A 72,089-nucleotide genomic window follows, 5' to 3' on the forward strand; every position below is an offset into this window, starting at 1 on the left:
TTTGGGCCTGTCCAACCGAGAGCCTTTTATGTATTGTATATAAGTTAAATGCTTGCATGCATATTAGGTTAAGATTCTAGAGATTATCGAAATAGCGATTGATCAAGAGTATTATATTTTTCTGTAATCGTTCTTGTAATCTTCTAATCCTTTACAGTTGATGTTCTTAATCGAGCTCTTCTAAGGATTTTATTTAATCATTCGACTCGTTTGATTCAAACTGTTTGTTCTTATTATTGCGTTTTTACTGTTTCATATTCATACACTTGTTCAAGATCTAATCGATCTTTATTGATTAAAAAAATTGTTTTAATCCCATCAATGAGACTAATTGGACTTAGTCAGAATACTTACTTAGAGAAGGTACTAAAACGTTTTAGCATGGAAAACTCGAAGAAGGGAGAATTACCGATACAAAGTAATGCCAAGTTGAGTAAGACTCAAAGTCCGAGTACCGAAGCTGAAATAGCATAAATGAGCCGAGTACCATACGCTTCCGCAGTTGGCTCAATCATGTACGCTATGACTTGTACTCGCCCTGATGTAGCCTTCGCTTTGAGCATGGTTAGCAGATATCAAGGGAATCCTGGCAGAGCACATTGGATTGCGGTGAAGAATATCCTTAAGTACCTTCGGAGGATGAAGGAATGGTTCTTAGTCCTCAGAGGGAGTGATGACTTGAAGGTGCGAGGGTATAGTGACGCCAGTTTTCATACCGACAGGGACAACTACCGTTCGCAGTCGGGCTGGGTCTTTACCCTAAATGGAGGAGCAGTGACATGGAAGAGTTCCAAGCAGGAAACCGTAGCTAATTCAACGTGCGAATCAGAGTACATTGCAGCGAGCGAAGCGTCGAAGGAGGCAATATGGTTGAAGAACTTCATCGGTGATCTTGGAGTTGTACCTGCCATAAAGGAGCCCATGGAGATTTTCTGTGATAACGAAGGAGCGGTTGCCTTGACCAAGGAACCGAGGGATCATGGTAGATCATGACATATCGACAGAAAATATCACTTCATCAGACATCGTGTAGAAGAAGGACAACTCGTAGTGAAGAGGATATCATCGGAAGATAACCCAGCAGATCCGCTTACGAAGGGACTGAGTAGGGTTAAGCACTTGCAGCATGCTAGGAGTATTGGGCTGAAGGATGATATTAGCATAGATTAGATAGTGTTAGAAACGTGTAATAGATAAATGTAATTAACATTTGATGATTAAATAAAGGAGTTTTATTTATGAGTAATGTTACTATCTTATGTTAATTGTTTAACTATTGTTTCACTTTGCATGTTTTGATTTCCAGAATAATTGAATTTATTAGGAATAATCGAATTGTTCAAATTGTCCACAATCGTTCATATGTTGGAAGTATATATGAATGAAGATTGTCATTAATTGGTGTGTAGATTGTCTAAATGGTGTTAGACATAGCAAAGGGTTGTTGCAACGTTCATGAGTGCTTATGAACTAGTTTTGAGCATTGGAACAAACCCGCGCTTGCTGGAATCACCATATGGAATATGATATAAAAGGTTGATCGCAAGACGATAATATCATATAGTCTTAAAACCTAGATATATGGTTTGTTATTTGTTAATTGATTGTACATTGATAATGCGAAAACGCATCAGTAACTCGGTGTTATAAAACGCATTGTTGTGTATAGTTGGTTAATTAATAAGTAAATGCATATAAGTCGAAGTTTATCTGTAACTTTTATCTAAGAAGGTAAAAGCGATATCTCGGACGCTCGATGATTTGATTTGACTTATGTGTCGGGCCCGGTCAGAACTGAATTGATGTGTTCGATTAAGTTCTATGTCAAATGAATCAGAGATCGAGAAACCTAAATGCTTGATTAACCATTCCATAGGATTGTCGGCATGATATCTAACAGAGGACTGTACGATCCCTTATCTAAAGGACAAGATTGATTAGATCAGAGTTTGACAACGTCTTTGAGAGCTACGATTGCAAACCGAATTGTACTTGTGCATATAGTTACTAGACTTATCCAAGTGGGAGACTGTTGGAATAGTGTCTAAGGCTGCAACTATATTAGGCAAGTATTTGACCCGGTTGTGCATGGTCCTTTTGGGTTGCCTTCACCATAGCAACTTGATGTGATGATTTATTAAGAGAGAGTAAATATTATTAATATATTATGGGAATACTATAAAGTGTTGAGTTGAAGACTCGTTTGAAGATTGCGTTATTGGGCTCGGCTGATAGTCCATCTATTTTGTACTCCGGTATTGGGCCTGTCCAACCGTGAGTTTGCTAGGTTTATTATATAAACATATGCTTGCATGCATATTAGGTTAACGATTGAGAAGTAACGATTACGATAGGATTGCATATTTATTTTATCATTCTTGTAAACCTCCAACCCTCTACAGTTGATGTTCTTGATCGAGCTCTTCTGAGGGTTTTGTTTATAATCATTCTACTCGTTTGATTCATCGTTGAGTTGTTCATACTTTTGCTTTCGTTCTTGCTGTTTAAATATTTATTTACCTGTTTAAGATCTAATCGATCTTCAAGATTAAGTTTTAATCACATCAATTGGTATCAGAGCAGGAGGCTGTGTAATCGATACACTTCTTTTCTGTGAAAAGGTTTCAATTAGGGTTTTTCCGCAATTACTGATATTTATTGAGCCGTCATCTCATTATTGACGTATCTTGTTATTTATTATTTTGCCCTAATCTGAGTTATTACAAGTCTGATCTTTGAACAGGTTTTTCGATCATAATGGACGAGTCGCAATCGAATCCCATCAATATTTCCAACAGCATCGGTTCAACCACGAAGATTCCCATCCTATATACCCATGATTATGAAGTCTGGGCGCATCATTTCGAAGACTACGTTATAGCTTCTGAGGATAATGGATACCTCATATGGGAAGCAATCATTAATGGACCTTTTTCTCACTCTGCAACGTCGAGGATTATTAAAACTCAAAAGGAGTATAATGATCTGCTGAAGGATGTTAAAGATATTGCGCAAGATGAAAAGGACAAATTCCAGTGCAATATTAAGGCGTTACGATTGATCAGATTCGCCCTTCAGTCCGACACCTTCAGGTTGGTAAGCTCATGCACGACAGCAAAGGAAGTTTGGGATAGACTTCGTGAACTGTACTCTACAGACGAGGATCTTGAACACTCTATCCAAATCTTTCTCTTATCTGAGTTTGGAGAATTCAGGCAAGGAGCCGAAGAATCTGTGACCCAGACGTTCGACCGCTTCAATCATCTTCTCAGCAAGATGATCAAACATGACATCGAAAGGAAGCTTATAGAGCAGAAGGTTACGTTTCTAAATGGTCTAAGGTCAGAGTGGAGAGCAGTGGTGTCCACGGTTAAAGCCCATGAACAGTTTAAATCTTACTCTTTGGCGAAACTGGTGGGTATTCTCAAGTCCCAGGAGAAGATTGTGCTGCAGGAAAAGAACGTTGTTTCAAGCCTAGGTTCGCTGGCCCTCCTGTCAAAAAGTAAAGTTGTGATGGAGGATGAAGACTTCAACCTGGAGGAGTATGACCTCACATCTGAGGATTATGCTATGATGGTGTCTAACCCCAAGAGGTTCGTTAAGAAGAGATTCCCCAGCAACAAAACCCGAAACTGGCAGGGGAGTTATAGTTCAGAAAAGGTTAACAATGAACCGAAGGTTGAAGAGCCCAAGAAGGAACCGAAGGCAGATGGTGATTCTGGAGTGAGTTGTTACTACTGTGGTGGGAAAAACCACTATGCTAAGGATTGTGTCCTCAAAAAGATGGCTGAAAAAGATGAGGAAAAGGATGAGGAAGCTTTGTTGCAGAAGAAGCTTAATGAGATGAGAAAGAACAAATCTATCGCTAACCCTTCCATGAATGCTCTAATTGTGCAGGGTTCGGTTGCTGATGACGAGTTCGGTGGAGTGGAAGTTAGGTCAACCGACTCCGAAGATGATGAAGTGAGGAAGCCTTCGCATGGAAAGGTGTATGTGGCTAAAGAGGAGAGTAATGGAGGCAGGTTCTTGCTGGTGTCTGAAGTATCTCAGATGAGGGGATACAACACTGATGGAGGAAGCAATGAACCGAAGGAGCAACCTGATATGTGCTTTACGGCCAAACCGCTCAGCGTGCAGTTCAACGAACTCGATGAACTGATCAAGAAGGTACAATCAGTTTTTGTTTCATTTAAAGTACCACAAAGCTCCTATGAAAAAGAACTAAAAAGTGTTAATTCACGAATCTCACATCTAGACAGTAGTTTAACTCAAACTCGAGTCACCAATTCTAACCTAACTGATCAATTAAGCAGGGTGTCTTCGAAGAGTGAGGAGCGGCGCATGTGGATCGAGTTGAAGGAGTCTGAATTAGTTAAAATAAAAGACGAAAACATTTATTTACAGAGAGACAATTTAAAATTGTTAAAACAGCGTAATGTTTTTTGTTTGATTGCAAAACGTCTTTACACTAATATTACTCAGCTTCACTTGGATTGTGAAATAGGACAAAAGATCCATCGCATGATTTTGCCCTTCCTTGAGTTTAAGGAGGATGAAATCGATGCTGAAGCCTATAATTGTGAGAATGTGATATCATCTGATGACGTCAATCCGACCTACATGTATGGACTGGACAAAATTAAATCTTTCATTAAATCCAAGGACCACAAGGACATGCTCAAAAACCTTTTGGATGAAAATGATAGACTTAAACTGAGAACCGAAACCATATAAAAATTTGACTCTTTAAACGCCAACTTGAGCTCAGAAAATAAAATTGATGTTGAAAATGCATCTGAGCTTAATGAGGATGACAACATGAGTGAAATTTCTGTAGAGGACACGGTTGACTGCTCAGAATTTGTAAAAAGCGAAACTGAAAACCAAAAGAATCTAATTTCTGAAAATTCAGTGGAGTTCGCTCGATTGTCCCAACAAAAGTCCCCGATCTTAGCAGAGAAAGCGGTTGTATATCAAAAGGTCAGGACCACTCCAAATCAAGTGTACAAGGTCACAAGAGTAACCGAACATCAGACTGCTGAACTCACAGCTATTGTAAATGAAGATAATGTTGATGGCTGCAATGAGTTCTTTTCGTCAGCTCCAATCGACAATGCAGATGAAACGAAAGGCTTGTCAGAAAGGACTTCTTGGATTAGTAAAGGTCGATACATACCAGAACCCTTGAACAAGCCAGATAATTTCGATGTGCCAAGTACTAGTGGTACGAAAGACATTCCTCAAGAGAATGGAAGTTCGGTAAAAGAAGACATTCCCTCAAGTTCCTCAGCTCAAAGTGAAACTCCCACAGTTCAAAGTGAACCGGCCAAGGAGAAACCGAAAACGAACGCCAATATCCATCATCAACCGAATCAGATGAGGAATAAGAAACGTGAAAGGAACCAGAGATACAGGAAGAACCTCTCTGAAAGGAAACAATTCTGGCAATCCCAGAATGCTTATTTCTCATATCAAGACAAGAATCTGAAGGTTGAGGACAATCCTGTCAAAAGGCATGAGAGCCACAACAACCAAAAGCCAAGGTTCGGCTCACAGAACGACTTCAACCGAAAGCAAAGGTTCGGTTCTGAAATCAAAGGAAATCAAAACTCTAAGGTCAGTCCCACCAATGATCAAAAGCAAAAGGGTCACCTAGAGTCTCCATCCAAGAAGTCATCTCAATCTAAGCCCACTCCTTCTCATTCATCTAATTCTTCTAATTCTTCTAATTCTTCCAATTATTCTCCATCTTGCTCTAAAGCTCATTCTGTTCATTCTCAAAAATCTCATTCGGCAGCTGAATAAAAGAGCAAACAGAAGGTTTCTGCATCCAAACCAGAGTCTAAACCGAATGCACCCAATCCTAATAAAATAAAAGTCTTTACCATTAAAAAGAAAGATGAAACAACACTCATAAAACGAACATATGTTGTTGACATCTCTCTTACTATTCCTGTTCCTGTGAAAGGCTCACGTGGACCCAAGAAACTTTGGGTTCCTAAATCTGCTTAATTTTTGCAGGTTATAAGTGACGAGCAGTTTGACGAAGAATGGTACATCGATAGTGGCTGCTCACGTCACATGACAGGGAGGAAAGAGGAGCTCAGGGAATACAGGTCTCTTTCAAATGGTGGCAACGTAAAGTTTGGAAACAACTCTTTCGGCACCATAAAGGGATACGGAATGATAACTAATGGTGATTTTACTATAAGGAAGGTGGCATATGTGGAAGGACTGCAACACAACCTCATCAGTGTATCTCAGCTTGTTGGAGGAACAGGTCTCAAAGTCTCATTCGACGATGAAGGTTCTGAAATTATTGAGAAGAAGACGAAGAAAGTAATACTCAAATCGGAGCGTAAGGGTGAAATGTTTCCTCTAAACCTTAAACCCATCAAGGGAAACCCAGCTATATGCTTGTTATCACAAGCACAATCTGACGAAAGCTGGTTGTGGCACCGAAGACTCTCGCATCTCAACTTTAAAGATATCAACAAACTTGTCACTGGAGGTCATGTTCGAGGTCTTCCATTGCTCAAGTTCGACAAAGATCATTTGTGTGCTGCATGCGAAATGGGGAAACAGAGTCGTCAAAGTCATCCATCCATAATCAACACTAAAGTTGTTGAACCACTCGAATTACTTCATATTGATTTGTGTGGTCCATCATCTATCGAAAGCATCGGTGGTAGCAAGTATATTCTTGTTATTGTTGATGACTTTTCACGATTTACATGGGTGTTCTTTTTAAAGCTCAAATCTGAAGTGACTCATAAGCTGAAAGTGTTTATCAAGCAAATTGAAGTACAGCTAAAGAAGGTCATTCGCAACATCAGGAGCGACAATGGTCTGGAATTCAAGAACAGGGAATTTGAAGAATTTCTAGCAGAAAAGGGAATAAGTCACAACTTATCAGCTCCCTACACACCTCAACAGAACGGAATTGTCGAAAGACGAAACCGATCTTTATGTGAAGCTGCCCGAACTATGCTAAGTTTTGCTTCCTTACCTCTTTATTTTTGGGCTGATGCTATTTCTGCTGCTTGTTTTACTCAGAACAGGTCATATCTAAACAAGCGTTTCACGCTCACACCTTACGACATTCTCAACAACAGAAAGCCCAATGTGAAATTTTTCCACGTCTTCGGCTCATGGTGTTTCATCTTTAACTCTAAAGACCACCGCAACAAGTTCGATGTCAAAGCCGACGAGGGAATCTTTCTCGGTTACTCTCTCACTTCCAAAGCATACAGAGTCCTAAACAAGCGTTCGAGGAAAATCGAAGAGACATATTACGTGACCTTTGATGATAGCTATGTCAAAAAGCTTCAGGCCAAAGAAGACACATCTGGGGAAATCTTTCCTCAAACTGGCCAAGTCACAGTCTCGATCGCTAATCTATATGAGAAGTTTATGGAGCTCTTTGACGAACCAGAGAAAGCTACTCTCTCAGAAGTAGGTGCAGCAGACAACAAGGTAGACCATATGAAACAAATTGTCGAAGAAGCTGCCAGGAGAATGAACGAAGGAGGATCGAATTCTGATGAACCTCCATCCAACGATGCTTCAGTTGAGGGGGAGCCAAGCTCACATATTGAGGGGGAGCCAAATTCTCCAAATGCTCCAGAAAGTCCAACTCCAACCGAAAGTACTTCTCCAATCGAAAGTGCTTCATCAACCGAAGGTGCATCAACGCCTGAAAGCCCAGCACCACAAGAAACCTCTGAACCTCAAGCTTCTCATAGCTCATCTATCGAGGGGGAGCATGCTGATATGTCGCTCGACTACGAAAGTCAATCCGATCCAGAAGAAATGATCAATGCTGAACTAGACCCAACCTTTGATCCAAACTATCCTCCTCTCACCAAATGGACCAAATATCATCCTATCTCTCAAGTGGTTGGTGATGTCTCTGAAAAGGTTCTGACCCGATCACAACTGAAGGCAAAACAGACATCCTTATTTTCTAAAGTTGAGTTTTGCATGTTTAACTCATTCGTATTCAAAGTTGAACCGAAGACAGTTAACACTGCTCTCGATCACTCCGATTGGGTTCAAGCGATGCAAGACGAACTGAACGAATTTGAAAGGAACAAAGTCTGGCGCCTCATTCCAACCCCTCCAGATGCCTCGGTTGTTGGTCTCAAATGGGTCTTTAGGAATAAAATGGACAAGGAAGGGAACGTGATAAGGAACAAAACTTGTCTGGTGGTAAAAGGATATTGTCAGGAGGAAGGGATTGATTATGAAGAGACTTTCGCTCCGGTAGCTAGGCTCGAATCTGTGAGAATCTTTCTTGCTTATGCTGCTCACAAAAACTTCGAAGTTTTCCAAATGGACGTCAAGTGTGCATTTCTTAATGGAGAACTAGAAGAAACAGTGTACGTAAAGCAACCACCTGGGTTCGTGAACGAAAAGTATCCAAATCATTGCTACATTTTGGATAAAGCTGTGTATGGTCTTAAACAAGCTCCGAGAGCCTGGTATGAAACGCTAACTAAATTCTTAAAGATGTCTAAATTCAAACAAGGTTCGATTGACCCAACCTTCTTTCGCAAAAAGGAAGGTAACCACCTTATGATAGTTCAAATTTATGTCGATGACATCATCTTTGGCTCAACGAATCCCAGCCTAACAGCTGAATTCAGAAAGCTGATGGAGACTAAGTTTGAAATGAGCTCAATGGGTCCTATTAACTTTTTCCTTGGTTTAAATATTAGACAGGGACCCGAAGGCATCTTTATCAATCAGGAAGCTTACACGAAGATTCTCCTAGCAAATTTTGGTATGATGGGAGACTCCAAAGTCAAAGTCCCAATGGCATTCGGCACCAAGCTAACTCCATCTCTAGACAAACCGGCTGTCGATATCACGCTCTATCGTCAAATGATTGGCTCACTAATGTATCTTACTACTAGCAGGCCTGACATCATGTTTTCTGTAGGTTACTGTGCTAGATTTCAGGCAAACCCACGTGAACCTCACATGCTTGCAGTCAAGAACATTCTACGCTATCTCAAGCGAACTACCTCCTTAGGTCTTTGGTATCCATCCAACTCAGGCTTCTTCGTTCAAGCCTACTCAGATGCAGACCTTGGAGGATGTGGACTCGACAGAAAAAGCACCACTGGTGGCTGTCAATTCCTTGACGGGAAGTTGGTTAGCTGGCAATCCAAGAAACAAACGTGCGTGTCGTTGTCTACTGCCGAAGCGGAATACATAGCCGCTGCATCCTGCACCTCTCAAGTGATTTGGATCCAGAGTCAACTTCGAGACTATGGACTCAATATGAAGAAGATCCCACTATATTGTGACTCTGAAAGTGCAATTAGGATCTGTCATAACCCAGTGCAACACTCTAAAACCAAACACATAGCACTGAGATATCACTTCATCAAAGATCATGTGGAAGATGGAAACGTCGAGGTACACTTTGTAAGAACCACTGATCAACTGGCTGACGTCTTTACCAAAGCTCTTCCTGAAGCATCATTCAACAAAATATTGCAAGGGCTAGGTATGATGGAATCGGAGTCAGTACCTAAAACTACCTCTCCACCTCAAACGTAAGCAGCGAAATTGACCGAACGTTCAGGTTCGGTTGAATAATCTGACTCGCTCATCCCCACAAAGGTAGTTTTCCTGGTTGTATATTTCATGTACAAAGTTGTTTATCTTATTGTTAAAAGTATTTTCTGATTGCTTGTCTAAATTCCTTGCTTTCTCAAAATTTTCCAAAACCGAAACCTACCGAAGGTTCGGGTTCGGTTTCTCAAAATTTTCCAAAACCGAAACCAACCGAACGCTCGGGTTCAGTTTTTCAAAATATTCTTGAACCGAAACCAACCGAACGCTCGGGTTCGGTTTTTCAAAATTTTCTTGAACCGAAACCAACCGAACGCTCGAGTTCGGTTTTTCAAAATTTTCTTCAACCGAAACCTGCCGAACGCTCGGGTTCGGTTTTTCAAAATTTACCCCAACCGAAACCAACCGAACGCTCGGGTTCGGTTTTTCAAATTTTTCCAAAGTTTTTTTTCTATTACTTTTTCCAAGTCTTATTTTTTTCTTACTTATTTTTTTATTTTTTTATCTTTATTTTTTTTAATTTATATCAAAAACACCAAAAACATTTTTCTCTTTTAATTTTGTTTCTGTGCTCGTTCGTTTATGGAAATATAATTGTTGGATTACTTAAGTGTCCCTAGAAGCATGCTGCTGTATGTGTCCCAAGCCTCATAAGATTTTGAATAATAGCCTTAATAACTTGGTATAAACAAACCTTGTCTTCCCAATTAGGCTATCATATTTATTCTGATCGTAAGCTACCTCACTCTCTTCTCACATGAGATAAGAGTTGTTCTGCTTGGTCCTTATTTTCGCAGCAGAGGTACTTTGATTTCTTACACCATCTCTATTACATTTCTCCATTACATTCGTTTCATCAACGTAACCCTTGAGACTCTCAGAAATTACCACTGAGGTTTATGGTTATACAACAACTGTGTTTATGATCTCAGTTTCGTGCCACTACGAGCTGACTGAAACCCAATATTCAACACCAAATCTGAATTGACGGTGAACAATAAATTTGCTCAAGTTTTCACCTACGAATTGACGGATGTATCCTACTGAAATCTCAAATTTTATTTTTGTGTGATTCCTATGAAATTGTTAAACACCATAACATTTCTACCCTTGGATCCAGTTTTTAATTTTTTTTGAGATTTTATATTTTCCCAGCCAATTTACAATTAATTTCTACCTACTTGTTCAACAGACTACACCGGTCTCACAAGTACTTTGTTCACTTTCTTTCTTATTTCAAGATTAGAATTGTTGGATCAAAGCGAAAGCCACCCTTACTTAGCCAATTAAAAGAAGCCTTTCAACATTTATTAATAAATGTTTGATCGTCATTCAACGGGAAACCACATTAACACTTTGAGGTCTCTCTTGATCTCGAAGGAAGAGATTCGTGCCCGGGATCATTTGTTTCGTGTCATTCTTGACATCACAGTCATTCCTAAAAAGAGTTGCTTTATTTCTTTTCTTTTTACACTCTTTGCACGAAAATCTTTGATTTTCCAATATTCCGTTACTAATAATTACAGGCTAAATAATTGCTTTGGTGGTTAATTTTCAAGCTGTGGTCAAAGATCATCCACGTGGGCATTTAATTCAAAAGATGCCATTTAAAGGATAAGACAAAAAGTTGCTGACTCAGGCGGGTGTTAAAAGGATTGAATTTCAAACGACGGTAAAAAGGGAACGCGTGTGAATTTGGAACGTCCACACTTTTACTGACATCACGGACGCGTGTGCGAATTTCAAGCGACACCTCTCTGGAACTTAAAGGTGCGTGAGGATTTGAACCGGTTTATTCTGAAACGGCGCTTGTTGGGCGGCGTGATCCTTGGAATCTGACACTCTCTCTCCTACGTGATCATCGCATGCCTTAACTGTCACGCATAGAAGATATGAAACGATTTTTCTCTCTCCTTTTCCCCACTATAAAAGGCAGTCTCTACTCTCATTTACCTCTTTACTGCATCCGGAATTTCCAAGAGAGCAAACACTCCCAAAAGCTTCACTGTTCATCTTCTTCTTCTACCTTCAACAATGGCAGAATCATCCTCAGTCCATGCTACTTCACACATCCTTCCCATCCGTCCACAACAATGCTTGGTGATCGACCTCACTCCTTCGTTGTACGACTCTTACATGACGCCGATCATCGAGTGCTTGAAGTACTCTCAGATCGCTCCTGCACTCACTAGGGTTGAATCTGTGCCCATGGAGATTCTTTCGCAGGTGTATGCGACTGCTCATTACGACAAAGCAGTCAAGCGGGTATTCTTCGAGGTTGCTGATCACAAGACCTCCATTTCTCGCCAACGATTTGGTACACTGCTAGGGTTCGCTGCTGATCCTTCACGAGTTCATCCGGAGTCGATTCCGCTTGGGCATCTCTACAACATGTTTTACAACATGGGGTACACGGAGGCGCTCCCCTCCGTCGCAAAGTTTAAGAAGTCCTGCCTGCCGCCACAATGGAACGGTCTGTTTACAGTCCTCTTCAAGGGCTTATCTGAACGGAGCTCAGGATCCGATCGTTCAAGTCGACTGTTCCTGTCGATCATGTATGCTGTTTACAACGGAGTCAATCTAGACTTTGGGTTGGTCATCTGGCAACAGCTCATCCAGAGTCTTTCTTCCTCTTCACGGCACTCTGAGGTGTCGTACGCCCGGTTCTGGACGATTATCTCAAAATGGGCGATGGACAAATTCGACATTCCCATTGCTGCAGGTGTATCGATGTCTTCGATCGGTACGTTTCATACCACGAAGATCATCGTCTCTGATGCATCTAAGTTCTCCTTCATTGGCTCTATTCCGGAGACAATGTACGGCGATGTTCCGTCCGATAGCAGGATCATCCGGACGATCAAGGAATTCAAGGCGTCTGGTCCTAGGGTTCTTACATAGGAAATGCTCAAGTCAATCCATGACGCTGACAACCTGTCAACAGGGGCAAAAAGGCAGAAAAAGGGAAGCAAGTGACCAAGGCTCCTAAAGGTCCTTCTCCCAGGAAGAGGAAACAAACCAAACCGGCACAGTCCCCCCAACCGAAGAGAAGGAAGACTCAACCGAAGCGAAAGCTTGTAATCGCTTCCTCTTCGAGTGATTCAGAAAACGAGAGTTCGGGTTCGGACGGCTCTCATAGAGGCGAAACCCCTCCCAGAGGCAACACCCCACCCCGATCACCTACCCCAGACATGAAACTTCATGTCTCACCAGTTCCTTCACCTCCTCCAACCATCCCTACTTCCATTCCCACCATAAACCCCTCCACCACCCTACCTAAAACCTCTTTCCCTATACCACCACCCATTTTCACAGATACCACTACCACAACTGCTAAGGTTACAACCAACGTATCTGATACGGGGGTTCACAGATACCACTACCACAACTGCTAAGGTTGCAACCGAAACACCACCCATAACCGAACCACCTCAAACTGAAACCCAGCATACAACCGAACCTACCCATTCTCAACCACCACCTGAAACCCCACCCACAAACACTCAACCTGAACCTACCCATACCACAACACCCCCAGCTTCACCACCCCCACCATCTCCAGATCATGCCTCTGATGGAGATAACCCATTTCTTGGCGGAGACAACATGACCTTCGATTCGGTCTACTTTAGTCCGTTTCAGGTTCTTAGTGACGATGAGGACGATGCTCCAGTGACAAAGAAGCATCTCAAGGAGCTAAACGAGAAGGTTGACTTACTTCTTGCGTCATCCACTAACTTTTAGTCCTCTCTCTGAAGCTGCTCTTCAGAAAATTGTTGATGCCTTCTCCAGGGCTCAGCATGATTCTGTTGCTTCAGCCACAGCCGCTATAGACGCCTCCACAAAAGCCTGTGAGGCTGCGACCGCAAAAGTCAATAAACTATTCTCAGATGCCTCTTCCCTGTTGAAGTCCTTACAGGAGAGTGCCGACGCTACCAAGGCAACTTTGGAACCAATCGTTCAGCAATTGGCCAAGTTCGTCTCAACGGAGTTACAGTCATTCGCTACCTTACGCCAATCCATCAGCGATGACAACTCGGCCCTTCGTGCCTCCATTGACAAGCGCCTCGCTAAGCTTCAGGAGGATCTCACAGCTGAAAATTCACTAATGGACGTTTTAGCGACCAAAACCACCGCCCTTAAGGTCAAGAGCACTCAGATTTCAAACTATCAGCAACAGCTTGAAGCTCTTCGATCCGAACGGGAGGTTATAAAAACTTGTGTTTCGGATGTACACGCTGCCCTATCTAACATCCTGGAAGCACACGATCCCATTCTCAATCACTCGGTGAGGCGAACCCTTGCTGGGAAACTTACTCCTGCCATGGACCTTCTTAGCAAAATCGAAGGCTTACCCAGTTTCGTGTCCAATCCGAAACAAGGGGGAGAAGGGAAGAAGTCCGGATCGAAACCACCTCCTTCCTCAACAGCTGCTCACACAACCAAACCACCTCCAACTGGTCAAGCTTCGGGTTCAGGTGTGAAGGATAAAGGGAAAAACATAGCTGAGGAAGAAGATGAAGATGAAGATAAAGAAACCATTGCGGACCTGTTAAAGCGCAAAAACAGTCGCAACGTGGAAGACGATAACATTCGTGTGGCGCGAGAGGCTGAAGAAGCCGAACGCAAGCAGAAGGAAGCCAACGATCTCCTCGAGAGCAGGAAGACTCTCTTCCCTGCCTGGACTCGGGAGAGAATGATCAAGGAGGCCATCGACACTCCTAGCATCCTATGGCTCGAACCGGTGATATCGTTCGACTGCAATAACTCTGTCGATTCACAGTTCGATATGCCGTTAACTCGAAAGGCGTTTATCTTCCACGCCTTCTCCAATATTTATGAAGTCCCTCATCCGAACGCTGAGATCGATAGGGAGCTTATCGAGTTCTATCTGAAAGCTGCTCAACCACAATATCAGACATGGAGCGCTCAGAAGATCGTGAACGTTCGGGTCTTAAAACCTTATACCGAAGGGAGATTCATCAACGTTCGGTTCAGGGTGATAAGAGGGTCTGCCAAAACCGAACATCTTATATCTTTGGCAGATTTACCGAACTTAAACCCTCATGATTGGATTGTGTTGCACAACATCCTTTTGACGAACGAAGCAGAATATGGTCCCATTATAGACCATCTCAAGAGGATGATTGTTTGTTACATCATGGAGGTTGCCCTTATGGATCAGGAGATTGCCACAGTCTTCAAGAAGAAACCGAAGATAGCTCATGTGGGATCGGCCAGTGATCTCAATCAAATGAAGATGGGCAAGATCGATCCGAGACGTAATTCGGTCATGTTCACTAGAGCAGAAGGACAGAAATGTCTCTTTGCTTTGGCGGATAAGCATCTTTACACCAACACTTGCCTTGAGCATGTTTTGTCAATCATCCGAAGGTGTAAGGAGAATGCAGCAGATGATGTCAAGTACTTCAACGACATGATCCAATGGTACATCAGATTCAGGCAAACGATACTTGCTCTGATATCTCGTCTATTTGAGACCGTGAAGAAGAAGGTACCCGGTGCTGCTGCTGGCTCAAGTAAAAAGTGAAGATCTCGCTCCAATTGACGCAAAGGGGGAGATTGTTAAGTTGAAGACTCGTTTGAAGATTGCGTTATTGGGCTCGGCTGATAGTCCATCTATTTTGTACTCCGGTATTGGGCCTGTCCAACCGTGAGTTTGCTAGGTTTATTATATAAACATATGCTTGCATGCATATTAGGTTAACGATTGAGAAGTAACGATTACGATAGGATTGCATATTTATTTTATCATTCTTGTAAACCTCCAACCCTCTACAGTTGATGTTCTTGATCGAGCTCTTCTGAGGGTTTTGTTTATAATCATTCGACTCGTTTGATTCATCGTTGAGTTGTTCATACTTTTGCTTTCGTTCTTGCTGTTTAAATATTTATTTACCTGTTTAAGATCTAATCGATCTTCAAGATTAAGTTTTAATCACATCATAAAGAATAATATATTGTTATTTGATTAATATAAGTCATAGAATTAATTGGAATTAATTTGGTGACTTAAAGAGATTAATTAAATAAGAGGGTATAAACTGTCAATTGTTTGATAGTTAAGCTTTAGACTGTAAATCCATATAGATATACAAGGGACGGATTCTAGAAGCTAGGATAGCTTCAAAATCGTCCAAGACTTATCTATAGAAAGGATTTGGATAGCCTTAAGAGAAGATTATCCAATTAGGGTTTAGGTTGTAACCCTTAAGGAGTCTACAAGTATAAATAGACCCTATGGTTAAGGGAAATCGGCACTTCATCAAAAGTAAGAGAACCCTGGCTGATTTCATCCCCTCTCCTCTTTCCCAAATCACCCTCCTTGCTATTTGGTGTTTGTAAGCCATTAGAGGAGTGACAATTGTGACTCTAGAAGCTCCAAGACAACAAGATCAACAAGGAATTCAAAGGTATGATTCTAGATCTATTTCAATATTGTTATTACACCTAATTAGTCATTAGAAGTCTTGGATTCAAAGCATATTTAATTAGAAAGCCTAGATCCAAGCATTAGGGTTTTGCATGCGCACATAGGAAAGTTCTTATGGCTAAAACCCATCACTTGTGACATCCAAAAATATGGTCCCAAAAATTTTATTTTAATAATAGATAAAATATTATTTTCCATACCATCCAAACATTCAAAATAATCCAGTGTAACAATTGTCATAAGTCAGTGTATAACATCATAACAAAATCCCAACGGTATGTGCAATGCAGTCATCCCGAGCTTTTCCCACTGGAACCAAAAGTACCTGAAACATAAAGTGAAAACTGTAAGCACGAAGCTTAATGAGTTCCCCCAAAATACCACATACCAATCATACAATAAGCAAATAGTGAGTCCCACCCGACATCGATTTGATCTCGGTAAAACAATCCCCACCCAACATACAATAACATATATCAAATTAACACATACACATGCAATAATCACATAGATACATAGCATACAGATATCCATCGGGCCCCGCCTGGCATCGGGCCTTGACCCGGAAAAACATATAAAAACAGCACATGCAAGAGTCATGGAGACAACTAGCATACTAACAACATAATGTAAACATGGGTCGGCCTTGGTGCCATCGACCCGCTAAACCCGATAAGGAAACTCACCTCGAATGCTGAAAGATAACTGGATAAATCCCCAGCCCCAGAAATAGCTCTACTCAACCCCTAAACATAAACAATTCCTTAGATACTGATCCATACTTTAAAACTCATAAATGGTCAAACTTGGCCAAAGTCAAAGTGCAATTCAACGCTCCGAGTTGACTCAACTCGTCGAGTTATCCCACAACTCGCCGAGTTTCCATCAAGTACATAATCGAGATATTTCGATCCAACTTGCTGAGTTCCCTTTTAACTCGTCGAGTTCCTCCTTTTTCAACAAAATCGGGACAACCCCAACTCCACTCGCCGAGTTCCCTTAAGAACTCATAGAGTTCTTCGATCAGCCAACCCACTTAATGCATTAAGCCATTATTCATCAAACTGAAGCCCTATCTTCCAGATCTATATTGATAATTCATCTAAAAGGATAAATTTTCCAACTTTACCCATCAAGAACCACCCCCAAAGGCATTAAGCTCAAACCCTAATCTTAAAAGGCTTATTCCTTAATCCAAAAACCACCATATCTTCATGATAGAGCTCATGAACATAGATTTGGACCTTAAAGGCTAAAAGGTCACGTAAAGTCTTCAACTTTACTCACATGTATCACCAAAAGAATCTTAAGAAGCCAAAATAAGGGCTTAGAAGGTACATGGAGCTCTTAGGGCCATAAAGTTGGCACCTTTATGCCATGAAAGCTCCTTAAGACCCTGGATCTGAAATGGTTTGTCCATATGGGATGTCCAACTCCCCATGACCACTTCATTTGGAAAAAATCAAGAAAAAGAATACCAATATGAAGATCTAAGCAACCACAAATCATGGTTGAGACTTTTTACCATAAATATGTTGAAAATGAAGCAAGGATTCTGGATCTAGCAGCTCCTTCTTGTATCTCCAAGCTCCCCTTTCTTCCAATGGCTTCAAACACACACAATACACTAAAAATGGCTCACAATCACTCAAATATGCCTTAGGGTGTTGAGAGGATAGGGTTTAGGACATTGAAGGCTGGAAATTGTAACGCCCATAGATCCGGGCTAGTCAATTTAGAGACGATAAGCGTCGAAAATGACTTTTTGATAGAAGATCATCTATAATGAATAGTTTTAACCAAGTTTTACAGGTTGTAACAAGGATTCTGGATATATAAAGAATGCTGAAATCCGAGTTATAACGAAAAAGTTCTGACTTGACGAAGTTTCGCGACAAAACCGGCACGACACCGAGAATCGTAAAAAGTGAGTTTATCATAGATTAATTTTTAGCCCTAATGACATAAATGAAAGTTGTAGAGTATGTCTCCACCTACATATGGATATAAAGAACGTCAAAAACAAAGATCGTATGCAAAAGCTATGGCCTTCCAAAGATGTAGCTGTCTAAGACAAGTGTCAGAAACCCTAATCTGACTAGACTCATGACGTGAGCCTGTTTTCTCACGACGTGAGGAGTCGAAAGGCCACTTTTCAAGGCTAGAATGCAGATGGCAAGTCTACGTTTAGGACGCACGACGTGAGCCTTAATTCTCACGATGTGAGGAGTCAAACGGACACTAACTGAGCCTTAATACTCACGGCGTGAGGAGTCAAACGGACACTAATCAAGCCTAAAAGACACACGGAAAGCCTAGGGGATGACCAGGATCAAAGTCACGACGTGAACATACATGGTTCACGACGTGAATGTCGAACTTTTAGCCTATAAATAGAAAGCAAGACCTCCGGGTTTTGTTTACAAACTCTACTTCCTCTCACTCTCTACTTCTTCTCTAGCTACTTTTAAACTCCCCGAAGCACCGGTATCATCCCTAACACCCGAAGCAAGCCTCAGAACACCCGAATACCCCAAGAAAAGAGTTTTTCCAGTCGAAACTCTACCCGCGTAAAGTCCGGTTTTTGACCAAACATCCCGGTTTCATCGGAAACGATCGTTTTAAGAAACGAAGTGTTGCCGATTATCATTAAATCAAGTGAGTGTTTAGTCACTTTCATCTTACATATAGATATGAAGTATTTTATATAAAATACATGCTATATGTATATTATTTGTTTGTTTATTTGAGATGAATGATGAATGAATGGTTTATACAGATTTTAAATTGTATATGTGTTTTATATCTACAAATATGTTGGGTAAAACATGGGTAGATGAAAGATTGTTTTATACAGACTCTAAACCGTATATGTATTTTATATCTACAAATATGTTGGGGAAAACGTGGGTAGATAAAGAATGAGTGAATAAAGATGATATAGATGTTATTGGTAGCAAAGCCTAATAAATAACATTAGCAATTGTGCCTAATAAAGAATAAATGATGTTGTTGGCAACTGTGCCTAATAAACAACATTAACAGCTGTGCCAATTAGAGAATAAATGATGTTGTTGGAAGATACGCCTAATAAATAACCAATTAGAGAATAAATGAGGTTGTTGGTAGTTACGCCTAATAAATAACCAATTAGAGAATAAATGATGTTGGTAGTTACGCCTAATAAATAACCAATTAGAGAATAAATAATGTTGTTGGTAGTTGTGCCTAATAAATAACATTGGCAGTTGCACCATAGGCAAAGATGGACTTCGTGCTTATTTCTTAGGTTAATCCTTAGGAATGAATGAACAAAGAATAGTTGATTTTTTTAGGGTGGGTCCTTAATAGTAAAGAAGATAATGGTGGTGGGAAATTGGGTTGATTGTTTGATTTTTAAACATAATAAATAAATTTATTGTGGTTGATGAAATTAATAAATTTATTATTTGTGGGTTGAAAACCCTATATGCTCACCAGGCTCCCAAGCCTGACCCACTCAGCTTTTTATATTACAGGTAGTGGACCTAGAGCATAGTTTGGATGATGAAGAGGGATTTTTGGATCATAGGCTAGTAGTTGTAAATAACTGTTGTAAGGCTTATGATGTACTATTTATGCTTTTGGTTTGTATCCGAACATGACATCCCGAGGTTTTGATATATAATGAAGATACATATTTCTTTAAGAAATGTTTTGATAAAATTTTATCATGTTTTGTTTTGGGGACAAATTCTGCAACATCTTTTAAAGGATTACTTTGATTTTATTTCAAAAGCAAAAACAAAATCGGTCTTTTCTGGCCGAGAAATTTGGGGATGTCACAATTGGTAGGATTTCTAGACTTAAACTTAGAATGCTAAGTGATGATCGTGAGATGAGTGTCTACCATATTTTAGACACGAGCACTAGTATATTTTAGGGAAGATGCCTAAAATGCTTTTATTTGCTAAATGTTATATGTTTTCCATATATGATATTATTTGTTCGGATATATGGTCTGTTGCCGACCGGATCTGGAAACCTTATGTGTTCAGGATTCTAAGCGTATGACTACGATATTAGAACTAGAATGAAAACGTTTCAGAGTGATAAGAAGAATTTAGGTATCTATTGTGAATGAAGATCTAAATTTGCCTAATTTGGTGTATAGATCATAATGGCAAGAACCCGAAGTGGAGCTGGAAATGCAAAGAGAAATCAACAATCTCAACCCCAAGTGATGGAACAGGTGCCTATTGCAGAAGCTGCACCAGAACTGTAACGTCCCAAAATTCAAGGCTAAAAATTTCTTTTAATAAAACATTACTTTAAGTAAATTAATCAATTCAAAACATAAACAGAGTATTAATTTCCAAAGTACATGTTCGTTATCAGAGTAAAACATTCCCAGGCTGTCTAATCTATGGTGTGTGCCATGCGATCACCCCGAGCTCTTCCCTCCGCTACCGGAAGTACCTGAAACCAAAACTGAAAACCGTAAGCACGAAGCTTAGTGAGTTCCCCACCCTACCACATACCATTCATAACCACATACTGCACATACTGGGCCGTGCCCGCTATTCTGGGCCTCGCCCGCTACAACGGCCCCGCCACTCCAGGCCCCGCCTGGCTTCGAGCCCCACTCGGATACAGATCGGTTTCACTTAGGCCCCGCCTGTCATAGGGCCTCGCCCGCTAACACATAATAGCACATAATCATACTGCAAAACATAAGCTAAACATATACAATGGATCATGTCCTAAGGCCTCGCCTATCCTGGGCCTCTCCCTTGTCCTGCTACTGATGAGACATGGAACCCCGTCCATGCTCCTGTTGATAGTGAGATACGGGCCCAGCCCACACTCACTCCTTCCCTAACTTGGGCCTCGCCCCTACTCTGCTGCTACTGAGATGTGGAACACCATCCACACTCTGCTATTGGTGAGATACGGGACCTCGCCCCCACTCACCTCCCTACCAGGCACATACATGTATCACACAGACAACAAGTACAAACTATCATATAAACCAATCCTTGGGCACCCGCCCGCTATCAATGGACCTCGTCCGAATATCACACTAGCATACCATGCCTAGGGCTAACCCCCGGGTCTTCTACTCATAACTACATGGGTCGGCATTGTGGCCGTAGACCCATTCATACAAAGGGAAACTCACCTGCACTGGCTGAACTTGCTGATGATCCCACTAGCCGCTGCCCGGAAACTCTCTGAACTCCTGCTCCACCCGCTCCCCGAGCTACCAATAACAATGCAACACTGAGTCTAACTGACCCCCGAAAGACTACCAAGTCAACTCTGGTCAAAGTCAAAGTCCTGGTCAAAGTCAACCTTCCAGGTCAACCCTACTCGCCGAGTCACCCCAGTGACTCGCCGAGTTCATATGTTCAGAGTCCTTCTTTTTGCGACTCGACTCGCCGAGTCAGTCCATGACTCACCGAGTCTACCGATTTCCGAGTCCTGACCTGACCAACTCACTGATTCGAGTCTAAACTCGAAGGGTTTGGGGTTTCGCGACCTGACTCGCCGAGTCCAAGACAACCTTCAACAGACTCGCCGAGTTGTTCTTCCAACTCGCCGAGTTCCTGCCCAACTTCATCTGACTCGACGAGCTGTTCATCCCACTCGTCGAGTTCCTCCAAATCTTTATGCTACTCGCCGAGTCCACTCAAAAGGACTCGCCGAGTCCATTCAGATCTCCATACATGCAGAGGACTTTTGAGTCATGCATGGACTCCAAACTGTAGATCTACCCTTCCCAAGCCTATTCCTCACGTAAAGTTGCAAACTTTACGTATAGAGAAGGAGATCTAGGCAAAATACACCATAAACTAGGGTTTAAGGCAAAGAGGCTCCATAATCAACTCAAGGACTGAAACTTTATGCTTTCCAAGACCAAAATACACTTAGATCTGAAGTAGCAACTTTAGATTCAGCTTCTAACTCAAATGGATAACTATCCATGGCTTAAAAAGCCCCAAATCTCACAACCAAAGAAGATCTAAAGGAAAGAAACAACTTATTACCTTCAATAACTAAGAAAGTTTCCCCAAACTTCAGATCCAATGCCAATCCTTGAAGCTTCAATGTTTCCCCTTCGTCTTCTTCCTTCAAACCACTCCCAAAATGGCTTGGAAACTTGAATGCACAACAATGGAGGCTTAGGTTTCGTATTTTGGGTGAGAGAGGCAGTAAAGGAACCCTAGGGAAGAGAATGAGACGTTTAAATAGGCTCCAAGTCCCGAATTTAGGGTTTTCCTCGCACAGACCAGACTCGCCGAGTCCACTTGGCCGACTCGCCGAGTTGGTCATTTACTCCTCGACCCGGATCCCGCTCGGACTCGCCGAGTCGCCCCTAAAAATTAGGGTTTTCTTTCCTTTCTTGGCCTTCCAGATTTTGGGTGTTACAAGAACCCATCACCATGGCTGGATTACAAGCCATGATTCAGGAGATGATAGTTGAACAAAGGGAAGAAATGAGGCAACTATTGTTGAACAACAGGAATGAATCTTCATTGACTGTTGAACAACCTAAATTAAATGATGATCAATCAGAGGAGGGAAATTACAGTAGATCTGTTGGTCAAACTGAACCGCTTGTGGATAGAAGGAATAACCAATAGGAAGGAGTTGAGAAAAATAGATGCAAGTACAAAGATTTTATGACTTGCAAGCCATCAAATTTCACTGGAAACGAAGATCCTTTCGGAGTAATGGACTGGATCTTGAAATGGAATTAGACTTTATGACATGTGGTTGTAAGCAAGTTACAAACCATATTTGCAGTGCGTCAGTTCAGAGGTGGCGTTGTTCGCTGGTGGAATACTCTGGGGAAGACCCTAAGCCCTAATGAGCCACTGCAACTGACTTGGGCAGAGTTCTTGGTGCAATTCAAGTGCAAGTACTGTTCGGCCCAAAATCTGCTTGAGCTGGAAAACCAATTTCTAACACTAAAGAAAGGAAGCATGTCCATTGACGAATACACCAATAACTTTACAGAAAAAATGGATTTTGCTTTGCGTATTGTCCCAGACGAGCTGAAAAAGTTGACAGGTACACAATGGGACTTCAATGGGAGTATGCGTGCCAGTGCATTAGGCACTTACTTTGTAGGCAGCTATTTGGGCTGCCAAGTCTGTTGAAGAGATGATCAAGGCAAGAGCCGCCAACAAGGTTGAAGTTGGTGAGAAGAGAAAGTTTGAAGGAACTTCAGGGTACAACGAGAAGAGAAAATTCTCGAAGTCTGGAGGAGGAGGAGATGAAGCAAGGTGGTGCGATAAGTGCAAGAAGAAACACGTAGGAAAATATGGCACAAAGGTGACATGTTTCAAATGTGGAAAGTATGGGCATTACGTCAATGAATGTACATTCAATAAAAGAGTGTGTTATGAATGTAATGAAGAAGGGCACTACAAGAAAGACTGACCAAAGAGGAAATGAGCTACAAAGTTAAACGTACCTCCGAAACCAAAGGCAAAAGCATTCCCGATAATCCTTAATGAAGCAGGCAAGGATACAAGGGATCAGGAGTAAGGACTATATGTTCCAAAATCGAGATATAACGTAGCCATGCAGATAGTATTCGGTGGTGTAGCCTATAAGAGGCATACTGTATGTTAAACTATAACATCTTGGTAATCATTTCAATAAATAATATAAACCTTCGTTTTGTTACCTGATGTGTCAAATGATTATGTGAAGTTTTTAAATGGTGACATGGAAAAACAATTGCAAGACAATACCTGGGACAAGTATGAGTAGGTTTGAATAGTAGTAGAGGCCTATACTACTAGAAGCACAAGACTCATGCTTGGATCAGGGAAAGTCACAAGGCTACCAAGAAGCTAGTAATTGATTTTGTTCTATTCAAGTATGTCGTTACCATCATTTCGGTAATGACTAAGGAGATGATTGTTAATCTGACCCTAGTGGTCATATCAAATCTTGTCCGACATAATACGCGGAGCATGTGCAGGATTGAACACTGCCTGCATTCGAGAAGTCAAAAAGTTAGATACTCGTTCAAAGGAACAAAGAAGTCACGGTTATTTCCTAGGATAAAGAGAAAACATATAGAACCATTATACAAGCCGTATTTCGTTAATGATTCCGAGACGTAATCATCTTAAAGGGGAGATAATTGTAACGCCTGTAGATCCGGGCTAATCAATTTGGAGACGATAAGGGTCGAAAATGACTTTTTGATAGAATATTATTTAGAATGAATAATCTTAACCACGTTGTAGTGGTCTTGACAAGGATTCTGGATATATAAATAACGTCGTAATCCGAGTTATAATGAAGAACTTATGACTTGTCGAAATTTCACGACAAAACCGGCACGACACCGGGAATCATAAAAAGTGAGTTTATGATAGAGTACTTTTAAGCCTTAGTGACCTAAATGAAAGTTATAGAGTACGTCTCCACCTACGCGTGGATATAAAGAACGTCAAAAACGGAGATCGTATGCAAAAGTTATGGCCTTCCGAAGATGTAGCGATCTGAGACACGTGTTAGAAACCCTAATTTGATTGGACTCACGACGTGAGCCTCTTTTCTCATGACGTGACGAGTCGAAAGGCCACTTTTCAAGGCTAGAATTTAGATGGTAAGTCTACGTTTAGGACTCACGACGTGAGCCTTAATTCTCACGATGTGAGGAGTCAAACGGACACTAACTGAGCCTAGAGGACACACAACAAGCCTAGGGATTACCAGGATCAAAGTCACGAGGTGAACATACATGGTTCACGACGTGAATGTTGAACTTTCAGCCTATAAATAGAAAGCAAGACCTCCGGGTTTTGTTTACAAACTGTACTTCCTCTCACTCTCTACTTCTTCTCTAGCTACTTTTAAACTCCCCGAAGCTCTGGTATCATCCCTAACACCCGAAGCAAGCCTCGGAACACCCGAAGACCCCAAGAAAAGAGTTTTTCTAGTCGAAACTCTACACGCGTAAAGTCCGGTTTTTGAGCAAACATCCTGATTTCATCGGAAACGATCGTTTTAAGAAACGAAGTGCTGCCCAATTATCGTTAAATCAAGTGAGTGTATAGTCACTTTCATCTTACACATAGATATGAAGTATTTTATATAAAATACGTGCTATATGTATATATTTTGTTTGTTTATTTGAGATGAGTGATGAATGAATGGTTTATACAGATTTTAAATTGTATATGTGTTTTATATCTACAAATATGTTGGGTAAAACATGGGTAGATGCGAGATTGTTTTATATAGACTCTAAACTGTATATGTATTTTATATCTACAAATATGTTGGGGAAAACGTGGGTAGATAAAGAATGAGGGATGAAAGATGATATAGATGTTATTGGCAGTTACGCCTAATAAATAACATTGGCAACTGTGCCTAATAAAGAATAAATGATGTTGTTGGCAGTTGCGCCTAATAAACAACATTGGCAGTTGTGCCAATTAGAGAATAAATAATGTTGTTGCCAGCTGCGCCTAATAAACAACCAATTAGAGAATAAATGATGTTGTTGGTAGTTACGCCTAATAAATAACCAATTAGAGAATAAATGATGTTGTTGGCTGTTGCGCCTAATAAATAACTAATTGGAGAATAAATAATGTTGTTGGCAGTTGTGCCTAATAAATAACATTGGCAGCTGCACCATAGGCAAAGATGGACTTTGTGCTTATTTCTTAGGTTAATCCTTAGGAATGAATGAACGAATAATAGTTGATTTCTTAGGGTGGGTCCTTAATAGTAAATAAGATAATGGTGGTGGGAAATTGGGCTGATTGTTTGATGTTTAAACATAATAAATAAATTTATTGTGGTTGATGAAATTAATAAATTTATTATTTGTGGGTTGAAAACCCTATATGCTCACCAGGCTTCCAAACCAGACCCACTCAACTTTTTATATTACATGTAGTGGACCTAGAGCATAGTTTGGATGATGAAGAGGGATTTTTAGATCATAGGCCGGTAGTTGTAAATAACTGTTGTAAGGATTATGATATATTGTTTGTGCTTTTGGTCTGTATCGGAACATGACATCCCGAGGTTTTGATATATAATGAAGATACATATTTCTTTAAGAAATGTTTTGATAAAATTTTATTATGTTTTGCTTTGGGGATAAATTTCGCAACATCTTTTAAAAGATTACTCTGATTTTATTTCAAAAGCATAAACTAAATCGGTCTTTTTTGGGCGAGAAATTTGGGAATGTCACAGAAATGAGGCCAACTTATGGAGCTTAAGTTGTTTAAATAAGGTGCATAACCCCGAAATTAGGGTTTCATTTCTTCCAGACAACTCGTCGAGTTGAGGCCTCCCAACTCGTCGAGTTAATCACTTAAAACACGCGGTCTATAACATCTTAACACGACAAGTTGGGGCTACCAACTCATCGAGTTGCTCTACAAAATTAAATAATTTAGAAGTTTAAATACGTCCCAGGAACCAGGCGTTACACTAGAGTAAATTGATTCAGACAATGACCCAAGGGTCCAAGAACAAACAACAATGTTAGCACGTTCTTAATTTTGTGATTGAACTTCATCACTAAGATCCCTTTATATAGTACCATCAACATATCCTAATTTTTTCCTGGCCTTAAGGCTTCTAGTCATAGAACTGTGCCAAACACAAAAAATTTACGGTCCCAGTTAGTTTGAAATTTATAATTGTAGTAACTGTATTATCTTATGGATGTATGTATAAAGGATCATCATAATTCACATGGTCAATCTTAGAACCACTACTAGATTCACTAGGAGTATGTCCAATCATAATGCAGATATAAAATCAACCAAATAGCATGTATAGTAATCAAAGAAGGCAATCAAAGAAAACGCACAATGAAAATACAGACAACTGTCATCCTTATGCATCTAGAAGGTCACCAGGGTATGTTGGGGCCAAAAACAAGAATTATAGAGTGAAAAAACAATTAAGGAATCAAATAACAACAAACATAACTGGTGTACACAAGAAAACCAGGATCTCCCACAACTACAACTAGGATAAGAGTAAAAAGGAACAATAAATGCTCACAGAGCAATAAGTCGAAGAAACAACAAGATCGAATCCTATTACATTGTTCTCTACAAGAGTTAACGGTAATGAAATTTGTTCTTAGGAGAGTTATTTCAGAGAAGGGATTGGACGATTGAAGAAAAGAATTGTGATGAAGGTCGTCAATTAAGGATCCTCACTCGAAGACAGATCTACAATATCACAAAAGAACTCGCAGTACCAGAATCTTATAGATATAACAAAGTACACAATTATTGTTTTCGATTTAGGATGAAATCTAATGGAAAATCATAGATCGAAAACCTAGTACCCTAGATTTTCACATATAGGGTCAACGAACTAAAGATTTTAACTAAATAAGGATCTAAAAGAAAACGATGTGAAAAATACATTTCAAGTTAGACAAGTAGTCGAAATATAGATGATCGTCGAAAAATAAGATCGGAGTCCCATCGCTTTGATATCATGTGAAAACGTAAAGAAACGAACATTATTGAAACATCCCAAAAATACAGCCCAAAAATTTCATTTTAAATCTTATAGTAAAACCATAAATCATCCATCATCATAAAGAAAATCAAGAACCATGTATCTCAAAACATCATGTTAAATACTGTATCAAAATTATGTGAGAAAATATCAAAGTCTAAAACAATCCCAGGCTGAAACCGTGGTGTGTGACATGCGTCCCGAGCCCTTCCCTTTGCTAATGGAAGTACCTGAAAACAAAAATGAAAATTATAAGCACAAAGCTTAGTGAGTCTCCCCAAACTACGACATACCATACACATATAAGTGTACATGCAACCCTAAATACCTTGGATCTATGTTTTCTCTATTATACATACAAATATGAACATCCAAGGTATTATCCTAATCTAGCATACAAAACAATGAATATAACAAGATAGAATACATACCTCTTTGATGTAGAATGTCTTCATGAAGCTTGAGTGCCTAGTGCCTCAAGTGTGACACCTCAAATGGTTCACACAACACCAAATACACTTGGAATGACTTTAGAGAAATCCACAACTCGTGAAATCGGCTAGCCCTTTTTTTACACACACTAGTGGCCGATTTTGGTGAATAATATGATGCTTATATAGTGTGTTACAATTAGGATTACACCTTGTAAACCCTAATTGTCATGACCTTTCATTTCCATGACCCATGGGTTATGTAACCTCCATGGAGCATCCATGGAGCATCCTATGGGTTTAACCCAACTTGATTATCCATGGAGCTTTGGCCCACTATAGAAGTTATGGATGATTTGCACAATCAACCCATATATTTAATTACTCTACTTCTGATCACATAATTAATTCTAAATTAATTCTTGATCAATACTAATTAAATATTATTATTATTATTAATATACTAGAACTTATAATATATTAATAACCATAAGTGTCTTATTTCTCTCATTTAGTCTATCCAAGTGCATGATGCCATGCAACCCAAATGGACCACGCCGGGTCGGGTCAAGTCTTACCAATTATAGTTATGGACTTAGACATTAATCCAACAGTCTCTCACTTGGATAAGTCTAAAACTATTATTGCGTATGACTTCAAGAACCGACTGGCAATCGTAGCTCTCAAAAGCTTCTGTCGAACTCTGACCTTGTAGATGAACTCTGACCTTTGTCAATGACTTGTCCATTAGATAAGGGATCATATATTCCTCTATTCTAGATATCATATGGACTGAGATATGGATTATAATCATTCTCTCTGTCCACTTGTTGTTTCCCGATTTCTGATTTATGACGACTGACTAATTGTACAAATCAAATCAGTCCTGTCCCGGCTGAGCACTTCCATTTGTAATCATCAAATCATCGAGGGGCCCACAAATATCGCTTTTATCCCGAAGGTAAAAGGAATGGATAAACTTCGACTCATATGGCTTGTTCTACTACTTGGTGAATCATACACAAAGGCACGTTTTATAACATCGAGTTACCAATGCGTTTTCGTGCAATCAATGTATAACCAACACATAGTAACATCTCATATCTCTAGGTTTGAAGATTATAAGATATTATCATCTCATGATCACTCGTGATAAAATCCATGAAGTGATTCCAATGAGCGCGGGTTGAATCCAATACTCAGAACTTACGAGCACTCATGAGTGTTGTAGCCCTTTGTCCAACATGGTAGACCTCTACAAGCCAACCCATGACAGTCTTAATTCATATCTACTTCCAACATATGACCGAATGTGGATGGTTTGAATAACTTAGTCATCCAGAACAATGACCTAGTTTATTCTGGAAGTCAAAACATGCAAAATGAAACACAAGAATAATTGAATCCAATATGGTATCAAAACCTATGAACATAAATAAAACACCTTTTATTTATCACCATATGATTACACATTATTCATTGTATACTGTTTCAGCTATCAACTTTATTCTTGAATTTAAAACAATAGTTGTCCCATGCTCCAAGCATGTACACTATGTTTTCTAAACACTAGTCATGCCATACACCAAGTATGCATACTATGTTTGTATATGATCTTTACTTTGTGAAATAGATCAATTGAACATAAATCCAATGATCCTTTTTTCATAGTCTCAAATCCTTATTGCAAATGCAAGAATTCCAAATTCATGTCATTTACTGAAATATGTTAGATTCTAAACTTATATGCATTGATCCTCTTGTAAAGATTATGCACAAAGTCACAAGGACTTGAAAACAAACATTACAAAGTATTCCAAAGGAGATTAACTCCTTAGAAACATCCTTCTTGCATTAAGTTTCCTTAATCTTACACAGATTGAAATTTCTAACTTTGAAACATTTCCATATTCCATTTTGACTATCACTTCTGAACAAGAGTTGCCTCCTTACAGATTATGTCAATATGGTCCTTCCAAAATTATCACTATACTTCCAACTATCCTTGAGCACCCAATCTTTGGTAAACCTTAGATTGTCCTCGACAATTGATTAATCCTTTTAGTCATATCCAATTCTAGACCTTTTCCCTTCTTAATTCCCTAGGCATTTGGAAAATTTTAGAAAGGATGAATATAGCACATGTAATCGATCCTATATCTGAAACATATGGGACACAATTCATGATGTCTTACATAAAGACTAAACCAGTCTTTTGCTACAACATTTCCATTTCTATTTGCCAAGTTCTCATAATTCAGATTATGAAAAGGGATGTCGTAATCATAATCGAATTTTAGAACGCAAATAATGGACCTATATATAGAATTCCCTTATGTTGAGCCATTCCAACATGAAGTTCATATATATATATCCTTGACTAGATACGATTAAAACCTCAATCTAAGCTTTTAGATTTGAGATGAAGTATAATTTCCTCTCCCTTAATTATAGCAAAACAACACTTTCCCAATTGAAACTTTTTTTTCTATAATTAACATTACTAACTTGCAATACTTATCATAATTATCATACTCCCACTAACATGATGATTATTAGCATAACACTTATGTTCCCACTAGCTTTGACATGTACTCAGAAATTAGCTGACTTTCTTACCAAAGTTCAGATTTCTGATACTAGATTGTTTTGATAAAACTTTATCAAAATCGTACACCTTTTTTAGATAGTTCACAGGTGTGTCTAAACAATTTTAGAACTATGAAAAGGGATGTTGTAATCATAGTCTCAATTGTTTAGACCATTTTTCCACTTCTCACAAGTCCATGTTAGTGTGTCGGTTAACCACACAGCTCCACTAACGACTTGGAGAATGCAAATATCACAATTGCTATCTACTTCAAATCTAATTAGTGGAAGTGTTTCCTCACCATCATTTTCATGAATCGGAGAGAAACCTTATGACCCTTAAATTTAATGGTGTATGTGTTCTTATCCATGTGAATTGTCAAAACCATAGTCACAAGACAAGGATAATGACAAATCCAAACTCATATGGACTGAACTCAATCTTAATTTCTTGCCACCTGGCAGCTCAAGGGTCTGCCATTGCTTCCAAGTTGTTGTGCAACCAATTGAGAACTCTAAGAGCTCATATGCAAATCCATCTTTAACTGGAATGGGCACAGAATATGTCAACACGATAGGTTATAAACCTCAAGTCGTGTGCTAGTGAAGAACTTCAGGTTTTAATTCTTGATTAGTTCTTGAGACTTTCAAGACCTTAAAGACTCCCACTGTCCTCTTGACATATAAGACTTCCTTGTCAGATATTCAAGAGATAGTGTGGATTCTAATCAAGACAAACACTTCACACAATTGGCCTTAGTTGGTCTTTGTTTTATCCAAAACATCACAAATTACCAATTTCAAATGTACAAGAGTAGAAAACTTTTACTCTTACATTTGATAAGTGTTTTAAACCTTCTTTAAGACATGTCACTCAAGTTCAATCTTAGAGTATAACTCTAAGAATTGTTTTTGGAAAGAAGTATGAATCATCTTCTTGATTTAACCACTTCAACAATTCATAACCCCTCTTCTTAACTATCAGAATGCACTTAGAGGATGAATTATGATGAGGTCTCTAAATCATTAAGATGATCATATAACATAATACTAAAGTACTCTCCCATCTTTTCAGATTTGAGAAACTTTTATCCTTCTGCCTAATTTGATTCTTCTTATTCGCTCTGCCATACATTGGAACCTTTTCCAATGTCTCAGAGTTACACTTAAGCTTGTAAGTATAATCATATTTACTGAGCTTTAGTAAACTATGACGAATAGTCTTATTGATCTTTTGTGGTGGACTTAATCAGTGCAAAAGAATGTGTACTCGATCCCTTAGTCCTTTACTTGACTCACACATCCATGTGAACAAGTAGTTAGTCTTAATTTTTCCAATGCTTGAAAGTTCTCATCCATCATGCTATACAACTTGCATGATTCCAGGTTTCAGTCCAATTGAAACTTAGGTGATGAGTATCTTTCCTTATTTGGTAAATTTAGACACTGACACAAATGAAAGAATCCAATTCATATTTCCAATATTGCTATCAATGGAATCATATAAGCAACAAAACTTTTCACAAATGCCATTGTAAGGATATTTTAAAATAAAAAAAATAAAAAAAAAATCCTTTTTTTATTTTAAAACTTTGCGGAAAAACTTATCCTTACAATCCATATGAAAACCTTGTTGTTATCTATTCCTAAGCAATATAAATATCATAACTCTTAAGTAATAGCCCAAAATTCTGATCACCGAACCATGCGATTGAAATCCATCTTCGCAATCAAAATCAGCATGTACTTAATAGAGTTAGACAATGGAGTTTACCTGAAGTAGAGCCAAACTTATTGACTTTAACATCCTTAGGTAAATTAGGCAGCTTCGCAACCAATGCCCCTTCCTTTGGCAATTTAACATATGGACGCTTTGGTAATGGAACATGGGACTATCACAGACTTAGCCTTTCTCTTTACCATTTGGTCAACCGGGTTGACTATGGCCGATCCCTTTCCATTGGGAAGAGAGAGCTTTACTTGATATCCAATGTCACTATTGTCAATGTCCACAGGTTTTAGGAAGTTGATCTTAGCAAATAGATAAGATCCTTAAGGTTCTTGTCATAGTCTGTTTCAGAGGAGTCCCAAAGGAACTCACTATGTGACATAGAAAGTAGTTGAGGCACCAACTTTCTCAAGACTTTGACACCCAACTCTCCCGGCTTGTCAATATGTGACTGCATCTCCAAGATGTGATCACACATAGACCTTTGCTTTCCAATAGGGTTTGAGTGACCTTAAACTTTTCAAGAACTTGTGGGTTAGGGAGAATAATTGGAGGAGGTGAAAGGAGTATGATTTCCATGGGACATCATCTTCATTTAGGAAAGTTTGTTTCAAGAGATTTGGGAAGATCATAGATGTCTAAACCAGACATCTTTTGGGAGATATTCAAGATAGTTGATCTAAAGTCCTTAATATGACACCCAATATGAAATATTAAGGCTAGGACCCAACAAACTATTTTATAACTTAGAAGAGGGATGCCGTAATCCAAGCTATAAAATATTTGAAGGTAGGTGAATGACGATTCACCAATTTCCACCAAGATAAACGAAATGTATTGTTAGCTTTTAATTGGATTTGAAACTCCTAGATCTTTTGAGATTCATTGAACTGTTCAATGGCATGTTTCAATCTCGAGTGTGCCCTTCAAGTTTTGTGACTGGGATGCCAGGGATCACAAAACAAGGTGTGAAGTAACTATGCAAATGTACTTGGTACCCTTAAGTGTTTACCCCTCAATCGATGTGTCGGTTAACCACACACGCTCCATCGATACTATGATAAACATTAAGTTACCCTTTGCCTACCTTGTTAAATACGAGTTAGTGTGTCGGTTAACCACACACGCTCCACTAACCGACTTAAACAAAGTGCAAAGTGTAATTTCATGGATTAGCACCTTATTCACATTTTCCTAAGTAACTAAGATTGGGTATTAATAAGAGTTTAGTTACTTAGTATTTATCATTAATACTTTTAATGAAGGGAGAATTATAGTCCTTGTCCTACCCGTTCAGCTAACGACCCTCCACCAGTCAAGGAAGCGATGGGTGAGAGTGGACACCCATTAAACTGCCATTTTATAGGCAGTAACCTTATACCCCCCTTATAGACCGGCTTCGTGAATGAGGCCTACTAACGGTAAGACTGACTTGCTCTTATACATATATATAAATATTATTAACTATAATATTATAAAGTATAAGGGTTAAATTTTAACTTTTAAAATTCTAAGGGCTAACTTGGAGTTAAAGTATTCATAAGTGAAAACTTTTCAAATTCCAAAACTTGAGGGCAAGTTTTGAAACTATTCAAAACTAATTAATTCCATAACCTATGTGTTTAAAGTAGTTTTAATCCAAAAACTCTTCAAGTTCCATAACTTGAGGACAAGTTATGGAAGACTTTAAACTAATAAAAGAATTAACTTTTCTTTATTTTATAACTTATGGAATTAATTTTGGTTACACATTTTATTACTTAACTTGAGGACAAGTTATGGAGTCATCAAACCATTCATTGAGACAAGACTCTTCATTTTTGTAGTCTTTGCCAACTTTTATGAGTTTTATGAAACTTAAATGTGACTTTTCATATAACTTGAGGACAAGTTACAAAAACACATTTTAGAATCAACTCTTAGATTAATTTGGATTGAAAACAACAATTTCACATAACTTCCTATTAATCTAAGCAACTCATAAGAACAAGATAATTCAAATCAAACTTTTTTATGTAATTAGCCTAATCACTAAACTAATTCAAAACATGAATATATTGACAATTGTCTTTGAAATTGGATTAGCATGAACATTACCACATCAAAAACAAGTTTATAAGTTCAAAAACAGCTTAGGGTAATGTTCCTAGTCCATTTCTAGCCAAAAACCACGAAGATATGTTGTCTGGAGGCCAAACTCGTCGAGTTCTTCATGGAACTCGTCGATTTCATGCTCTAATACATGAACTCATCGAGTTTTCTACCAGAACTCATCGAGTTTTAGGTTCTGACAGTTTCTTGGCTTCGAAAAATCTATTTGCATCAAGTATAAGAGAAAGCAAGTCTAGGCTCTGATACCACTGTTGGGTTTTACGCATTCTAACACTCCTAAGTGTACATGCAACCCTAAATACCTTGGATCTATGTTTTCTCTATTATACATACAAATATGAACATCCAAGGTATTATCCTAATCATGAACCTTGAGTGCCTAGTACCTCAAGTGTGACACCTCAAATGGTTCACACAACACTAAATACACTTGAAATGACTTGAGAGAAATCCACAACTCATGAAATCGGTTAGCCCTTCTTTTATACACACTAGTGGCCGATTTTGGTGAATAATATGATGCTTATATAGTGTGTTACAATTAGGGTTACACCTTGTAAACCCTAATTGTCATGACCTTTCATTTCCATGACCATGGGTTATGTAACCTCCATGGAGCATCCTATGGGTTTAACCCAACTTGATTATCCATGGAGCTTTGGCCCACTATAGAAGTTATGGATGATTTGCACAATTAACTCATATATTTAATTAGTCTTCTTTTGATCACATAATTAATTCTAAATTAATTTTTGATCAATACTAATTAAATATTATTATTCTTATTATTAATATACTAGAACTTATAAAATATTAATAACCAGAAGTGTCTTATTTCTCTCATGTAGTCTATCCAAGTGCATGATGCCATGCAACCCAAATGGACCATGCCGGGTTGGGTCAAGTCTTACCAATTATAGTTATGGACTTAGACATTAATCCAAAAAAATACTGTATCAAAATTATGTGAGAAAATATCAAAGTCTAAAACAATCCCAGGCTGAAACTATGGTGTGTGACATGCGTCCCGAGCCCTTCCCTTTGCTAGTGGAAGTACCTGAAAACAAAACTGAAAATTGTAAGCACAAAGCTTAGTGAGTCTCCCCAAACTACCACATACCATACATTTATAACATGCAACTAAGAGATACGGGCCCCGCCCACACTCATGGAGATATGGGCCCCACCCACACTCCACTAACTGGGAGATACGGGCCCCACCTACACTCCGTTGACTCTGAGATACGGGCCCTGCCCACACTCAACTACTTCGAGATACAAGCCCCGCCCACACTCAGCTACAATGAGATACGGGTCCCGCCCACACTCAGCTACTATGAGATACGGGCCCCGCCCACACTGAGCTGTTATGAGATACGGGCCCTGCCCACACTTAATTGCTAAACAAACATACATGTATCACACAGACAACAAGTATAACTGAATCTATCCATCAGACATATATCCACAATCAAACTAATCTATGAGATACGGGCCAACCCACACTCAGCTACTATGAGATACGGGCCTCGCCCACACTCAGCTACTAAACAAACATACAAGTATCAGACACACAACAAGTATAACTAAATCTATCAATCAGGCATATATCCATAATCAAAATAAGCTATGAGATAAGGGCCTTGCCCATACTCGGCTACTATGAGTTACGGGCCTCACCCACACTCAACTACTAACATATCATGCTACGGGCCGGCCTTGGTGCCTTAGACCCGTTCCTACTGAAGGAAACTCGCCTCGCAAGACTGACTGCTGAAAATTCGAGTGAGGAATCCTTGTCTGCTGCTCCGAAGACTCTCCGGCTATCAATTCCATAATAACACTTAATCAAAATCGGATAAATCTTCTTAGGGTAAAATGACCATTTTACCCCTGGTCAAAGTCAATGTCCTAGTCAAAGTCAAAGTCAAGGTCAAGTCCCAGTCAATCCAATTCGTCGAGTTATCTCCCAACTCGGCGAGTCCCTGTAATGCTTAGACTCGTGGTCAACTACGTTAACTCGTTGAGTCCCTTAACAGACTCGTTGAGTTCTTCATGTCATAATGATCAGGACAGCCCGCTTTAACTCGTCGAGTCCTTCCCTGGACTCGTAGAGTTCCTCTGTCTGATTGAGCCATCCCAAAGGATTAAGCTCCTACCTTTCAGATCTATGCTCCAAACTTCATCTACATACTGGGAATACACTCTTAAGGGTAAAGTTTCCAACTTTACCTGTCCTTAGTCCTTCTAAATGGGTTTTACCCCAAACCCTAACTTCTTTAAAACATAAATCTTGGTCCACAAGCCATAACACCCTAAACCAAGGCACAATATACTAGATCTAGGCTTTTAACATCTGTTGGGCACATAAAGTCTCGAGCTTTCCTTCCATGCATGGTCTTTTAGGGCTAAAAAGGCCATATACTTGCTTACAAGCTTGCATGGGGCTTCCATGGTCATAAAGTTTGCACCTTTATGCCATGAAGCCCTTCCTAGATCCCATATATGAGATATATGTCACTTGGGACGTCCCAATCCCAAGGACCAAGGTTCTTGAACCAAAACCTTCATAAAATGGAAACAAATAGATCTAAGAGAATAATGATCAAGTTAGAGACTTGATTACCAGAAAATGTAGCAAATGGAGTGTAGTTCCTGGATCTACTTCTTCCTTCTTGAGCCTTCTATCTTCTTATTCTTCCACAAGCTTCAAAAGGCACAAATAATACTCAAAATGGCAAGAAATAGCTCAAGATCACTCAAGGTGGATTAGGGTTTCGAGATTAGGTTTTGGAGGTGATAGAGGCTGGGGTGGAGGCCAGATATGATGCTTAAATAGGGTGCAAGCCCTAAAGATTAGGGTTTTCGTCCATGCTGTCCTACTCGCCGAGTTAAGACCGCGACTCGTCGAGTATCTCACTTAAAACCCGCGCATATACTGCCTTCTACTCGACGAGTTAAGGCCACTAACTCGTCCAGTACCCCTTCCAAGATGAATAAATAATTAAGTTAAATATATACCAGGAATCAGGCGTTACATTTATCAACATTATCATATATTATATCAATGAAGGACAAATAGACAAATGGTTTTCAAGTACTTGCATAACAAACCTCACTACAATCATCATAATCTACTCTCATAACTTAACACTCAACCCTAATATATTATGATTTATACAAAGATGAACAAACCCTAATTATAGTGAACCAGAGAGAAACAAGAGGGGACACGTGATATATTTGTGAAGTAAATAACTCGAATGAGCTGCAAACCACTTCGAAGTAGCTTAAGTAGTTGGGTTAAGAACCGACCCAAAGTCCGCGTTCTTTTACAAACTATATGAAGAAAATGACTCTACTGCCCCTCTAGAATAGCACACCCACACAAACAACCCTTGAACAAAATAATTTAACAAACTAGTCATATAAAACTTACCAAAACAACCATGCAACATCAAGAACATTACAAATACAATCCAATACATAAAATGTTAAGTTTGACAAATAAACATTTGTTATTTTTAGCAAGAACTTTTCTCTTTCTCGGGCGTGAACTTTCAACGTCATCATTTCTTAAAATGTTGGTCGTTTATTTCATCATTTTCGGGACAAACAACGATGTATTTGGCGCCCGATCATCCAATGATGAATACAAAGATGATGATGACATTTTAATTGAAATTGATAAATGATTATAGAAGTATTGAGTTGTGATTAAAAATGTAAGGTATAGATGATATATAGGAGTTAAATGAATAAATGAAATAAATATATATTTAAGATTATAATTGTTGGGTGTTAAGAAGTTAAGAAAGTTATAAAAAAATTGATATCATAACTGCATCAACTTTACCAGCTCACTACACTAATCAGCCACACCCATTCGCCACACCCATCCGGTTTACTAAACAATTCTTATTATGGCTTAAAAGTCTAAAATTCATCAATACAGTTCTCAAATGCCAAATGGGCATCCGCAAATATTTTTTTGTTCAAATGGGCATCCACAAATAACTTTTTGTTCATGTTTTAAATATTTTATACTTAATTTTAACATTTTATTTTAAATATCATAATGAGATATTTGTGCTAATAAAATAGTGGGGCAGTCGTTACAGTCAACCCGTGCCGCGTTTATTTAAGTCGGTGTTCCTTACACGCAGCCTTTTCATGTGGTATAAAATCAACCCCTCATTTCCCCCGAATCATTCAAAGTTATTCTGCCAAATTCATCGCAACTCACTCAAATCCCCAAATTTTCTTTTCGAAAACGATTTCACGAAAAACCCCTTTACTCACTTGCGATCTTGATTTGATTTTGAAAAAAACTGGTCAATAATCCGAAGATGGTTGCAGAAGCAGTAGAAGTTTTGTGCGGACAGAGATTATGTTCTGCTCAATTTGGTATTCCTGATCCGAAATCCGACGCTGTTTTACCTGAACCCGACTCTGTCTCTATCGATTTCGTTTCAATTCCCGATTTGGTAATTTCTTCTTTATCTTGGCCCTATGTTCTGTTTTTCGATTTGTTTGTGGCGATGTGTAATTAGGGTTTAGGTCTACCTTCTTTTTATCTAATCTCTTAGGATTTTTGTGAAATTGGGGTTATTATCTTTTCGTTTCTTTCTTGTATCTTCAGTTCATCTCAATCTTTTCTTTTATTTCTTGTATATTCAGTTCATCATATGAGGTAATTATCTTTGTAGAGAAGCATAGTTTTTACAATCAACCTGTTATTATAAAAGGGGGATTACAATTAATAGCAACTAATTATCATCTTTGTATTAATAATAGCAACGATCTAAATTTTCTTTATCTTTACATTAAACTTGCGTTTTCTTATTGTTTACAACAACCCACCTAATGATTCTATCATACTTTCTCTTTTTTCTATTGCAGTATTGTGCTTCAAATCTTTCTTATCAAGCTTGAACAAAAGTCGTTGCTATTTCTTACATCTAACCCTTAATCTCTTCTTTGTAGGTTGTGGAGTCTTCTTCTACAAAATTCACTCCAACAATCCGATCCGGAAGTCACACCGACATCGGACCCCGAAGATCCAACGAGGACGAACACATCCGAATCGACAATCTTTCCAACCAATCAGAATTGTACACGTGGCCTCTCCCAACCTCTTTTTACGCCATTTTTGATGGACACGGAGGCTCAGAAGCTGCGTTATATCTCAAAAATCACGCCATCAATTTACTTTTCACCGATCCCGATTTACCCCAAACTTCCACCATCAACGAATCATTCTTACAAAAACTAGAAAACTCTCACTCCAAAGCCTTCTTACTAGCGGACAAAGCTTTAGCCGACGAATGTAGCATCAGCGATTACTGCGGGACCACCGCTTTAACCGCCCTAATCCTCGGGCGGCACTTGGTGGTGGCAAACGCCGGAGACTCCCGGGCGGTGCTTTGCCGGAAAGGCGTAGCGGTCCAGATGTCGCAAGATCATAGGCCGAGTTTATTGGAAGAGAAAATACGGGTCGAATCAGTGGGCGGGTTTATTGAAGACGGGTATTTGAATGGTGAACTTGCGGTCACACGGGCTCTTGGGGACTGGTTTATGAAATCTCCGGGCGGGTTTGATTCGGGGCTGACCGGAAAACCAGATATCCGGCGGGCAGTTCTGACCGAAGATGATGAGTTTTTGATTATTGGGTGTGATGGGATTTGGGATGTGATGTCTAATCAAGAAGCGGTGGCGGTTGTTAGGCGGGAGCTTGGGCGGTGTGATGACCCGCAGCGGTGTGCGGTTGAGCTTGTGAAATGTGCTTTGGGTCGGGACACGAGTGATAATATTACGGTTATTGTTGTTTGTTTTTGGGCAGCGGGTTCGGGCAGGGGTCAAAGGCCGAGGTTTAGGTGCAATGGGTTGACCGAAGAAGCCCGAGCTCGGCTCAGAAGTCTGCTGGAAGGGAACTAAAAGGTGTTGTATTGGTTACATGAGTCTGATAGGATAGTGGGCTACTGTGTATCTGATTGAGTCTGACAGTGGGCTACTGTGTATCTGATTTAAATATCAGGTGATGTATGAACAATGTGGGTCAACTCAGCTCAGAGTTGATGGGATATGGGATGGAAAGCATATTAACCCTAAAGTATGCAAAGTTGGGGTGCAATTTGTGAATAGAATTCATTTATTTTGGTGGAGAGGTAGAAAAAGCACTAAAGCTGACTTCAATTTTGTAGTGGGATAAACGAGATCCTGTTGTGTCTTTTTGCTTAAAAGTGGAAATTGTTATAAAAAAACATTGTTTTGTGTGTGTATTGGTTATTATGGGTTTGAAAAAGATGTACTTTGATTTTGTAATATTTCACATTTCTGTTGTACATTTGAGAACCTTTTTCCATGAATATCATTCAAAAGATAATCGATTTGTAATTATCAATAAAAATCATTGATTCAACAGGTTTCCATGAATATCATTCAAAAGATAATCGATTTGTAATTATCAATAAAAATCATTGATTCAACAGGTCGAGCTGTTTATATTATTCTAATCTTTGAGTTTTTTAATTAGTGATTTGTTTTTTTGGCGCAATTGTTGGGTGTAAGTTTTGTTAGTGTAGTGACAAGTTAATTATTACAGTTGGGTGGATCATAAATTATTTAGGCTTAACGGAGAATAATTAGTTTGAAAAAAGGAAAATTCAGCATTGATGGATTATGATTAAATCAACTTCATTTTCTTAATAATGATGCATTTATTCTAAAGATGTGTTGAGATTAAATTTCAGAAGTGCACAAAAAACCAATAAGGTTGAGAAGTGTTTGTGAAATAGAAAAATATTTTTGAAAATAATTTTTTACTCCCCCTTAAAAAGTAGTTTTAAAAAAATCATTCTTGATATTTTGAAAAATAGCTTATACTTCCCACCTAAAATGATTATAATACCTCCATAAAATAACTCTACAAGTTTTAGGTTATTTTGTTTAGTTACTTGGATTTGATAAATATATAATACAATTTCATTGAACAAAATTGAAATAGTTTAAAGGGAATTGGCACAAACATGAGCGATTAAACTCTTGCGAATGGTTCATGTCGGTTTACGAGACCTTCACGACCATCCGATAACCATGAATGGAAGCTTTATATTTTTGACATTGACATTCTAGTAAATGTCAGTGTGCGAATGTGTAACCTTATTTCCATGTGTGATTGGATAACATTTTTGAAAATATCATTTGATCTACTACTATTTCCTGACCTCATTGATCATCAAGTTGAAGGTGCACTTTATGACTAAAAAAGGGAGATGACATCTCTTTCTCCATCGCAATCGACGTTTTTTAGAAATTCATGTTTTAGGTCGTCGTTGGAGATGCGTAATCTGAATGGGGACCCGCTACTTATCAATATAATCATGATTTCAATGATCCATCATGAAATGACAATGGTTTTTTACATTCTTAACTTGGAGTATACAAGCTGGGTTTTTGATGTGAGGATTTTTGTCTTATATTCGGTCTGCGGTTTGGTAGTGTTACATGGGTGGATGAAAATAATATCTTCCATTTTAAGATGCAGTGCTTCTTGACAAAAATCCTACTAATCTCTTTTATATATATATATATATATATATATATATATATATATATATATATATATATATATATATAGAGAGAGAGAGAGAGAACCATAATTAACCAAGGAACCAATCTTTTTTTCAATTTTTAGAACTTATTTTTTATCAAAAAAAAAACTAAAAATACAGAAATTCATAACTTTTTGTCCTTTTTCCAATGATATAAAATACGATTTTTTTTAATTTTATTTTTACGTCAAATTCACAATGTGAATCTTCGAAAATTCACAACGTGAATCCGGATTCACACAGTGAATCCGAAAAATATTTTTCACATTCACAATGTTAATATATGAATTTAGATATTTTTATATTATTTTTTCGATAAAGAATAAGCTCTAGAAATTGAAAAAAAAAATTGGTTCCTTGAAGAATCCATAATTATGGTTCTCTATTGAACTTTTTCATACATATATATATATATATATATATATATATATATATATATATATATATATATATATATAAAGAGAGAGAGAGAGAGAGAGAGTTCAATTGAGAAAAAAAAGTTGAGAATGGAGGAATCATTCTCAGTCACACATTTATTTTGCCGCAAAACACTTAGGCGTACCGGTGGAAATAAATAACAGATAAACATGTGTTATCCAACCAAACATGTTTCCTTAAACCATGCTAATAGTTACCTTAATATACACAAAAACATATTTTTTTTGTTTTTTTTTTATTTTTAGAAAGTTATTTTTATTGAAAAATTATTTTAAATATATTAAAATTCATAATTTTTTATTCTCTATAAATAGACATCCATATTGATATAGTTTTGAGATTTAAAAAAAAGAGAGTTTTAGCTCTGTTATTCATAAGTGAATAAAAATTCATCAGATTTTTATTATAGTACATTCGTTATTTATTTATGAATAAAATGTATGCTTAACTTTTTTTATAGTTTGAGTATTGTTCATATATGAATATAACACGTAATAAATTTTTCTTAATTAAAATATATTTTTTACATCATCTTTTGTCATATATTATATTTATATATGAATAAAACGTATATTAGTTGTCGTCATATTTTATATTCATATATGAATAAAACATTTATCAGAATTTTGTTACAGTTAATTTGCTATTCATATATGAATAAGTAGTTTTATTCAAAGAAAATTAGACACTTGAAAGAAGAAGTTATTATCTGAGGGTAGCAACTACACTAAATCTGATGACATTCATAATCTGAGGGGGAGTAAATATGATATGAGTTTCATCATCAGTTTTAGAACTCTACTGATTTATCTTGTGAGCTGGTATTTTATAATCATGTAATTTATTTAGTTTTGACATCATCAAATATGGGAGATTGTTAGGTCCAGATTGTTTAGATTTGATACTGTAAAATGTATACATAGTTTTATTGTTATACAACTTATTATTGACATTCAGTCTTGGCCGAGTAAGTGTGCATATTACAACTTTGCAAGCGGGGTTGTCAGGCAACCAATTTATCTTTGTGTTGTGAGTTGTTTTATTTTAATTATGCTTGAGATGGCCAAGACTGAAGATAGATATATGTTAATGCTCTACATGTCACTGGAGACCAGATATAAGTTGCCTTAGCTGATCAGGTATGGAACATTTATGATGTTGTTGAAGTTTTGGTGTTGATGAAGACCATCCCCAGATGACCAAAAGACAGTGATTATGTATTTATGTAACGCCCCAAAAATACCGGTTAAAAATTTCATTTTTAATTTAGGTTAGAACATAAAAACATCATTACAAAACATTTTTAGTAATAAGCCATGTCTGAAAACCGGTAATATCATAATAATAATTCAGAGTACATCCCAGAAATCCATAGTGCGGAAAACAAAAGCGTGTGTGTGATATGTCGCTACCGCGCCGGCTCTTTTCCTTTAGCTGAAGAGGTACCTGAAACCAAAACTGAAAACCGTAAGCACGGAGCTTAGTGAGCTCCCCCATAATACCTCATACCATGCAAGCATACAACATACAACATGAAGCTAGGAGTTATGGGCCTCGCCCACACTCACGAAGATACGAGCCTTGCCCACACTCTGCTAGCCGGAAGATACGGGCCTCACCCACACTCTACTATCTGGGAGATACGGGCCTATCCCACACTCCACTCTCGGAGAGATACGGGCCTTGCCCACACTCAACCGCTAACCCATAACATACAAGTATCACACAGACAACAAGTATAAACAACTCTATCATATTGGCACATATCATAATCAGCTCAACCAAGAGATACAGGCTCGACCCACACTCTAATACTAACGTTTTATCTATACGGGTCGGCCTTGGTGCCTTAGACCCGTCCCTACTGGAAGGAAACTCACCTCGAAATAGCTGTTGGCCTGTGTGGGAATTGACTGTCTGCTGCTGCTCCGGAAATCCTCTGGCTATAATTCCCACCAAAACACTCAATCAAACACCGCTAACTGGACCTTGGGTAAAATGACCATTTTACCCTTGATCAAGTCAAAAGTCAAAGATAGAGTCAACTTTCAGTTGACCCGACTCGCCGAGTTGGCTCTCCAACTCGCCGAGTCCGTATCCAATCGATTGTCCTGCAACCCGTCTCTACCCGTCGAGTTGGGCGTTGACTCGACGAGTTCTCCTTCTAAACTGATGTTCAACTCCTTCATCCTACTTGCCGAGTTGTATGAACAACTCGCCGAGTTCATCTTCATCTGATGAACACTTTATGTTGTGACTCGCCGAGTTGTATGAACAACTCGCCGAGTCTGTTCTTGATCTAAGAAGATTGCCTTGAACTCGCCGAGTCAGGGCATTGACTCGCCGAGTTCCTTCATGGGTGAGTTCAGCTTCCAACCCACCGAGTCCACCCAGGACTCACTACTCTACTCGACACCACGAAAGGGGACAAACTCGGAGACTCGCAATTCGACTCGTCGAGTCAGATGAGCGACTCGCCGAGTCTGCTTCATGCAAAAGCCATATACGCGATTTTGCTTGAATCCAGTCCATGCCATTCATAGATCTGGGCTCCTAGGGCCTGTTTTACACGTAAAGTTTCCAACTTTACGTGTAGATCATCACCAATGAAAGTTTTAAGGCTCAAAGTGCACCAAAAGGGGTAGTTCTAGGACTTGTGTGCAACATGACTCCATAAAGACAGTAAATCCAAGCTCCAGGGACTGAATAGTGCCTAGATCTAAAGGCTAACAACTTAATACGACCCACAATGCACAAACAAGCTTGGGAAATGGCTCAAGAAGGACCTTCATGAAGCTATTAGGGACTACAAGCTCAAAAACAAAGGGGAAATGAGCTATACCTCAGGGAAAACATTGGGATGACACAGAGATGCTCGGCCTCCTTCTCCTCTTCTTGATCTCCTCTTATTTCTCCTCAACAACTTCAAAAACACACCCAAATTACTTCAATCTCTCAAGGAAAAAAGGCAAGAACAATGTTGGGGCTCTGAGGGTGAAAGGGGGCGAGTTTGGGACGGAATGAGGGATTAAATAGGGTGCAAACCCCTGAAACTTAGGGTTTCATCAAACAGCGGTGACTCGCCGAGTCGCCAACTTAAAACGTGTCCCGGGTCCTGTCCCTACTCGGCGAGTCAGACCTACAACTCGCCGAGTCCAAGGCTAAAAATGAAAATACTCAAGGAAATTTACGTACCAGGAACCAGGTGCTACAATTTAACACAAAACCCATTGAAGGCACTATCAACATGAAAGGCACTGAAAGTATCATTCACAGAAAAGACTTGATTCGCTGGTACTGATGACTGATCAGTGTGTCTATATGTTAAAGTTCTTATATACTGATTGTTAGGATTTTATTAAAAAAATTTATTCCAAAAACACAAGATTGGCAATGGAAGACTTTCATTTTTAACAACATAAAACTATTTATATTCCTAACAAAAGATCTAGTTGTAAATATTGGAAAGAAAACAACAACCATAGAGGAGTTAAAAGATGAACAACCTATGGAGTCCTTCGATTGTATTTGATGAAGTAGGAAAAGATCCAAGCAAGAATCTCTTTATATGTATCCACCCAAACAAGTCACTAATACCACTAAAGGATGCTAGTATTTCACTTGTATGGAGATGCACTTAAGCCTTTAAGACTTATATAAAATAAGCTTTCAAAGGAAAGCTAACTCAAGTACCAAAAACCTAGCAACTAACTTTGTAAGAGAGAAAAACAAACATAGAAGAGTTAAAAGATGAACAAACTTTAGAGTCCTTTGAGTCCTCTAAGGGAGGCTTGGTAGTTGATGGAGAATGCAAAGATCCAAGCAAGAATCTCTCTATATGTATCCACCCAAACAAGCCATCAATACTAATAAAGGACGCTGGTCCTTCACTTATATGGAGTTGCACTTAAGCCTTTAATACTTATATAAAATAATCCTTCAAAGGAAATCAAACTCAAGCACGAAAAAACTAGTAACTAACTTTGCGAGAGAGAGGATGAAAGTGGAGGCTTTTTTCTCGATTTTTTGCTCCAAAAAGAAGAAGAAAAAACTAACTAGTTTAGTCTCTCTCTCTCTCTCTATCTCTCTCTATCTCTCTCTTCTTTTATAATCACATGCATATGTTGCAACCCATACCTTCATTAAATGAATAAAAGACGTGCAAGTAACCATGACATGTAAGATGGAAAAAGTCAAGACAAGCAACCTCTATATCTTCCATGATATGGATGGTTTTATGCAACAGTAAAGAGAGTGAATGGATGCCACAATCCCCCTCATATAAATTGTACACAACTTACTCAAATGGTACACTACAAGTCCAAAAAGTTGTATATAACATTTATATAATACTATATAACTAAATATGGTTAGTAATACTCTTTATAATTTTTATTTCCATAAAACAATAATTCCCTAGTTAAATACAAGTGATGATTTAGTTTATTAAAAATCATAATACTTAATAAATAATCAATTAGTGTTTACTTGTTATAAGGTGTGACACTATATGTGTTGGATTAAGTGTCTAAGGTCCTAATTAAATTGGTATAATGTTGATGAATAAAAGTAAAGTCATTTTTGGTGTAACGCCTCGACTTTTCAGGTATTGATTTAATATAAAGTTTCTTGGTTTCAACGACTACTCAACGATTTGGTTGCCCTACTCGTCGAGTAGCAGCGGGTTAGTCCACGCGTTTAATGACCTACTCGCCGAGTCCGAGAAGGGACTCGACGAGTAGGAGCTGGCAGATGAAACCCTAAATCCTAGGGTTTTGCACCCTATTTAAAGGATCAACAGCCCCCCTTTACCCCCTTGCAGTCTTTTGAGAACCAAACCAACCCTAATTCGTGCGTGTGCTTCATTTTGGTGTGTTATAAGTTTTGGAAGGTGAATCTTAGTGAGGAAAGCTTGGAGAAACAAGTGGCTAGAAGCAAGGAACTTGTGGGGATCAGAAATCTACCTCAGTTAGCATCATTTGAAGGTATCAAGTCGTCACTTTTACCTCATTCCTTTCTAGATCTCATTTGGGTGAAGTTTAGGGTATTTTTGGCTTGGTTATGATGATATTGTGGTGTAAGAGCTAGATCTGAAGTTGCAACTTCAGATCTGGACCCTTCTTGGTTTCTAGGTTCATAAAGTTTCGTGCTTGGTCCTGCATGAAGCTCTCCTTGAGTGTAAAACTCCATTATAATCTTAGATTTGTCATTTAGAGCCTTTAAAGTCTTGCATGCACGTAAAGTTTGCAAGTTTATGTGATAAACATGCCTTGGGAAGTTGGATCTACAATATGGAGCCTTAGCATGGCTTAAAAAGAAACTGTTTGGATGAAGGATTGAAGGGACTCGGCGAGTCGCAAGGCCGACTCGGCAAGCCATATGAAGATGGGCATGAACTCGATGAGTTGATGAACAACTCGACGAGTCCGTTGAAGATTGCCTTAGACTCGGCGAGTCAGTCGAAGACTCAGCGAGTCGGCTAGGGTTTCTCTCAACCTTTGGACATGTATGAACTCGACGATTTATAAGGGTACTTGACGATTCAACCTAGCATTTCACGACTTCTCGAGTTCAGGAAGAACTCGACAAGTCGGTGAACGGCACTCGACGAGTTGGGTCAACATGGACTGTTGACTTTGACCTTGGCCAAGGGTTGACCAGTTGACCTCTGGGGGTATTTTGGGTGATTTGGAGATTTATGGAAAAGGGTTTTATGGTATCTATATGTGGTGGAGTTCGTGTTGGTGATTCGAGAGTTTGAGCCTATCATTTTCAGTGCGACATTGTGAGGTGAGTTATCCTCACTATACTCAAGGGTCTAAGCCACCAAGGCCGACCCTTTGAATTGTTATTGGCTATGTTATGCTAGTATGATATGTTAGATCGGTATCCTAGAGGATAGGATAATATTATTTGGTATGTGGTATGATTTGTTAGATCAATTATGTCTATAGACTATTATACGATTATCTATTATATGTGCACATGTTTGTTTGGCGGTTGAGGCTTATCTGCTTTGTGCGAAAGCCAATAGACCTGGGCATTCCAACATGTTGGTTATGGGTCGTGAGTATTCCATCCTGAGGTTGATTGGACTCATAGTATGTAGGCATTCCAACTTGTTGGTAGACCTGGCAATTTCAGACATGAAGACACGAATCTGTGAGAGACACGACACGACATGAATACGTCTTAAAATTTTAGATAAAGCTTATTTTTCATCGTGTAATCGTATCGTGTCAAATTCGTGGCTGACATGTTTTCATGACACGAATACACGAATTGCCAGATGTACCTGTTGGTTGTGGGCCTGGGGTATTCCATCCCAAGGATGATTGGACCCATAGTATGTTGGCCTTCCAACCAGACGGTTAAGGGCCTTGGGGTATTCCAACCCGATGGTTGACTGGACCCATAGTATGTTGTTTATGATTATATGTATGTTGTTGCGGGTATGGGTATTTTGGGGGAATTCACTAAGCTTTCGGGCTTACAGTTTCAGTTTATTGTTTCTGGTACATCAGGGGACCGCGGCAAGGCGAAGGCATGATCGTACAACTCCTCCTGGTTTGTCTATGTTTCTGGGAAAACTCTGATGTTAGATATTTTGAAAACAACTTTGTAATGATGATTGGTTTTAAAATGTTTTGAAAAAGTTTTAAATTGGCTTGAAATTTTAGGGTATTACATTTGGGTTGAACTCATAACCAGGAAATGACTTGGATTGATCAAAGGAGACAGATAAATGAATTGTTAATTTATTATGTGATTAATAAATTAATAGAAATATTTAGTAAGTAATATGAATTACTTAAAGATAGTCAGAATTGATTAATTATTATTCAGAATTAATCTGAAATTAATTCAAGATTAATTAAAATTAATTAAAGGTGCAAGGGTGAATTGTAATTGTTTAATAATTGAAAAAAAAAGCAATTCTAGAACTTACCATCATATGGACGGTTTTGGGAGTTCTTTTAGTGTTTCTAGAATCCTCTTGGTAGTAGATAAGGAAATGATTTGGATTGGGATTAATCTATTATTTAATCATTCAAATCTTGTTTTGTCCCTAAGTTACCTTGATTATAAATAGGACCCTTGGGCATCTTAATTTCATGGCTTTCTCATACCTATAAGGGAAGAATGATATTCTCCTCCCCTCTATCCTTCAATCCTATGTTTTCTTTAGTTTTGGGTGTAAACCGTTAGAGGCTTGCACACTATTGGAGCTAGGTTTTCCAAGGAGACAAGAAGGTTTTGATTAGCTTAATTGGAATCAACAAAACGTATGTACTCTTAACCATGAATTTCGATTCATAGGGTTTAGTTTGTGTGTTTCATAAGTATGTTGTTATTAGTTGTGAAAAAGACAGATCTTTATAGGTTGCATATGCCCTTAAGTGTTCAGTGAAATTCCGCATGTACATTGTTATTGTAACATAAAATTCTCATCGGCGGTATCAAAGACATGATTTTAACATTAATGGAACATAATATATGAAATCGAAAAAACAAAAATTCGACAAATCTGCTTTGTCGCGACGTGACAAGCGTACTGTCACGATGTGAGAACAATCTAGATTGCGATATCCGGATTTTCTTGTCTTAATTCAAAAGATATGATAATTACTAGTTAATCCATATTATTTTAATTACCTAAAATCTAAATATATTAACTAGATAATTAAGAATCCTAATTTGAATATGAAAGGAAGATTAAATTAGATAATTAAGCATTATAAGATAATATAATTATCCTAATAAGATAATATAATCCTCCTAATAATTTGTAAATCCTATTTAGTTCAAATATTAATTATTAAATGTTAATTGAATTAATATGATTTGAACCATGTTATTTAAAAAGTTTTAAAATACACCTTATATATATATATATATATATATATATATATATATATATGTGTGTGTGTGTGTGTGTGTGTGTATAAATGTCAGTCAAATATTTAGTACGCCTCATTCATGAAACTATACTATAAGAGAGGTATAAGGAAACGACCTATAAAATGATCGTTGAATAGGTATCATTTTCACCCACCACTTCTTTGTGCGATGGAGGGTCATTAGCCGAATGGTTTTGATAGTACATAATCACATTAAAAGTATAATGTATAAAGTACTAGAACATTCTATAAAATCTCACTCTAGTTACTTTAGGAAAAATATGAAGTTGTATGCTAATCCATGAAAATGCACATTATTTCTTTGTGAGTCGTTAGTGGAGCGTGTGTGGGTAGCTGACACACTAATGTGGGACTACAAAGTGAAAATGATGGCACCTTCTTGAAATTTATGATTATTGATGGAGCGTGTGTGGTTAATCGACACATTAATTGTGAGATCATAAATGACCTCGAGGATGTCACACGGGTTTGCATGGTTATTCACATTTTATTTGTGATCCTCGACATCCCAGTCACAAATCGAATAGCATAATCTGAGATTAACACGCCATTGATTATTCAATGATCTCAAAAGACCTAGGAATTTCATTTTGACTAAAATTGGTAAAATACTTTACCTACCTAAAATAGTTTTGTTATATGACTACGACATCCCTCTTCATATTACGAATCATATTTATGGATCCTAGCCTTAATTTAAAACTGGGCAAATAATTAAGGAATAAATCAACTTATTTAAACTTTCTCCTTCAGGTTAGATGGAATCCTCTCCCACCCCCTCACTCACCTTCTAAATTTTAACTTATCTTTGTTATCCCTTGAGAATAGCTCATTTGTTATGGTATCTTTCTCGGTTTTGATATTGGGAAAGATTTTCATAATGAGCATATCTCTTAGATCAATAATTCTTCAACTTTAGATAAGTTGTTATTCCCATAAAATGTAGATTTATCAAAAAGGTCTCTTGCATCGTTATTGATGAGAGCATATTTAACCACATATTCCATACACTGTCTTAATACTTTTAGCTACAATTATGTTTATTTTGGGACAAAAGATACTTATTAAGTTTGAAATATGTTTTGTAGTAGCAAAGACATGCTCGGGATAAAAAGGAAGCAAACGAGGAGTTGGAAGCAGGAAAATGTGGACTAAGGCAAAAAAGAAGACAAAGAAGGCTTGAAAACAGAAGACCACGACGTGGTGATGATCCACCACGGCATGGAGAATGGAAGATTCTCGACCAATAACCTGACTTGGAAAATACTGTATATTTACCAGATCTGCATTTATCTTTGAAGAACCAATTCCTACAAATCAGGGATTTAATTTAACTAGAAGAACTGGTGATTATCTACAGAATTCTCATCTCTTATCTTTATGGTTGGTTTTAGGTTAAACTAGTATTTATATCAAATGTTTTCATTAGTTGAGGGCTGATGATTGGTATTGTATTATGAGTGAGAGAGTTTTTGTAGAAAGATCTGAGAGTTCTTTGTGAGTTCTTGAAGAGGACTCAAAAAATATATTATTTCTGAATCATTGACTTAAACGTAAAACCCAAAAAAATGAAATTATGTAACACTTGAATTTGATATGTTCCCTTTCAACCCTTCTATTTCTAAGCATTTCACTTTTGGTCCTTATGGTTAGCACGTGGGGCGTGCCATAGGGTAAGCTTAGCGTACTAGTTGAGAATTTGGATCGCGCCTTCGGACCACGTACACAGGGTGTACGCACGACGTACGTTATGAAACCCTAATTTTAGGATGTTGCACCCTATATAATCCATGAGGTAGCCTCTTTTGGACATGTTTACTCAGCCTCCTTACTCTTGAAAACCCTAATTCATCCATTTGCTTTGTGAGGTGCTTTTGAGCCTTAGTTTTGATCTTTGGTGGGTTTTGTTCTCTTTGAGGTGATAGAAGAAGAAGTTGGAAGACTTACTCCTTGAAGGGGAGCTTAAAGATCCAGATTTAGCTCCATTTTTTTGGTGACTTTTGAGGTATAAAGTCCATACCTTGTCTACTCTTTGCTTTGATCTACTCTTTAGCTTGTTATGGTCCTTTTTGGTCCCTTTTGGTTGGTCTTGATGAGTTAAGGTCGTTTTAGAAGCTACACCTTGTAGATCTGGACATTTTGAGGGTTCCTTAGGCATAAAAATGCAAACTTTATGGTATTGGTGGTCTCATGCATACATTAAGTCACTGGTTAAGCTCTTGTGAGCTCTAGGAGCCTCATTAAGCCATGCATGCACGTAAAGTTGGAAACTTTACGTGATAAACCACCTTAAGGAAGTCAGATCTAAGTGTTAGAGTGAAGTCTTAACCATTTAAGATTTGAATGATAAAGTTGGCCAAACAGGAGGAGTACGTCGCGCGTATAAGCCCTAAAGTGAGTACGCTTAGCGTACAAGCTGAGTACGCCTCGCATACTCAACAGTGAGCTTCGGAAGTTAGGCTTTTCGGTATTGGGCTCATTTTAGACCTTAGGAGTCTAGGGCTTTATTTTGGGCCATCATATTGTCGTTTTGGGCTAAGAATATTTTTGGACCTTAGTTTAAGGCCTATGAAGGGGTTTGGGCCCAATTTAGAAAATTGGGCCTTGGGTGATTATCTTAGAATTTGGGCCTTGGGCCAAATATAAGGAAGGGTAAAAAGGTCTTTTACCCTAGTTTGGACTCTTAGGGTAAGTCAGGATCCAACTATTAATTGGATGATGTTTTGTGATTATAACACGGGGATTTTTAGCGGGCCAGTAGCCAGAGATTTATGTGTGAGATTCAGCAGTGCGAAGTGAGTTTCCTCAGTATGATAAGCGGGTCGAAGGCACCAGTGCCAGAACATGATTTTGTTATGTTAGGATGTTAGATGTATGAGTGAATTTTGCATGTGTCATGTGCTCGTAAGCTTACCGGGCGGGGCCCGATGAACATTTTGTATGTTATATATCTTTGTGATTATTGCGTGTGTTATGTGTTTATATGTTTATATGTATATATATATGCTAGGCGGGGCCCGATGACTGACATATCTGTATACCGTGCGGGGCTCAAGGACGGGTGGGGCCCATTATGTGTTTATTTATGTATTTATGATATGTGGTATTTTAAGCAACTCACTAAGCTTTGTGCTTACGGTTTTCAGTTTATGTTTCAAGTACTTCTGGTTCCAAAGGGAAGAGCTTTGGATGATTGCAAAGCACCCACCACTCGATTTTGTATTCTGTGATTTACTCTGATGATTGTTGATGTATTGATACAAGTTGTTTACCTTGGTTATATGACAATGATATGGTTTACTATTTTATTAATCTAAAAATGAAAAAAAAATGGGTCTTATTTTTGGGACGTTTTAAATTAGTTTTTTTATGTTGAATACTTATGTTACTCTTCTGTGTTTCTATTAGATTCATACATGTGACAACCCGAAATTTCCATTCGGTCAAACTCTAAAAGTCAATCACTTCTTATTATAAGTTAATGTCATTATTTATTATTTTTAGCAAATTTAAAGTTCGTTTGATTATTTTAATATTATTCTTTAAACGAACGGGTGAAAGAAAGTGTTGTCTCGGGTTTTGAAATTTAAAAACCACAAACACCTCGTGTCTTAGAAGTTCACGGCCAAACTTTTATGTTTGGGTCGAAAAATCATCCAAAAATCGTGAACTCATGCATAAGCATGAGTTTACTCCCCAAACTAGTCATTTTATGTTTACTCCCCAATCACCAAAAGAGTAAACTCAAAAACCCTCTCAAGTATCATCCAAGTTTTGTTCAATATCTTCAATCTAGTAAGTGTTTGTAGCCCTTTCAAGTTAATATATCACTTAATCTAATGATTGTACATCCTTTAATCCATCCATTTATGTGTTTTGACTAGTTTTTCCAAAACACAAAGAACACCAAGAACACACACTAGTGTTCTTGGACTTTAAGTTCATTTCAAGCTTCCACAATGTAAGAACTTCTATCCTAGAGTCATTTAAAGCTTGCTATACATGTTTATACCAAGGAAAAGTCCCAAGAACACCAAGAACAAGGTGTTCACGGTTTTGGGAGGCTCCCAAAACCATAAACACCAAATTTAGTGCCTTAGGGTGCTTTAGGGTGTCTAGATGCTTCACAATGCCTTAGGGACTTGTCTAGATCCATCCTTCATGTGTATATCACCTAAAAGAAAAAGAAAACAACCATTTATATGTGTTTACGGTTTGGGGATCTCCCAAAACTGTAAACACCCCAAAAGGTGTTTAAATGTCCCATAAAATTCTCATGGTTATTCCTTATGTCTAAATCTAACCTAGACTAGTGCCATGATTGAGCTAAGGACTTGAAAACCCCAAATACCATAAACTTATGAGTTTAAGGTAGTAAACTCATGAGTTTAAGGTAGTAAACTCATGAAGAAATGGTCCTTAGCCGTAAACTCCATTTAGGAGCTTTTAATGCCACACAACACTTCCTAAGGCTAAATCATGAAGTAGGAATGCTTGGAATAGCTTAGAAGACTTCAAAACAACAAATGGTCAAAAGGTTAGGAGTTTACAACCGTAAACTCAAGATTTTACGACCGTAAACTCAAGGGGTGTTGGTCTTTAGGGAGCAAACTCATTTTAGGAGTGTTCCTTGAACCCCAAACACACTAGCCCTTCCCTACAACACTTAGATGCACTCCTTAGCCCTTATAACACTTATACAAAGTTTTTGTCATGCCCTAGAGTGTCTTGACATGTTTATTAATTGTTTAAATACTATTTGTTTATATACATATGTCTTTATATGTTATTAGGATCATTGTGCGTGTCTAACTCTTCACTTGACACCAGGCACTTATCCGACACTTCCTTCCGATCCACTCGCAACAGGTGAGTTCATACCCCTTAATCAATGTTTTAAATGTTTTTAAACAAATGTTTCTTTATACTTAAACTGTTTTATCAAACCCATGCTTTCAACCCGTTTTATAGATTGACATCAAGTCGATCTTTTCTTAGATAATAATTATGTTCAAAGGTTTACAAAACTTATTTTATGCTTTTATATTATCAATTGCATGCCTATATATGTATAGTTATATAAGAAATGTTTAAAAGACTTAGGAAGGCTATCCACCCTATTTCCTTTTCGCGCATGAGATGTGGTTTGGTGGGACATCGGGTATCCATCCGAAGGTTGTTTAAATATTAGTTATATATCTTATGTACATATATAGTCATAAAGGTCCTTCCAGTTCATTCAATACCCTTGGGTAGCAAGGGTATTCTTCCATATTCATACATACCAATTACATCATTAGGAAGTTACCATAGGGGTAGCACAGGATAATACTTATACTATTGCTAGAACAATGAGATGTTAAATGAGTCAGTTCATTCATGAGTCAATATATTACTATGAGAACATATACATTACATTACTATGAAAACATATACATTATATTACTAGAAGAAGAACATATACAACTATACTAGAAAGAGAACATTTACAACTATACTAGAAAGAGAACATATACAACGATACTAGAATGAGTAACAATATATTACATATATATGAATACGTTAACATAATTGTGATCCACTGTATCGGAGCATGCCTTCAATGCCATGGCCCGAGTTGTAGCCAGAGTCTCTTGGAGGGAGAGCGTGAGTTTGCGTATAGATCTATATTGGATTGACTATCCTACACCTTGCTGCTAGCTACAGCCGGACCTGCAGGTCTTCGGGTGCCAAACATCATACCTTTTTACGACCTACGTTGTCGTGTTACATAGTCGATAGTATGGTACAATTAATCACATAATACCTTGATATAAATCCGGTTTAAGGTAGTTAGTACAGCAGTAGTTCCTATAATACAACACTACAGTACTACATTTATTTACCCTTTACATATAGTTAGTGATCATTTCAATTAAACATTAATGTACAAACTATATTTTGTTAAGGATAGTTACACTTGGGAAAATTACACACTTTTACAAGAAACGAACATACAAAATAGTTACGCCTTAGTAGAAGGCTACTTCTAAAAAGGAAAATATAGGGTTTTCTAAGAGATTCAAACTTTTACAAACACTTACAAACATTCACATACTTTTATCACCAATGTTTACAAACTCATACTTTAAACCACATTCTAACGTTTTGATATAAACACCGACACTAAAATACTTATGAACTCACCAGCTTTATGCTGATACTCTCTTTCAAAATAACTTGTATCCTCAGGTCAACAGTAGACAGGTACCGATGCAAGGTTTAGAGAAGATGGAGCTCGTTCAAGACTCATCTTTCATTTTGTTTATACTTTAGTGTCTATTATAATTTGACAGAACACTTGTATTAAAATTATATTATTAATGCAATGGATGATGTTTTTGCTTGTTTACTACTTTTCATTGTTGTGATACTGTACATGACGTCCTCCGCCCCAGAACGTTTCCGCCGTTCTTGGTTTTGGGGTGTGACAGATTGGTATCAGAGCTTTGTTTATAGTAAATTAAGTATATCAACCCATAAAAGATATACTAACTATAAATACATAGGGATTAAAAATACTCTGACCAAGAGTTTACACTTTAAATAATAAAATATTTAAGTAAGTATACGTGCCTGCATTCATACTAAAATCAGTGTCATTAGGACAGTACAAAAGAATTACGATTGTTGGGCAACACAGGTGGACTTAGAGACATATAGTCAAAACTGGGAAGATATAGCTTGATCAACTATATTATCCGAGGGTTGACTAGCATGTGCCTAAGTGTAGTTGTGTGGTTGCAACAAGTCAAAAATCTTACCAACAATACCACAATGAGAACAGTAGAACATAACATTAAACTTAAAATACTATAGGTGTATTTGGTGTTACTATAAGTACTTTATACTTGAGAACTAAAACGGGATCTTCATTACTAAGTTGATAGTTGCTAAGTGGATACACTAAGGCTATATGTAATTAGGATGTTATAGACTTAGAATCTGTGAAAATTTTACTTTACCCTTATTTTGTGTGAATTTTGAGTTAAGGCCACTTATTCGAAGGTCTATCCTGTTTCGATTACATATAAATGGTATGCACTTCACAAATAGCAATGTGACTAATGAAGATTTTCTAAATAATTATCTAGATAGTTCGTCTAATAATTATTTTCTTACCCCAATTCTCGCATAGATAACATGGCTGGACTCCATCCCCACGGCAACCAGTATCTTCCAAACGAAGTCATTGCTGGTTGGTTTGAAGAAGAACTAGAGAATGATCATCCTATCCCTTTGAATGATCACCATGATGAAGACCTTTTGGATGATGCTAACTCCGAACCCGAGGTTGAGAACCTACCCCAGGCAGCTCCCGTTCCAATTCCTAACCCTCGTCCGGCTTTTCATGGCCCGACGCCTTAGTGGGTGGAATGCTTGGAAACATGGAGCCAAGGACAAGATCAGCCCATGCCATTTAATGGTGACCGAAGCTTTTATGACCTAAGCAATGGGGGCTCAGCAGACAGAATCTTGCCAATCTTGGTCCGCAGAGTGGCCCGAAATGAGATTCAAGGCAGGACATCCCTACATCAGATCACCGAAGTTTTCACTGATGCGAGAATGCATACCCTCCGCACCATTCGTCTAGAAGATGCTCGTGAGAGATCTGAGAGAAACCATGAAACCCTACTGCAAGCACTGGCTGAATCACGAGCCGAAGTCATAGAGCTCCGAGTACGCCAGAGGGTGTATGAAAGACACCTACTTGATGTAGAACGTCAACTGGCTGAACTGAGAGTTCACCAAAGGGATGGCAGTCGCCAGTAGTAGATGCTTTACTGTATTTTCCTTGTTAAAAGGAATTGTTTTTCTGTCTATGCTCAAAGTGGCATTTTCTATGAAATTATCTTGTATCGTAAGTACTTTTGGTTAGGTCTTTATGCTGTCAAGGACTATCTTTTCTGGATATGATGTAAGACCTTTTACAAGGTCATTTTCCCAATCTTGTACGTCATGAATATCAAAGATATTGACAGACGGCTAACTTCTGTGTCATTCTTTATTCAAGTACTCTTATCATACTTTCATTAGAGTCTATCTGAACCATGCTTTAGTCAAGTCATTGGACTATAGTAATTTAACTCCAGAGACATTTCCAAGTCTCTTTCAGTGGTTGGATCATGTTAAAGAAGAATTCGTTGTTCGACTACCTTTTCAATCTTAATTATATACGACTCGTATACATGATATTGTGATCGTTGAACCAAGTATGAATTCTAATGTGAACTTCCAGACGGAGACTACCCAAAATTACGAGTAATCGCATCGTCATGTGAACAAGCTTAGAACCCAATATGACTCCTGTAAACAGATCGCCCTACAGTCTAAACAGCTACGGAGATATAAGAACAGCCCGGACAACTTAGCAAACTACACAAAAAAGAATTGGAAGACTAGGCTTCTCACCCTGGAGAGCCCCGGTCTTATTCTTCCAGAGGTCGACAGATTGCATTGTATGTACCTCAGATATCGAGGACTCCGTCAAGATTTTCCATTTAGAATTCGTTTTCTCTGCCTCGCATAGATGAAGCAGTTGAGCAAACGCAAGAAAAGAATTACTTTCAGAAATGGACCTGAGATCCGAATATCACCAGTTTGAGTGCGAGGGAAGGATGTCCAGAAGACTACCTTCCGAACTCGATGCGGACACTTCGAGTCCGTAGTGATACCCCTCGGATAGGACCAATACGCCCGAAGCATTCATGAGTTTAATGAATAGAGTCTGTCTTTCTTACTTGGATCAGTTCGTCATTCTCCATGTAACGACTTACTTATTTGCCCTCGTAGTAAGAAGGAACCCGCGGAAACATTACCCTCGGAAATACTTTTCGCAAAGTTCTCTGAACACGAGTTTTGGAATTGAAGAGTCAAAATTTCATAAGACACACTATTAGTGATGTGGAAATTCTTGAGTACTCTGCCAATTTATCAAAACCGTTGAGAATTTTTCGACACCAGAGACGCCTATAGGAATTCGCCAAATTTTAGGTCTTACAGACCTACTGTCATAGTTCATACAAAACTCCTCCCAAATCACAGAAACCTTTACGAATTTGACCCAGCAGGGGGTGGCCCTTGACTGGGAAGATAAACAAGAAAAAGAAACCTTGGAGATTCCAAGTGAGAGACCAAGTTCTTTAGGAAAACTCACTCTGGGAATGGCTTAATGCGCTTCGTAAAGCGTGGGAAGCTAAATCCAAGATAGTCAGGACCTCTGAGATTCTTACCATAATCGGTCCTGTATCTCACAGACTAAACCTACTCCACGAACTCAATAACGTACATTTTACCCTTTGTGACAACCCAAAACTTTCCATTCTGTTCAACCATTCACTTCAATATGAGTTAAAACTATTTCTGCTAACTTTCAAACTTTTAGGATAAGTTTGAGTGGTTTTAAAGTTAGTGCTTCAAGAGATATCAGGAGAGTGGAAACCATAGGGTGTGCTATATAGCAAAACATGCCCAAAACTTCAAGAGTTTTGAGTTTATGGTCCAAGATGATATTAGGACCGTAAACCCAAAAGACTATATAAGTGTAACTTAGTTATTTTAATCACTTTTTCACAATTTCAAAGACTAAAGCCATTTCTCTCTCAAGTAGCATCCCGTTTTTCTTCAAGATCTTCAACTAGTAAGTGTTTCTAGCCTTAGTATGTTAAGATCAAGTGTTAAACTCCATGAAATCATCAAAATACCTCAATAACAAGGTGTTCACAGCCGAAGAATCTTCTTGGACCGTGAACACTAAAAATGGGGCTTAAATGTGCCCTTTGTCCCTTTATACCTTTGAAACAAGCATAGAAACAAACCCTAACATGTTTAAACCATAAGAGCCTCAAGAAAACACCCAAATACCACAAGGATAAGGTGTTTACGGTCCAAGAATCTCCTTGGACCGTAAACCCTATTAAGGTTGCTAAAAGTGTGCCAAAGTGCCTTAAACTCTTGCCAAACCCTAGAAGCAAACATGGAACCTTCCTTGGATGTGTTTAGCACATGAAAACCACAAAAATGTCCCATATATATGTGTTTACGGTTTGGGGATCTCCCAAAACCGTAAACACCTCTTAGACATGTTTTGATGCCCCAAACTCATTCCTTAAGCTTAGAAACTAGCCTAGATCTTTACCTAGAAGTGTTTAGGACTTGAAAACTTCATTTGACCATAAACCATTTGATTTTACTACCGTAAACTCAAAGTCATATGGTCCAAAAACCATAAACCCTATAAAGGGGTGATATGTTGCCCTAATCACTTCCTAAAGCTAAAACTTGAAGTTAGGATGCTTCAAAAGGACTTCTAGGACTTCAAACCACCACATGGTCAAGGTACCATGAGTTTACGACCGTAAACTCATGGGTTTACCACCGTAAACTCAAGTGGAGTTGTTTCCAAAACCGTAAACACCATTTAGTGCCATTTCACTTCCCTTTGTTGAATCACATGTGATTCCAACACCTAGCCAAGGTGTTTCCTAGTCCCGAAAGGTGTTATCTTTCATATAGTTGTTTATAAACACTATATTCATGTCAATATGTGTCCTTATATATCATTTAGGACTTACTATGTCTCGGGACTTCATTCGTGGAACTTCTCATCCGTACGCGCATACCCGTTTGAATCACCCACATCAGGTGAGTTCATACCCCGTAATGAATCATTTAACTAGTTTTAAACTGTTTTAAGGGGGAATACAGGTTGAACACAATGATAATTGTGTGATTATTTGTTGTTAAACATTCTTCAAAATGTTACTTATGTCATTTATAAGTCGTCTTTACATTTCAAAGCTCTTTTAAAGGTTGTGTTACTTTATAGTTGTACAGAACTCCGTTTTTAAGGTATAAGCATAACTTGGTAGACAAATGAGTCTTTTCATCATCAGTACAGTTAGAACATTAGTAAACTATTATAGGTATAGTTTAGGAGAATACTATTCATTACTTCTAGTACAATGAAGCACACAAACAAACAATACCAGAACAGAACAAACAGAGAAGAGAATCAAACAATACCAGAACAGAACAAACAGAGAAGAGAATCAAACAACACCAGAACAGAACATAACAAACAAGTTAATTTGCTATAGCATGACAACACACAGACAAGATCTAATTATACCAATGAATCGCTAATGCATTAGTGATAGTTATATTGGGTATACATGATCATATAACGTTAATGTGAATTACACGGCTTGCATGGATTTACTCGGGTCGCGGTGGGTTCCCTCAATCTCCTTTCATGAGAGCGTATAGTAGGGGTTCTAGCTTTTACATTATGACCGTAATAAAACAAATATGTTTTTAGGTTAATAGTACCTCTGCATGTCATTATAAACGACATCAGGGTACTCACTTCTCCCATTACTTTCATAAAGTGTCGGTAACACTTGAAGGTTAATCTATTTTCTATTCGAGATGGTTATAAACTAGGGAGAATATACTTTACGTATGACAAAGGAACAGTAGAGTCTTGGTAGAATACTACTTTCAAAACAGTAGAGTCTTGGTAGAAGACTACTTTCAAAACAGTCGAGTCTTGGTAGAAGGCTACTTTCAAAAAGTTAGGACCATGATGCTAACTTTATGATTCCTTAATGTATACACTATAGGATACATATATGCTAAGTAGATTCCGACAGCTAATAGGATGTGTGTTCTTCGTTGTACGTCCTGTTCCCGTTGGATGTGGGTTTACACCGAGGTCACCCAATCTATTATCTACCCGAATCTATATATATATATATATATATATATTTATGCTTAGTATACATTAAGTCATCATAAGGGTACCAGGTATGGATCAGGTTATAGGACACAGGGTCAATGCACAGTTTTTCTAGTACAAAAATTTCGTTTCAAAGTCAGTACTTTCGGTATACAAAACTAGCGATTTCCCAGTTAAGGGCTTAATCCATTTTATTAAGTCAGTACAGTTTTAAAGACTTTAAGTGAGTTAACTCTATAACACCTTAGTTTATACACCATGTTTATATATAAAACTAGTATCCGACAGCTAGTAGGATGTGTGCTCTTCGTTGTACGTCATGTTCCCGTTGGATGTGGGCTTACACCGAGGTCACCCAATCTACTATCTACCCGATATCAAATTATATATAGCAGTATAAACAAAGTTATTATAAAAGTAATCACCATAGTCAATATTTTACTATAAGAAATATAGGTTTTCTTAAAAGGAACTCTCCATTAGATATAAAGGATCCATTACAAATAACTCCATGAGTAACAAGTGAATACACCAAGGTTATATATGACAATGATCTAACAACCAATGGAATGTGTGCTATCCGCCTTACTTACTGTACCCCGTTGGGTTGTGAGTTGAGGGCAGATGCGCACAATCGATTATTTGTTTACTCCAAGTATATATAACTTGTACCCACTTATTACGCATAGAAAGGCTTGTAGTGTCAGTTTACTCAACTTTCATTAAAGTAGGAAATATAGGATTTTCTAGAGGAACAGGCGATCATTTCAAAACAGAACTTACAGCTTACATCACTTTTACATATACTTTTTCCACATTTTACAGCTTACTCACATCACTAAAATCTTATGAACTCACCAGCTTAATTGCTGATCAACTCTTTCAAATAACTTGTATTCTCAGGAGACTATTAGACAGGTGATCGTGCTGGGACTTCAGAAGATGGAGCATTATAGCTTCAAGTCTTGTTTTTTTATTTGTTTATGACTTCTATGTTTTGTGAACACATATATTGTAAACACTTTCTTTCTAAATGAAATGGTTGTTCATTACTTGCTTACCATATCTCGTGATACTTGACATGACGTCCTCCACCCCCGAACGTTTCCGCCATTCCGGTTTTGGGGTGTGACACCCTTCGCGTCTCGATCTTGAAACCGTACCTTCCCGTTAGGACCCTCGTAATTTCGACCCGACGAGATTGAGATTAACGAGATCCTCGCCTTCGTATTAGAACCGTAGTGACCCTCAACCGAGAGGTCAAGCGGACGAAGCAACGTCGTCGCCATTTAGTGAAGATTCGTTGGGATACCAACCGAGGACCTGAATTCACTTATGGGCGTGAGAACCAATCGATTAGGAAGTTTCCACCTCACGACTCGATCATTCGTGCCTACTTCCTTACCTAAATTCTAATTTCGGGACGAAATTCCCTCTAACAGGGGGATGATGTGACAACCCGAAATTTCCATTCGGTCAAACCCTAAAAGTCAATCACTTCATATTATAAGTTAATGTCATTATTTCTTATTTTTAGCAAATTTAAAGTTCGTTTGATTATTTTAATATTATTCTTTAAACGAACGGGTGAAAGAAAGTGTCGTCTCGGGTTTTGAAATTTAAAAACCACAAACACCTCGTGTCTTAGAAGTTCACGGCCAAACTTTTATGTTTGGGTCGAAAAATCATCCAAAAACCATGAACTCATGCATAAGCATGAGTTTACTCCCCAAACTAGTCATTTTATTTTTACTCCCCAATCACCAAAAGAGTAAACTCAAAAACCCTCTCAAGTATCATCCAAGTTTTGTTCAATATCTTCAATCTAGTAAGTGTTTCTAGCCTTTTCAAGTTAGTATATCTCTTAATCTAGTGATTGTATATCCTTTAATCCATCCATTTATATGTTTTGACTAGTTTTTCCAAAACACCAAGAACACACACTAGTGTTCTTGGACTTTAAGTTCATTTCAAGCTTCCACAATGTAAGAACTTCTATCCTAGAGTCATTTAAAGCTTTCTATACATGTTTATACCAAGGAAAAGTCCCAAGAACACCAAGAACAAGGTGTTCATGGTTTTGGGAGGCTCCCAAAACCGTAAACACCAAATTTAGTGCCTTAGGGTGCTTTAGGGTGTCTAGATGCTTCACAATGCCTTAGGGACTTGTCTAGATCCATCCTTCATGTGTATATCACCTAAAAGAACAAGAAAACAACCATTTATATGTGTTTACAGTTTGGGGATCTCCCAAAACCTTAAACACCCCAAAAGGTGTTTAAATGTCCCATAAAAGTCTCATGGTTATTCCTTATGTCTAAATCTAACCTAGACTAGTGCCATGATTGAGCTAAGGACTTGAAAACCCCAAATACCATAAACTTGTGAGTTTAAGGTAGTAAAATCATGAGTTTAAGGTAGTAAACTCATGAAGAAATGGTCCTTAGACCGTAAACTCCATTTAGGAGTGTTTTGATGCCACATAACACTTCCTAAGGCTAAATCATGAAGTAGGAATGCTTGGAATAGCTTAGAAGACTTCAAAACAACAAGTGGTCAAAAGGTTAGGAGTTTACGACCGTAATCTCAAGGGGTGTTGTTCTTTAGGGAGTAAACTCATTTTAGGAGTGTTCCTTGAACCCCAAACACACTAGCCTTTCCCTACAACACTTAGATGCACTCCATAGCCCTTATAACACTTATACAAAGTGTTTGTCATGCCCTAGAGTGTCTTGACTTGTTTATTAATTGTTTAAAGACTATTTGTTTATATACATATGTATTTATATGTTATTAGGATCTTTGTGCGTGTCTAAGTCTTCACTTGACACCAGGCACTTATCTGACACTTACTTCCGATCCACTCGCAACAGGTGAGTTCATACCCCTTAATCAATGTTTTAAATGTTTTTAAATACTTTATGGGGGGATACAAGTAGAATCATGCTACTTATTATATCAATCACATGTGATTAATAAGAAGCATTCAAATGATTTACTACTCATTAGCCGTTTTATCAAACAGTTTCCTTCAAATGTTTATTGTATGTTTCATTTCAAACTCATTTACAATTGTGTTTCAAACAAATGTTTCTTTATACTTAAACTGTTTTATCAAACCCATGTTTTCAACCCGTTTTATAGATTGACATCAAGTCGATCTTTTCTTAGATAATAATTATGTTCAAAGGTTTACAAAACTTATTTTATGCTTTTATATTATCAATTGCATGCATATATATGTATAGTTATATAAGAAATGTTTCAAAGACTTATGAAGGCTATCCACCCTATTTCCTTTTCGCGCTTGAGATGTGGTCTGGTGGGACATCGGGTATCCGTCCGAAGGTTGTTTAAATATTAGTTATATATCTTATGTACATATATAGTCATAAAGGTCCTTCCAGTTCATTCAATACCCTTGGGTAGCAAGGGTATTCTTCCATATTCATACGTACCAATTACATCATTAGTAAGTTACCATAGGGGTAGCACAGGATAATACTTATACTATTGCTAGAACAGTGAGATGTTAAATGAGTCAGTTCATTCATGAGTCAATATATTACTATGAAAACATATACATTGCATTACTATGAGAACATATACATTATATTACTAGAAGAAGAACATATACAACTATACTAGAAAGAGAACATTTACAACTATACTAGAAAGAGAACATATACAACGATACAAGAACGAGTAACAATATATTACATATATATGAATACGTTAACATAATTGTGATCCACTGTATCGGAGCATGCCTTCAATTTCATGGCCCGAGTTGTAGCTAGAGTCTCTTGGAGGTAAAGCGTGAGTTTGCGTATAGATCTATACTGGATTGACTATTCTACACCTTGCTGCTAGCTACAGCCGGACCTGCAGGTCTTTGGGTGCCAAACGTCATACCTTTTTACGACCTACATTGTCATGTTACATAGTCGATAGTATGGTACAATTAATCACATAATACCTTGATATAAATCCGGTTTAAGGTAGTTAGTACAGCAGTAGTTCCTATAGTACAACACTATAGTACTACATTAATTTACCCTTTACATATAGTTAGTGATCATTTCAATTAAACATTAATGTACAAACTATATTTTGTTAAGGATAGTTACACTTGGGAAAATTACACACTTTTACAAGAAACGAACATACAAAACAGTTACGCCTTGGTAAAAGGCTACTTCTAAAAGGGAAAATATAGGGTTTTCTAAGAGATTCAAACTTTTACAAACATTCACATACTTTTATCACCAATGTTTACAAACTCATATTTTAAACCACGTTCTAACGTTTTGATATAAACACCGACACTAAAATACTTATGAACTCACCAGCTTTATGCTGATACTCTCTTTTAAAATAACTTGTATCCTCAGGTCAACAGTAGACAGGTACCGATGCAAGGTTTAGAGAAGATGGAGCTCGTTCAAGACTCATCTTTCATTTTGTTTATACTTTAGTGCCTATTATAATTTGACAGAACACTTGTATTAAAATTATATTATTAATGCAATGGATGATGTTGTTGCTTGTTTACTACTTTTCATTGTTGTGATACTGTACATGACGTCCTCCGCCCCAGAACGTTTCCGCCGTTCTTGGTTTAAGGGGGTAACAATACATGATTGTTCATATCATGGGACCAACACTAACTCTCTGTGTATTATTGGAGAAGTATTAGACCTTGTATAGTTAATGACTTGTTCAAGTGGGGGACTATTAGAAAGAGTATTTATGGTCATTAAGTATTGGTAATATTTATAATAATAACATGGTCTTTTGGGTTGTCCTCGTGACCCTTTGAGAAATTAAAAGAAATATAATTAAGGATAAATATTAGTTTATTAATTTGTCATGGATTGATAAAATTAATTAGAAACTCATTTTGAGTTAAATTAGGAATTAATTAATTCAAGGGATTGACTATTAATTAATTAAATTCAGTTGCTTGAAATATTTTAGAAACCTAAAAGGATAGGGAGGTGGACAATTTTAAGGCTTATCTCGCATGTAATTGGAGTTGCTTTGGAGCTAAACAACTACAACCTATAAATAGGGTGTTGGGGGTTAAATCCTTTTGGTTATTCCTTGGCTTGAAAATTTGTCACTCTCCTTCTTCCTCTCTAAGCATGAATTTCATAACCCTCTTTAGGGTTTGTAGAAATTGATCATATTTCCTAATTTTCTTTTGATTCTCTCTTTGGTGTCGTGCGTGTGATACCATTAGATGGATTCTACTTTGGATCCTCTCGTCCAACCAAAGGTGCCAAAGACAAGATCGCAAGTCTGTAACACCCAAAATTTTCAAATAATTTTTCACATTTTAAAAACACACTTTCATTCATAAATGTTATAAAAATGTCAATGTTTCACATAACAATCCATAGTAACACATCCCAAGATCATAATATATAAAAACTCCTCATGTGTGTACTCATCATGTCAGCGCCTTCCCGCGATGCTCACTAGTACCTGAAACACATAACACAACACTGTAATAAGCATAAATGCTTAGTGAGTTCCCCAAAATACCACATATAACACATAATAGCCACTTGAGGCTGCAACTCTGTATGACCCTCTGGTCAATGTGTCTCAGTGGGACCCTCCAGTCCCATATCTCTGTGGACCCTCTAGTCCTAACTCTGTGGACCTTTCGGTCCTAACTCTGTAAACTCTAAATCATACATAGCACAAATCACATAGAATTCACATCATACAAAAGCATACAAGATACTCTGTCACATAACTCTAATTACCACTCTTTGGTAAAGTATAGTGAGAAGACTCACCTCAGGTAACTCGGTAATCTCGAACTCGGTAAAATCTGGTCTAGCCTCCGCCTAATCATGCGGAACAAGCACTCTAATCAATAAAACTCTCAAGGCTAGACTATTCCCTCTCTTATCACTCTCTGAAGGGTAAAAGACCATTTTACCCCTCTTATGGCTCAAAGACCCTAAAGTTGACCAAACCCTAAAAGTCAACAAAAGTCAAATCTCCGAGTTACGTTACGCGTACCAAACATGTATGTTGGGCGTACCTGACGACCTCACAAAAACGGGGAACGTGACCCCTACGTCGTGCATACTGGGATTACGCCCCGCGTAACTCCCAGTTTCAGACTCCTTAGCTTTTGGGGTCTTAAACAGTTAAGACAAACGTCCAACTTTCATATCTGGCCATCCCTAAGTCTCTTAATCCATAAAGCTGGTGACTTTAAGCCTTTGCATGGCTGAAATAGTCACCAACACCCATAACATTCCATTTCCAACCCTAGAAAGGCTCAAAACTCAAGCATGACCCCATAACAACGACCAAGTTGGGATTTTTATGGATCTACAACACATATATCACTGAAGTGGGACAGATCTAGGTCCATGGAGTCCTTTATGCTCATAAAGTCTCCACCTTTGGGACTTTTAACCCTAGAAATGGTCCATGCAACACCAAACCAAAATAAAGAGGAAAGTTTTGAGCTTTATACCTCTATATGAAGCTCCTCCCTCTGATGAACTCAGATCCAAACTTGCACTTCAAGCCATAGCCTCCACAAGTTCCTCTCATTCCTCTTCACTAACACACAAAGGCACTTTTAGCTCAAAACACTCACACACAAGCTTAAGGACGATGGAAATGCTCTCTTAGGGTTTCACTCTCTGATATGGTGGCTGAGGATAAAGCCTTAACATTCCTTATATAGTGCACAAGCCAAATATTAGGGTTTACATCTGGGCCCTCTAAGCCCAGTGTAACCCTGGATACGCCTAGCGTACCTAGGCGAGTTCGCGTCCAAATTAAGTGCATAAGTACGCGCAGCGTACACCCCAATACACCCAGCATACTCATTTGCTACAAAATTCACTCAAGGGCTAATCTTGACAACTTGACAAAAGAGAAGGGTTAAATAGCTTTACCTGAATTTCGGGATGTTACAATTCTCCCCCACTAGAACCAGACTTCGCCCTTGAAGTCTCATGCTGAAAAAAACTCCGGATGCTGCTCCCGCATCTCTGACTCTGGCTCCCAAGTCAGCTCGGACCCCCTCCGATGCTGCCACTGGACCTGAACCAGAGGCACCTCCTTGTTTCTCCGAACCTTGACCTTTCTATCCAAGATCACTATCAGTCTCTCAGCATAATTCAGACTCGCGTCTACCTGGATATCCTCCAACGGCACCACTGCCGACTCATCGGCTATACACTTCCTCAGCTTAGACACGTGGAAGGTATGATGAATCTGGCTCAACTCCGCAGGTAGCTCCAAACGATATGCTACCCTTCCCACCCTCGCGATCACCCTAAACGGACCGATGTACCGGGGCCCCAACTTGCCCCTCTTCCTGAATCGGATCACTCCTTTCCAAGGAGACACCTTCAGGAGTATAAAATCTCCAACCTGAAAATCGAGCTCAGATCGTCGCCTATCCGTGTAACTCTTCTGGCGACTCTGAGCCGTCAACAACCTCTGTCTAACCTGCTAAATTTGCTCTATCATCTAAAGCACTATCTCAGTGTTGCCCATCACGCGTTGCCCTACCTCTCCCCAACAGATGGGAGTCTGACACCTCCTCCCATACAACAACTCAAAGGGAGGCATACCAATGCTCGAATCGTGACTGTTGTTATAGGAAAACTCAGCCAATGGCAAATACTTGTCCCAACTCCCTCCGAAGTCTAACACACATGCCCGAAGCAAGTCCTCAAGCGTCTGAATCATACGCTCACTCTGTCCGTCCGTCTTTGGGTGGTAAGCGGTACTGAAATGCAGCCTAGTACCCAACTCCTCATGGAACTTCTTCCAGAACCTGGAAGTGAAGCGCACATCTCGATCTGACACAATCGAGATCAGTACACCATGTCGCGATACCACCTCCCTCACATACACCTCCGCCAACCTCTCTGCGGAAGAGATCTCACTGATAGCATTAAAATGAGCGCTCTTTGATAGCCGGTCGACGATCACCCAAATTGCATCGACACCTCTCGCAATCCTCGGCAATTTGGTGATAAAATCCATGGAAATTTGTTCCCACTTCCATTGGGAAACCTCAAGTGGCTACAACTTGCCATGTGGACACTAGTGCTCGGCCTTAACCCTGTGACAGGTTAAGCACCTCTCTACAAACCACGCCACATCCCTCTTCATACAGGGCCACCAATATTCTCTCTTCAGGTCCAAATACATCTTAGTGGCCCCGGTATGGATCGAAAACCTCGACCTGTGCGCCTCCTCCATCAATATGGTACGTGTCTCGCCCTCAAATGGCACCCAAATCCGGACCTAGAAGGTCATAAGCCCTCGGTTATCGGCAATGAACTCAGATACTTACCCGATCACCCGGTCTCTCTTGTGGTTCTCCGGTCACATGGCGTCTACCTGGGCCTCCTAAATATTGCCCAACACCGGAGTCATCACTGTCAACCTCATACAAACGTCCCATATCGGGGCACTCTCTGCCCTACGACTCAAGGCATCGGCTACTACGTTAGCCTTGCCCGGGTGGTACAGGATCTCACACTCATAATCATTTACCACGTCCAACCATCTCCTCTGGTGCATGTTCAGGTTGGGCTGATCCATCAGATACTTCAAGCTCTTGTGGTCCGTGTATATGGTACACCGAACCCCATACAAATATTGACGCCAAATCTTGAGGGCGAACACCACAGCCCCCAACTCCAGACCGTGAGTAGGATACCTCGTCTCATGAGGCTTCAACTTCCTCGATGTGTATGCTATCACATGCCCTCTCTGCATCAGCACCGCACCTAGTCCCGATATCGACGTGTCACAATATACCACAAAATCCTCCATCCCCTCCGGAAGGGCTAACACTGGGGCTTCGCATAATCTCTGGCGAAGTGCCTCGAATGAGGCCTACTGCTCCGGGCCCCAACTGAAAGCCACGCCCTTCCGGGTCAGTCTGGTGAGAGGAACAGCAATCCTGGAGAAATCCTTGATGAATCTCCGATAATAACCAGCCAACCCCAGGAAACTCCTGATCTCTGAAGAGGATCTCCGCACCTCCCAACTCATCACCACCTTAATCTTGGCTGGATCGACCAATATCCCATTCTGGTTGATGAGGTGTCCTAGGAACTGGACCTCTTGTAACCAGAAATCGCACTTGGAGAATTTGGCGTAAAGCCTCTCCGATCTCAGAACTTCGAGGATCTCCCTCAAATGCTCCTTATGCTGTTCTCTAGATCTCGAATATACCAATATATCATCAATGAACACGATCACCGAACGATCCAACATTGTCCTGCACACCCTGTTCATGAGATCCATGAACGCCTTCGGTGTATTGGTGAGCCCGAAAGGCATCACCACGAATTCGTAATGCCCATAACGAGTCCTGAACGATGTCTTCTGGATATCCTCATCATGCACCCTCATCAGATGATATCCAGACCTCAAATCAATCTTGGAGAAACAAGATGCTCCCTGCAACTGATCGAACAAATCGTCGATCCTCGGTAAGGGGTAACGGTTCTTGACCGTCAGCTTGTTCAAATCCCGGTAATCAATGCACATCTGGTGTGAACCATCCTTCTTCTTGACAAAAAGGATCAGTGCTCCCCACGGCGAGCTACTCAGCCGTATAAACCCCTTTCCCAGCAGCTCTTGAAGCTGCGAGGATAACTCCTGCATCTCTGGAGGTGCAAGGCGATAGGGCGCCTTGACAATAGGCGTTGCCCCCGGAACCAAATCGATACGGAACTCCACCTGCCTCTCGAGAGGCACACCCGACAACTCCTCGGGGAAAACATCCGGGAACTCACGCACTATCGGGACCTCATCGACTGACCTCGGTCTCTCTGCACCTACTCTCGTATCCACCACATAAGCCACAACCCCACTACATGCCTGTTGTAGACTCTGCCTCGTTCTAGCAT

General features: G+C 38.7%; 1 protein-coding gene across 1 annotated transcript; it reads left to right on the top strand.

Annotated features, from left to right (window-relative positions):
* Positions 1 to 38,594: 38,594 nt before the first annotated feature.
* Positions 38,595 to 40,763, top strand: LOC145056701 (putative protein phosphatase 2C 49). Its single transcript, XM_079004413.1, has 2 exons — positions 38,595 to 38,904; positions 39,404 to 40,763. The coding sequence occupies exons 1-2, from the start codon at positions 38,767 to 38,769 to the stop codon at positions 40,352 to 40,354; spliced, it is 1,089 nt and encodes a 362-aa protein (XP_078860539.1). The 5' UTR covers positions 38,595 to 38,766; the 3' UTR covers positions 40,355 to 40,763.
* Positions 40,764 to 72,089: the final 31,326 nt, after the last annotated feature.

Source organism: Lactuca serriola, chromosome 6 (genome assembly GCF_051521515.1).
Source record: "Lactuca serriola cultivar US96UC23 chromosome 6, Lser_US96UC23_V15, whole genome shotgun sequence".
NCBI classification, from domain to species: Eukaryota; Viridiplantae; Streptophyta; class Magnoliopsida; order Asterales; family Asteraceae; genus Lactuca; species Lactuca serriola.

Bases quoted from the DNA above. Each gene is read 5' to 3' on its own strand.
- LOC145056701 (XM_079004413.1), top strand. From the start codon at position 38,767: ATGGTTGCAGAAGCAGTAGAAGTTTTGTGCGGACAGAGATTATGTTCT. The intron at 38,905-39,403 runs GTAATTTCTTCT...TCTTCTTTGTAG, and splicing joins TCGTTTCAATTCCCGATTTG to GTTGTGGAGTCTTCTTCTAC.